Source organism: Anopheles coustani, chromosome 2 (genome assembly GCF_943734705.1).
Source record: "Anopheles coustani chromosome 2, idAnoCousDA_361_x.2, whole genome shotgun sequence".
Taxonomy (NCBI): Eukaryota; Metazoa; Arthropoda; class Insecta; order Diptera; family Culicidae; genus Anopheles; species Anopheles coustani.
In genome coordinates, this window is record NC_071289.1 from 25,403,223 (window position 1) to 25,475,311 (window position 72,089).

General features: G+C 44.0%; 4 protein-coding genes across 5 annotated transcripts; 1 reads left to right on the forward strand and 3 right to left on the reverse strand.

Moving 5' to 3' along the window:
- Nucleotides 1-28,654: 28,654 nt before the first annotated feature.
- On the reverse strand, nt 28,655-36,399 carry LOC131264143 (integrator complex subunit 6 homolog). Its single transcript, XM_058266432.1, has 2 exons — nt 36,381-36,399; nt 28,655-29,073 (listed from the first exon to the last, which is right to left on the reverse strand). The coding sequence occupies exons 1-2, from the start codon at nt 36,397-36,399 to the stop codon at nt 28,655-28,657; spliced, it is 438 nt and encodes a 145-aa protein (XP_058122415.1).
- An 8,274-nt stretch (nt 36,400-44,673) lies between these two features.
- Nucleotides 44,674-50,616, forward strand: LOC131265498 (histidine decarboxylase). Of its 2 annotated transcripts, XM_058267771.1 has the most exons (11): nt 44,674-44,701; nt 45,695-45,981; nt 46,038-46,439; nt 47,667-47,896; nt 47,972-48,062; nt 48,128-48,563; nt 48,815-48,960; nt 49,031-49,202; nt 49,462-49,508; nt 49,624-49,829; nt 49,875-50,616. In XM_058267771.1, exons 1-11 carry the CDS (start codon nt 44,674-44,676, stop codon nt 50,614-50,616), a joined length of 2,787 nt encoding a protein of 928 aa, XP_058123754.1. The 2 variants fall into 2 exon arrangements, with proteins under 2 accessions (XP_058123754.1, XP_058123753.1); XM_058267770.1 differs by having other exon boundaries at nt 49,462-49,491; nt 49,562-50,616.
- A 1,643-nt stretch (nt 50,617-52,259) lies between these two features.
- Nucleotides 52,260-53,018, reverse strand: LOC131264144 (microfibril-associated glycoprotein 4-like). Its single transcript, XM_058266433.1, has one exon. The coding sequence runs from the start codon at nt 53,016-53,018 to the stop codon at nt 52,260-52,262; it is 759 nt and encodes a 252-aa protein (XP_058122416.1).
- A 1,349-nt stretch (nt 53,019-54,367) lies between these two features.
- Nucleotides 54,368-55,243, reverse strand: LOC131264145 (angiopoietin-related protein 1-like). The gene has a single exon (XM_058266434.1). It carries the CDS (start codon nt 55,241-55,243, stop codon nt 54,368-54,370), a length of 876 nt encoding a protein of 291 aa, XP_058122417.1.
- Nucleotides 55,244-72,089: the final 16,846 nt, after the last annotated feature.

Sequence of the window (72,089 nt, forward strand, 5' to 3'; positions counted from 1 at the left end):
CCTTCGCTGCAGTTTCCCTCGGGCACTTCTGTGTTGGGAGATGCGAAGCTGTGTGGAAGGATGCACCGTCGGCCGTTGCGGAATGCAACGGGAAGATACAGAACAATCCCTCTTTCAAGCCTCATCGTTTCCGGGGGTATTGTGTTTTGGTTGATGAAAATATTGCACACAACTGCATGTTCTATGCTCGTGTTTTAAACTAATGGATTTTTGGTTGGCTATACTAAAGAGATGTTTAAATTGTTTGAATTGAAAAATTTCTCAAATTTCATAAATGCTCGAATATCATAAAAGCGAGGTATTAAACTCCAAAAGAGGAGTTTTGTAATAAATATATAAACATGTTTCAATATCTATAAAAACATTTTGTTTTATAACTCGAAAAGGTCAGACCATAATAAACAACATTTATGACCTAATCATAAGATGCGTGACAGTATAATTACAAGAATGGTGCATAATCATGAAGTGTATTAATGGGCTTATGTAGTGTTCAGTTGTTAGTAATACAATAACACTTAACAAACAAATACAAACAATTTCAAGTAAGAAGAAGTTTACATGCTTAGAAAACATTTTAAAAACTTCAATTTTGTGAGAACACTAAATCCTAGGTTAGAGTAAATCATTCTTTTTCCTGTTCAATTTTCTTGAAGCATAATCAATTTAGAACAACCACCTCCATTGATCCTGACACTTTTGTGAATCTTGTTTCGTTTGCCAACCAAGAGGACAGATTTTTCCTATTTTCCTACGGCAATTCGTGGTACACCGTCACAACAATCAGTCGCTCTCTCCTCGGTTGATGAATGCAAGAAATGGCAGCAAGCAACGTGACTCTAGTATAAATAGAACCATTCTCTAGCGAATACACCACATACCTCCAGCGTTCCCGTGCACCATCCTCCAGTGGCAGATACAAAAGAAAAGCAGCATGGCAGCAAGAAACCATGGAAAAATCTGTTCAAATCTGGACGAAACTATAACACACATCCCCATTATTGGAGACTCATCCAAACAAGTCACAATCATTTACTTCCCCACCAGCCCGTGATGGCGGCGATGGAAATCCGCTCCCCCCGCAGCGGGGACATGGCGTGTCGGGAAAAATCGGATGAGTGTTGTTGGAGAGACGAAAGATTTTTTCGACTCCATTTTCCCCCCGCCGGAAAAAAATACGCCACAAAGGCGAAAAGAGTCGTGGAGAGAGGGAGGAGGAAGCTGGATGACGCCGGGCATACAGAACATGTTCATCCATTTCAACATGGGGTCCGGGCGGGATGGAAATGGATCTTTCGCGAGACGAGTAGTTTTTCCGCCCGCGACGTCCGCTGGTGACGGTAGGAAATATGAACTACGGATGGCTCAATGGCGCTCCATTAGGAAAAATGTTTCCCCCGACGTGGATCCGGGACGGGAGTGGGGGGAGGCAGTTCGATTCGGAAGGTCGAGAACAGCTGGAAAAGTTTTCCCCAACCCCGGATCAAAACTGTGTTGTAGTTTTCCTGTCCCGTAGTGATGCCTTTGCCTCCGACATGGACCATGTAACATCCAGAACAGTCCCGTGGGTGGGAGAGCGGGGTGGGGAGCCGTGTACCGTGGTGTCGGGAAGTATATCAACAACAACGTTGGCCAGTGCCGAACATGCCAGCGATGACGGTGATGCTCCACGAGCCAGATGCGGGAAGCTTGATGCAGCGAAGATGTACAGTAAGTCGTGAAGTCACGCTTGCCTAAACCCACACATAAACACCGAGCGAGCGAGATGAGACGACACCATCTGTGGGCATCCCCAACGCATGTTCGCCCTCAGTCGGTCGTCGCCGTCGTCGTGGAGATAACAGTTTTTCTCCAAAGACTCCACCACTGAACTCCGGGCGGGGATGCGATAGTGTGCATGCGGGCCCTGCTTGCCTCGTGTGGGGCTGCCGGAAGGAGCAAATGGGCATGTTGGGCGCGACGGGTGGGCGCAGTTATGCGTGTTATATCACCCTCCCGAGCACCCTCCTGAAGAGCCGAGCGAACGAACAACAACTGAAGCAGCTCGCACCCATCGTACGCATTCGAAAATGGATGGCTTTTTGGGGTGGGCAGAGGGGAGCAGGGTGTTGTTTTGATCAGCTTTCGGATGGGGAGCATGGGCAAGCGGGAGCGAAGGGACACGAACGAAACGTGAAATGCATTTCTTTTTATTGTTTGCGTGATCGAAGTAGCTTCGGTTTCCATATGCGCGCGTGTATGCGAAGAAAGGAGGGCCAATCAATTTTGGATGCAAAAGACGACGAAAGTAACGTATATAACGTATTGTGACGTTGCTTTTCGTAGTTGCAAACATATTTTGAACGTTTTGAAGGTGTTTTATGAACATTAAACTTCGATTCGAGAACATTGAAATCGCTAATATAAAATCATATTTGTTTCAAGTTTAATCTTTAATCTTGTAAAGCTGTATACAGGAAAATAAATATACCGGACTCCACAATCATAAACATTACAATGTTCCGTCCAGCTTCCCGAGGAAAACTATGCTTCCTATGCTCGCAGAACGCGATAAAAGCAGCGTCCATATGCTGCTTCACTTCCATCACCATTCGTGCGTGCGTCGATCATCTATTATATGCCTCGGGAGATGGACGTGCATTTTGGCCTCCCCTTCGCCCTCTGCCCCTCCAACCCCATATCCCTCCCACTCACTAGGCCGTAATCATAATGCTACGTCGGGAGGAAGCAATTGCCCCGTCCGGAGTGCCGTTAGGATTTCGGCCAACGAAAAATCGGCGTGCTGCCTTAATTGGCCTACATTTTCGGGCCACGTCATGAGCCCCGGCTGGCATGGCCGCAGATGACGATGGGTATGGGATGTTTTCTTTGTTGTTCCGAATGGGGGAGGGAGGGGGTGGTTTTCTATTTTCTACCACCTTCCCGACCATCGGCAGGGGGAATTATTTCGGGAAATCTACTCCCACTAGACGAGAAGTAGGCGAATGTACCGTTCGCTTCCCGGGTTGAACCGGGGTTTCGCCCCCCAGCAGTGCACAAACACACGCAGGCACACGCACGTACCCCTCGGGAAAACATGGGAAAACAGCTGGAAGATGGAGCGACTTCTTAACTCATTTATTCTCTCTTTCCCTGCTTCAAGTGAAGGTGCATTCGGGGGTTTGTTTCTAATATTTTCATCGTTCGTACCATCGGCCGGCGAGCGCAAACGACGTCACTATAGTCTTGCCAATCGCTTCCGTCATTCCGTGCGGTGAGGAGGGAGGGCAAGGGGAGTTAGCCAAAATTTGGCACAAGTGGGGTTTCCATTAGTCGCCGCGTAACCACTCACTGTCTACGCTTATTAAGGCGCTGGATTGATAGTTGTTTTTCTTGATTTTTCGGCAGCATAGCATGGCGATTTCCGGGGTAAGTGGCGGCTTGGGGGGAGTAATGCAATTTTTCTTTGATCAAATTATGCTCCCTATCCTGTTAAGGCGGCGAGTGGGCAAGCTTGCTTCTCGGGGTGCCAGTGGAAGGCAATTATTTTCTCGAAGAGGAGAAATGCGTTTCAATCAATCATGCAACTTCGTCAGAGTATTTTGGTGAATACTATAATAAAGGTTTTGTTGGGATCAGATACAAAGATTATTCATTGTCCTGACAATAAGAGAACTGTGCTGTCAAGTGTAAAGTTATACCGTAGGACATTTGATGTTAACATTTTTAATTTTTTGTTTAACAATCGAATCAACAAGTTATAGTTGTTTTTTGAGAAAGTCTCAAATACCAGTTGACAAAAGATGGTAAAGAGATGAAAAAAGATAAGATATGATTTCCGATTTCTGAAGTTCATACAATGAAAAACTTGAAAAATTGGAAATTTATATTTTTTTATTTGTTTTTTTTTTATTTTTTCGATTATATGAAAGAAATTAACTTGTAATAAACAGATTGAATCTTGGAAATGATATTTCACAAATTTAAAAAACATTTGCATCTTGAATCGCAGAAATCCACTCAAAATAATAAACATCCGCCAAAAACTACCTTTGATGATTTTTGTTCATTCAAACATGTGGCTAGCATCAAAGAAATGAAGACAATATAGAAAAAATACGTCCCGAAGATGCAAACAAAATTGCAAAGTAATTTCCATGTGCTGCAGACATCTGGAAATGCATCTTCAAACCTGCAAAAACAAACAACATTGTTGAGCATAAGAGCATCGTTTGATCTTTCAACCTTCGTTTCCTGTAGTTTTGATCAAAGAACAATCCAATATGTGTTTTTTTAAATGAAATACGTGCTGTTTTCAACGTTTAGCATCGAGAGAATAAGTTTGGTCTGAAGATAGTTTTTTAACAATATCCGATTCAAATCAAAGTGAGAGTTGTATCGTGTGTTGACGAATCGTCAAACATCAAAGATATAAAAGCGTTAAAAAACTGTCAAAGAAACACAACCAAATAGATATTTTAATTTTTCTTCTTTTTATGTTGTATGTTTAAAAAATCCTTGTTGTTGCATCCTGTTTCCGCCATAATTCAAATACAATTTTCCAGCAAAAACCATCCACCTTCTCGCCTTAGCTTTCGTTGCTCCATATTTTCAACATGTATGCATAAGTTTGTTTTTTTAATAGGATTGGGAACGGTAAATCACTATAATCAAATTCAGAAATATACACTCCTAATAAAGTAATTTTGCCGACAAAAACATCCAAACTAACTGGATGACATTTTCACAACGAGATGTACGTTTTTTCCCCACTTTTGTCCAACCAGATCCGTTCCACGGTTGCTTCCGGGGACGTGGAAATGTTGGACTTGTTGTTTTGTGTGTTTTTCTTTTTCAAAAGCACACGCGAAAGAAAGAGCTCGAGGAAAAAACGGTGAAGATTTATGAACATAAAAACAAAAGATCACCAAACACCGAACATAACAGCATCGAAGCAGCCTGATTCATCCACCAAGCACACTAACGGCACACACGCACAGCCACACGCACACACCGATTGCGTATGCGTAATCATCATCTTGCGTTTCGGTTGCGTTTCCGACCGGATCGGAAATTTCGACTCGCTGGCATTCGAATTTCAAATCACATTTTCGCTGCTATTATGATAATTTCGTATCAATCCACTATCAACGGCCGTGGCGCCCACACACACACGCGCGCATCCTCACGCACGTACACCAGGTGCGGCCAGCCCGATGCACCCCTAAAAGCCCGCCAGCCCAAGGGGGAGGAAAAAAAACGGTGCCGAATCGAAGGAGGGTGGAGGGTCCAAAGAGAGGTGGTGGCTGTGGAGCGGGGATTGTCCAGTCGAGTCGGGCTGTTCCGCGGGCCGCCCGCTTCGATGTGTTAACTTTAATGTGACGTTATGTAAGGTGAAATTTTTTAATGCTTCTTTCACTTCACTTTTCACCCAAGCCCGAGACGTCGACGTCGGTGTTTGATCGTCATCGGCGGGGCCCGCGAATGAATGACAATCATCGCGATGCTCGGGTGGGAGACGGGTGGACAAGGGGGTGCGGAAAAACCCCCACGACAAGCCCCAGCCCGCCCGCGGACGACGAATTCACCTTCACGCGCGCGCGAGAAAGATCGTGATCGCGCTTACGAATTTGGCTGGCGTTCGCTCGCGCGTTTCTTTGCACGAATCTTTTCGGGAATGCCCGAGGGGGGTTTGGAGCAAGTCCTGAGAGGGGGAGGGCATGAATCGGCATGCCCTTATTTAACATCCTCCTCCTCCCTCTTCTCCTTGCTAGCTCGATGTCACACAAACTTCCGATCCCTCCGAAAGCACTCGCACCTCACCGACGATCGTTTGTTAATTTCTTCGGCTTTGTCTTGTGTCCACTTTTTGTTTCAGAAAGTGGCGTTTTGCTCCCTTCGGTTTGCTTGAGTTTCTTCTTGCTGTTTTTGTTTTGTTATTTCCTCCCTTTCTTCGTGTCACCGAGACAATGCAGATCACTGTTGTTCACGCACTTTGGTTTTCTTCTTTTCCTTTAAGTTGTCTTCTTGTTTTCGAACTTTTCATTGCTTTTTTTCGTGTTTTTCGTTTTTGCGTCAGCAACTCACTAGCATTTCTGTAGAGGTGGCTTGAAAATTTATTTTGCTTCCAATGCTGCCCTTTTTTGTACACACACCGTTTTTCGTTTGTATTTTGTATATCGATTACTCCGGTGACACTTGTTTGTTTCACTGCTTTTTATCTCTCATTTCGAAACACTAGTGTTTCAAGTTTTGGTTATATTCATACCACTTTTTGTAAACGTTTGAAGCGGTTTCTTTTCCCACTTTCTGTGCCGTTTGTTGTGTGTTGGTGGGCAATCAAAGCTGGTTGGTAGGATAATTTTTAAACTTACACTTACACTTTGGAAAACTCACTAAGGAAAAACCGAACAACGTATAAAACTAATCAACAACTGAATTTCCTCACTGGTATTCCAATCGGGGAAAATAAATCATTCACCCACACAAGCACCGTTATCCGTTCCGTTATCAGGTGGGCCGTCGCGCGTCACCTCCGGCAAGGATACACCGGCTCCTGCCACCGGGAAAACCGGCCCCGGCGGAAAACCCTTCTTTCGGATGCCTTCCGCACTCCCCGACCCTCGATCCCGATCCGCTGCTGCGTGCGTGAAAAACACCGAATTCAACTGTGGCGCGATCGAACGGGAGAGGGAAAAGAGCGGGCGAAGAAGACGATGACGTAACGGACGACGATGATGACGACGACGGCGGCGAAGGTGACGACGACGACGACGACGATCAATCGAATCGCTCGATGCGTTCGATGCGAAGTGCGGCTTCAGACTGGCCCGCGGAGAAAACACAAAACATAATATTTCCACCACCATGCAGCCGAAACTCGCGCGCGCTCTCTCTTCCCGCGTTCGGGGTCTCTCCCCGCGGGGTGGGTTTCCCTTGGCTTTCCACCGCCCCCAGCGGGCCCAAACCCCTTTTCCAACTTCACGCCACGCAACTTCACGTCGTCCCCGCGGAGTTTCGGAGTATTTCTAGCGGTTTCTTTCCGTCGTGCGCTCTCCGTCCCATTCATCCAACGCCCGCCCTCGCGCCACCCTTCCACCCTCCCCGGCCCGACGGAGCGCACATAACACCCGTTACTCGCGTGCAACATCTTCGGCCTTCTCTCCATTCCATGCCACCCCTCAACCACACACACACACACTCCGCCCGGTTGCGAAGCAACGGAACGTAGCGCGGTTTTGAGAGAGTTTATCTTTTTTATTCCGTGGTAGCCATTTTTTTTGCTGTTGCTATGGTGGTTTATTTCCTTTTCGCACCACTTTGTTCGACGCAGGTGCTTTCCTGCTCACTCCCACCCTTAACTCCATCTCTTTTCCCGTTCGAATTCGCTCTTTTCTCATTCCTCGCTTCTGCACAGTTATGCTGCGGAGTGCATTCGACAACATATTTCTCTCCGCCGGAACGCTCTCTTCCTATGCTGCACCGTGCAGCCCGCGCTCTATTGCTAGCTTCCCTTTCTTCCGTTCCCTTCCCCCACACGCGTCTATTTCACGGCGCCCGAAACAGTGATCTTCTCTATTGGTTTCTCCGTTTCGGTTTTCCGCTCTCTTCGCCGTTTCTTTGCTTTTCTAACTGTAAGTCGCCGTAGTGCGAGCCAAAGATGGCGCGAAAAGGACACACGAACGAAGGTTTGCTGCAAACGGTGTTGTTGTTGTTGCGTGAGACTTTTCTCTCCCCCTCTCTCTCTCGCTCGAAACCGCCCGCAGATTTTCCTTCGTCTCGTTTTCGACTCGTCTCTCCGCGCTCGATAGTGCGATGCATTTTTCTAACGGTTTGGTTCTGCATGGCCCACCCGCCACCAGCCTCCCGCCCCCCTCTATCCCGCCCGCAGCCCATCCGCAACAACTCACCCCCTACGGTAAGCACCACTTAGCGCACGTGAGACGGTGCGTTTGTGTTGGTGCACGTGCGCGGTTATGTTTCTTTTTTTCCCTCTAATTTCTCTACCATTTCTTCGGGAAGCCGATGCCGACGCATCGATTCTAGTGGTCGAGCTTCCCCAAAGCTAGTTTGTCCCCTTGCTCTCCGAGAAACTATCTGTTGAAGAAGATCTAGCAAACGACTATGCTCCCAGCTTGTGCTCCGAGATTGGGATCGATTTTCGTTTTTCCATGGCAGACGATCGTAGCTTGTTTTGTACTAGTCGTCGTTCCACTAGCTCTCTATGTAGTAGTCTACACTAGTCTTTATTCTACTGAGCCCTTTCCTGCTCGAGTTGGGTTTTCCCGAGCGAAATATTCTCACCAACGTTGACAACTATCCGGAGGGAAAGAAAAAAAAAGGTGCTCCACCGATGAACCATTTTTCATTTGGGCTTTAACAACCGATGCACCCGAACCCAGAGAACGCATAAATCATCTGTTGTGATCCACACTACCACCACTCCACGTTATTATTGTTGCACATGTTTACGAGGCCCACTGTCGACGCATAGATGTGAATAGTTTTATCATTCGTCTCGCATATGTGTGACTTTTTACTTCGATAGCACATCGTTGCAATCCATTTGCAGCTAGTTTTTAGTTGTGCCCTGAGAAAAATTACTATAAAAGCGTACATATGCTCCATCTGTTGCCCTTCTGCCATCATCAGCGGATGGAAACATCAACTCGGAGTAGTTTTAGCTTCCCAAGTGCCGCCGCTGTGTTGTGCGGGCACCACGTGTCCATGTTTGGAGCATGTTTGCATGAGGCTGCCAATGCGTTGATGCGCTGACGGGGCCAAAGTACCGTATGGTTAGTTATAGACGTACGATACGGTATTCATGGCATTTGTGTGAGAGTGTGTGGTTGTCCCGTGCCGCGATAAGAAAATTCTAGTGACAAAAACAACCCAACTAACGATGAATTAACATGTTTACGAATGAAATTGAAGCAGAAACATCTAGAACTCGAGGATTGCTTGCATTTTGTAGAGTAAATTTTTGGCGATTCATTGGAGACGACCATGTCAGGTGAACTGTGTCAAATTTTATTCAAATGAATCTTGGGCTTCGTTAAAATCTATTCACATAGCCCTAAGGGGATCAGTTTGTCTGGTGAAAAAAAACCTTTTAACACATGATAACTAATGTTTTCTTCGCCTTATTGCGAACTTAAGTATTTTGATTTAAATTATTTGAATGTTTGATTTGACAAACATTATAAACTTTTATGGTTATTTTAGCAATCTAGTTTCGAAATTTGTCAAATCTGACTAGTTACAAAACAGTTTAGTAACTCGTTTTAGAATATCGGCCCATGAACGTCCCAGTGCCTCGAAAGCGTGGGCTCGAATTCCAACCTAGACCGAATCCTCCTCGATACGAGCGGGCTTATTATCCACGTACTTCAGTAGTTTAGCAAACCTTTAATGAACATGACCAATGACGGTGGTTACACCAAGGAAAAAGAAGAATTAGTGCTAAAGCTTAAGTTTTTGAATACTTTGTTTGAATTCACAATATGAAGCAATTTTATCCCTAATGATCCTAGATAAGTTAAATTTCTTTCTATTATATGTCTTTAATTTTAATGAAGCTGATCTACCACTTTATCAGACAGTTCCAAAAACCAAAATTAGCAAACCAAAATATTGATTTCAAGTGCAATCTAGCTACGAATTCTATTATAATTTGTGTGTATCTGTAGATCATTTTGTTAACCTGTTCTTTGAGTATGTGAAATATGTTAGAGGGTTTTGTTGATATTTTATATGCAATATGGTCGGTCTGTCTGTCGTATCTTTATCTTCTTCTAGTTCTTCTTCGGTATAACGAACGAATGTGTTGGAACCTGGCTCTTATAATAGACTTATTGCACTTTTTTTTTTATTTTGTGTACGTAGATAATCAATTTTCTCGTAAAAGAGAAGCTGTCGTATCATTTTTGTTTTTATAAATTCATACGTTGTTTTGTGTGTATATTATTTTAAACTTTTTTTATTTCAATTCTATGTGTTTCTATGTAACTTTCGCTAGTATATTAATTGTCTCATAAAAAAATCAAAAAATATCATCACTTATGATCAGTTACTTATACTATTTAAATTGCAAGCGTTTACCTCCATGGTAAAATTCCAACAAATCCCGGTTATGGAAAGTGCTGCCGTTATTAAACAAAAAGGGCATGGTTGGAATGTTCCTGCCCATTCCTATCCCATTTTAATTGAGCCTGCAAATGAAGTTGTTAAATCGCCTTCGCCAGCTCCCCCGGGAATGTGGGAGAAATTTTAAAATATTATCTCCCCAACGAGCGCTCACCGAATCGAATTCCGGCATCGATTGCATTTCAATGAGCCGTGTGTGTCCCTCCGCGCGGATGCAGTTACAAATTGAGCGTTGTGGGGGACTGGGAGTGTGAATAAAAATGTGCAACCGAAAGAAATGTGTGTGTGTGTGACGCGCTTCATTAGCCATTCTGCTCACGTGAACCCGAACCGATCGCGATCCTCCGCCCGTCGGTTTGAAGATGGCGATCCGATGGTCCCACGGTCCGCGAGAGGGAAACATGGGGAGGGGGCTCAAAGGTTGACCCATTTCTTTGCAATGGCTTTCCCACCTCCCGCTTGCCCTTCCCCCACGGGACTTTGGCCTTCGCTTGTGGGGGGAAGGGATCCAAAAAGCAGAAGAAACGGTAGCCGCAAAGAACGCGCTGCAGTTTGGAAGCATTTTGATGCGCGGATTTCTCACCGACACGCCGATGACTTGCTGTCGCCGATGATTGTGTCGACGCCGGAGTGCCGTTAATCGGTAGCTGGCATTCACAACAGTCACAGCGGCGGAGACTGCGGCTTTCGTCGCACATGAAAACCCCCGAAAAAAGAAAATAAAACAACTAAACAGAACGCAACCCCAAACTCCTAACTAACGGGACATTCAATTTTTCTAGTGTAAGACATTCCCGAGGGGTAATATTTCCCATCATGTTTTTTTTATTTTCTCTCACTCCTTACACGAGAACACCACACGACTTCGACCGGGTGGAAACTGTGTACGCGGTAGCTTGCATAAGTTTTGGCAGCCTCATGAATTTTGGACCGAGGATGGACATGTGTCGGCGCCATAAATTTATCCGTGGTTGCTGTAATTTGAAAGTGTCTTTATGACACGGGCGCGTTTGGGGCAAGCAACGGTTAACAGCCGACGCTTTCTTACGCTCAACACGGTAGCTGATGGCGTAGACTAAAGAACGTTTCGTTTCGTCAGACAATGTGATTGTTGGTCGAGCGGTAAATGAAACATCACTTGGACCAGAAAAATACACACACAGAAAAAAAAGAAACCGGGTGATCGACGTTTATATTTTTGATTGCGCGAACGCGTCGTTAATTTGATTGAACATTATGAGTCATTTGGTTCGAACGGCAAACGACCGTAGCTTGGTGGCCAGAACGCCAGCAGAATGACAGGTGTTGGGCTCTTTAACCCTTCATCTGCATTCGCCAACAATCTCCTGCCAACATTTAGTTGGAAGAAAGGCGTTCTTACCTGACGTCGGACGAGTGGGTAATGGACAAATTCGTGATTACCACTCAACGTTCCAAATATTGAGCCACTTAGGAACAATCGGCACTCACCTGTAACGTGGGGGGAAAGAAGAGAAAGAACCCGGCGCAATTAGAAAGCGGCTCAAATGTTGTTACCCCTCGGTCTTCAGGTTCGCGCCGAAGCAAACGGCGAAGAAATCTACTGCAACTGTGGTTTTTCTCCCCGCCAGTTTTTCATCCCCAACCCCCATCCCCTCCCTTCCTAGCGGAAAAATGGATCATACTGCAGACAATTAAAGCGATTACCCTAGAGCCCCGAAGTGCTCTCCCGGCAGCAGCATGTGCAGCATGGAAAATGGTTTTCTGTTTTCGAGCGAGCCTTCTAATTGCAGAACAACCGTACGGGTTATTAGCGTCCGCATTTGATCTGCGGCAGCAGCTTCGACATCCTTCCTTCGCGGAATGGAGCACAGGGTACCGTTAGAAGCCGCGGTAATTATCACCGCCACGTTGCCGGGCAAGTGCGGCGGTACGAGCCGGGCCCACACGCGCGGTTTGAGACGCTATCGGATGGGGTGAGTTTTCCTGAAAGATATTTTCAGGAAAACAAGCATTGGCTATCGACTAACAAGCTACGCATTGAATTTCCGCATTTTGAATTTCCGTTTAAAAAATGACAATGACATTGGAATTTAAAAAAATTATGAAATTTTTTATTGCAATCGATAAACTATTGATTTTAATCAATCTAAACTGACACTGATTTTATTTGATTTAATTGGCAATGATTTATCAGCAAATTTTGTTACAGTCGTTTTCCAAATGGGCAATTGTTGACTCTGATCCATCCATGATTGAAATAGTTCATCAACCAGTCTCTAACACAACAAAGTTTATCTCTAACTCATTAGATTTTGTTCGTGTTCATCTGGTTTTATTCTACTTAAAAATGTGGTTATTTAGACAAAAAAGTAAATTAAGCCAAATTATTTACAAATTAAAAGTACACTACTAACTCAACTTCAAAAAACAATTTAGCAGCTATTGTAAAAAAAAAACAAAACAAATTGCGTTTAGCAGCTATGAAAATAAGCTTCCATTCATATTTTGAAATGTGCCAACGAAAGTGTACACGAAACAATAGGTAAAACATTCACGGTAATAGACAAAAGTTAATTTAAAAGGATAAATTTGTTATTGTTTTTGCATAACAACAATACATTGAATTCATCTAGGAGACTAGGGGAACGTTTTTATACAAATCAGTTCGAACTTGTCGATGAACAATTAAAACTGTTTTTTTATTGGGCCATGTTACGATGGCCTGTTTTGTTACTGACAAAAATTGAAGGTTTTCTAAGTTTATTTAAATCCAATCGTCACGTTAAAAAACTTCAAAATTCCAGCTTTGCTCTTCTCTGAAACTAATGTTAAAAAAAAAACTATCAAGACCCGCAATTCGTAAGGAACCCAAAAGCCCTGCAAATTACCCTCAGATGGCTCTACCGTTCCAGATGGCGTGCAAAAGAACAGCTGCTGCCGTGGGTGCGCAATCGACGGCAACCGTTGTGGTATCGCATTACAAACATGGCCCGTTGCTTCTCCCGCCCATCAGGTTACACGAGCAGCCCTCCGCTCCGGTGATTCATTCAAGAAAGCACGTCGAAGCAACGGAATCGCGAGCAAAAGGAGGAAAAAACACACCACAAGCAGCCCTCCGGCAGGCAACCGAGAGTGCGGTGCGCCTTCGAGCCTGCCTTGTATCCTTCGGGAGGATGCACCTTCCCGCAGCCGCCGATGAGAGGAATTGGTTCGCATAGCGCTAAGGCTTGCCTGTATTTGATTGCGAGTGTGTGTATTTTTTTTTTTTCACTTGCTCAATGTTATCCCCGTTATGTTTGCTTATTACATGTGCGCTTGTCTTGCGCGCGACTCACCCACATCCGCCAACGCGAGCCGAAGGAGAGAACAACTGCGGACGATGCGCGAATCCGACAGTCTTCTGAATCGACGGAAGAAGCTGTAGGACGGTTTCCTGTTCGTTCTGTGTTTTTTTATTTTGTTTTCTGCTTCTTCTGCTCAATTCAACATCAATGGAACCGTACGGTGGCGGTTGCGAATCGTTTGGGACCTGAGGGCAGCCTCTTCAATATATCGATTTCAACGATGCGTAACTTATGGAAGTGGTTTGCTAGAGGAAGACGTACTTCAAACATTCGATACTATAACCCTTTCGTGAATAGGAACGGATTAGAAAATAATGGGATGGGTTATATCTTGAAGAGCAAGTGCAATTTATTAAGGCTCTTATTTTTTTAGCACGATGTTATTTGCGTGAAAGCAATATTTCGTAACCAATTTTTGCGATAATATTTACAAGTACGAATATCATATCGATAAAAAAAATCCGGTATGGTTTGAGTGATGGTTTCCTGTACTAGCACTTTCCATTACTCGTATTTACGCATCTGATGAATACTTCACCCCTTCAATTAGTCATTTCACTTTGCGATATACCATCGCTGAGTTTTCTAATGTGCGAATGTGTCTTCCAAATCGGGAGATTCAGTTACTTTACAAAAAAAAGAATCAAAAATCCGGCTTAACTCTTCCCTGTTCCATCAACTTAGGCTGGTGGGATGAGCAACGGGCCGTAAATATGATGAATGCCTCCCGTGTCTTTGTTCATCCATCACCATCGTCAACTATGAACTACGGATCGTTGTCTGGAGGTCTCTCTCCCGTTTGGGTCGCCCGATCGCTGATGGCATGTGCGATTGCCCGTTTAGATGGATCTTCGGCACGTTAGGATGGCATAAATTACAGGCTACAAATTGTACGAGACCTCCTCGCAGCGTCGGGTCGCCGTCGCGATGCGGGGGCCTCCTCCCAGAAGGTTGTCGATCGAATGAAGATAGACCTCTAGCGCTACTAGCCAGCGAACTTCGGCATGGCGGATGAAACTTCCTTCAGTTTTAGCTTCGACAAGACCATCGCGTATGAGCTTGCGACTCTAGGCACGGGTAACAGTGCTGGTCAGGGAATTTGCATATTTTAAGCCTTAAAATTACTTGAATTTAATGGAAGAATGTAAAATATTTTCAGTTGAAAACTGATATCACATATAGTTTTATACATTTATTAAGGAGTTCTTGATTGGCATTGAAGCTGAAAAACTGAATATTTTGACAAGTTTGTTATAATAATATTTGAACCTCAAACACTAAGAACAGTCATTTAATAGTCTGGAGAAAGAGAAACGTGAAAGGACAAACCAGCTCATTAGTTCTTAGTCATTTATTTAAAATATGTATTGAAACTTAATGTCTTTATAAGTTTGACGTTTAAATAATATTTTAATCGCAAACAATAAAAACAGCAACTTGATAGTCTGGTGAAAGGGATACGCGAAACGACGAACTAGTTCTAAATTATAATTTGTTGAAAAACACATTTAATTAAAACTCAAACCAAAAATGTTTTATACATTTAATTTAATATTAAATAATCCATTGAAAATGGTTTAGATTATTCTGTAGTAAATTTATGTACTTTTAACCTTCTTTATCATTCCAATCCAATTATTTATTCAATTTCTATATATGTTTCTTTTCGTACCAAGTTTGATAGTTTATGTAAAGCGTGCTCATTGAATTTACCATTTAATTTGAAATCATCAATAACATTTTTTTATTTTTATTTTAAAGAAACAGCGAAAATGTTCTACTGCACTGTGCATCAACTTCTTCTCTCTCCTTCAACGAGCCCCTTTCGCACAGCACTGCTGACATACTGAACACCTCTGCGAACCCCGCGCCCGACCCACGCCCCGCGCGAAGGTCCACGACATGCCGTGGTGGTGTTTTCGATATTTCTTGTGCGCAAAACTTGTTACCACCTTCGACTTCTTTCGGTTCGGTCGTGGGTTCGTGGCGATCGCTGGATTCCACCGACCCCGAACCCCCTGTCGTGCATGAAACTGCATCCGCTGCAGTGCTGCACTTTTTCCGCTGCACCGCCAAGGTATGGGTTTCTCCCAGGCTGGTGTCGGTCGAGCGTCGGATCGGTGGGTGGTTGGTGGAGGCAGCCCCGACACGCTCGCAGTTCATCGATCTATCAAACGCCACAAGGACGCTATCGTCGCCTAAGCGTCGGTGATTAGCTAATCATTTCTTTATTAGAATAATTACCTCTACATCAACCGGGCGGTAGATTTGCCTTTCCGTCCGTCCGGCTTTCGGCGTTCTGGTGACAGGGCTCTTTAGAGGGCTTCGAATTCCGCACGCCAGCTTCCAGAGTGGGCGGTGCCGCTAAACTGCAGCTCGAATCTCAGTATAGCACGAGGTCAGCTAGCCAGATGCCGGGACACTTTCAAAAACCATCGCATACATCATCGGATTTGCACGGTAACAAGTGTCCGAGTGTACTTTGCAGCCACACAGAGCATGCCCACACACACACACACACACAGCCACCCATTCATGCACGAACGTTGGTTTTCCTCCTAATGAGGCGCATTATTTTCAGTAACGACTTCTTGAGCTCACCGAAGGTCGACAGGTGAACCTAACGCTTTACATGTTGTTTTCCCCCCACGATTACCATAGCTAAACGGGCCGCCCCGACAGGTTCCGTGCCCTCCTTGCCACCTCCCTTCCCCTCCCCTTTAACGCAGGACACACACACACACGCAAAAGGGCTCAAGAACCGCGTGCTGGAGGCCATTTGGAGTGGTTTTAAAAATTCTAGAAATCTAAGAACACGTAGCCAGCTTTCCTGCCAGAAGGGTGTTTAGCTTAAGAATCTGACCATAACCACCAACCCAACGCCCCTCTCATGGTGGGGAGCAACGATCGTTCTAACGAAACCAAAAAACAAAACGAAAAATTGTTTGCTTAGCGATCGGAGTACAAAGTGCACCGGGCCAGTTTGGGGGGGGGGGGGTGGCCGAAGCGGGCTTGGAAAAGCGTTTGCCACGGCACACGACGAGGGAGTGTCCGTGGTTCGATTTATGGTGCTGCTCGCACGGGGTGGTACGGTACCGGCAGTCTGTCAAGGTTTACCGGTCCGAAGATCGTATCATAAACAAGGAGAGTTCGGTGTTAAATGCGCAGAGCAAGCTAAGGAAAGATAAAACCCCAATACTTTGTAACAGTAATTGCTCGACGGGGCGTTTTGTTTCTGTTGTCGTTATGTCGATAGGTTTGACGTGATTAAAACTGACCAAATTGACCCCCCTCCCCTCACCTTCTTTTTCAATAAATGTCTATCATAGTTATTCATTTGATGGGCGTGATGTGAAATTGTCGAAAACAAACTCACAACCAAATACATAATTGAACGCACATTGTCACTTCACAAATAATTTATATTGCCAAGGGATAATATTCGAAACAAAAAACAAAACGTGCAAATGAACAAGCGATAAAAGCTTTTCTAACAAGATGTTAATCTCCTCATTAATTGTATGATTGGTTCTGCACATTTCTATTTTCTTTTCCTCCCTTCAAACTGCAACCTATAAAAGTAAATTAGATTATGTTCGAACATAATGGCCGCCTTTAAATGGAATGGTTATCAAGCGGGTTAATGTTTGTTTTGCTTCTTTGGCTCGATTGTTTAGACCCAGACTCTGGTTGGAACAGTGCATGTCGTTGCACCACCCGAGGTGGTTTGCAATGTTTTATCGCACACATGACGCCCCGAAGGAAACCGTTTGGCTTGAAAATCCCGAACCCATCGAACAGTGACGAGAGGAATGAACTCGATCTGTTATCGCTCGCCTGGTGGAGGGCCTCGTCGTCTTCGAGGAAAGGGATAGCGTTTTCTGGGCGTAGGCAGTGCATCCCGCAAGCACAAACAAGAAGAACGCACTTACTCAACATATCGGCTCTCTAGAATGGCTAGAAAATGGCGGAGTTCCCGTTCGCTATCGTATTTGGCGCACAGTTCGCGCATAGGTGTGAAACGTTATTGCAGACAAAAGCGATGTTCAGGGGGGCCTGGAAGGGGTAGTGGGACGAGTGCCAGATAACACGATAAATGAAGTGCAATGTTGCATGTGCAGTGGCTGTGAGTGCATGGACGATGAATTATTTACTGGAAAAGGCCCTTGCGCTCTCGACGGTTCGCGCACGCATCGATTTGCTCCCATCGGATCGTTTCGTTTTGCCGTTTTATTCCCCAACCCAGCGCGGCATCTTGGGCCGCCATTCGAGACGTCCTCTTATAAGGCGATGCACAACTACCAGCGGAGGCAGATCCGTTGCTGCCGATGCTGGTGCGTTGTTTGCGCTTGTACAAACATGGTAATAGATTTACGTTTTCTTCGCCCTCCGGTTTCGGTTCGGTGTGCCGTTCTCGGCTCGATGTTGCCGTTGAGGCATGTAAACAAAGATTGCGCAACTGCAAGTGCATTCACACTGCACCGGGTCCGAGCAGGCAGCACGCGAAGTGGCGGCGATCGGGTGAAGCGGTGCAGACGGATCGGAAGGCCAAGGGTTAGAAGTAAAGATCTCTCTTCAGTATTTTTTCCATATTAGCTTTGAAAATCATTTGTCTGTTGAATAATTAGAAATCATTTACTACGTTATTACTTAATTTGTTATGCATTTTTTACATTACATCATACAACAAATTGATTGTAGAAACTAAAGATATTTTTTTTTTTATAATTGGTATTCTGCTTTTGGTGTCTTGCTAATATTTTTAAAAGCGTCGATTTCCATCCAAGCATCTTGCATGTTTTTAATAAAATAATAAAATATAAAATTACGGATTTGATAGCACTCCATATTCATGTTTAATTTTAATACCATGCCTTTTAATATTGATTCAATTATAATTTTATAATATTCTTATAATAATTTAATTTAATAAAACAGTAAATAAGGAAATTAAGGATTAAATAGCACTATAGATTTATGTTCAATTTTAATGTCTTGCCTTTGAAATTATTTCTCAAAACATATAATATTATATATAGCCCGGAAATGTATGAAATTACTTATGAGGACTCAAGTAAAATATAATTCAATTGATGACCTTTTCCTACAAATACCCAGCCAAAACCAGTATCAGATCCAGTGGTTTACAACTTCTCGTTATCGAAATAAGGGACATTATGAACCAAACAGGTACTGTTGGCCGCACCGTTGCGAAATTGATAAGCGTATGAAATCAATCATCCCTGCACCAGCCTTATCCTGAAGGTGCCAACCGCCACGCTGCTATCGCCGGCAAGTGCAAGTGCATGTGCAGTTACCCAATCCACCCGGGCAACCTTTCGCCTGGCCCGCGACTGTTCTGCCCGCCGGCAGACTAATGTGCTCGGCCATAAGCGGTTGTCAATACGTAATTTTTCTTACCCCCGCGCCGTTGAAAGAAGTTGCAGATTAAGAGACAACGCTAGTTTACTGACCAGCTAGTAAACCTCCGCCGACCGCATCTGGTGTTTATTGGACGACGCGAGGGCATTCCTCGCACGGAGGAGTATCGATTGCGATTCAATCGGCAGCTTACTTAGCACGCCGGTAATTAAATATTCTATGATATAATAATAATGAATTCCGGTAGAAAGTTGGCCATCCGCCGTTGGGTAATGAGTGGCTGCTTTCCATATTGGTTCGATAATCGATGCACATGCGCTGCATGAGCCCAAAGGCACGATAAATGTGGCTTTGCCGGTGCGTTATTGCCAAGCACGGGTGGAAATTGCTTGGCATTACCTTCGAGCGTAATTAGACGGATTGGATGAAGGATTGCAACTAAACAGAGACTTTACTGTAGTGAAAACAAAAGATGGATTTGCTGATGATTCTGAGATGCAAGTAAATATTTAATTTGAGTTAATTTCTAGCCTGAAATTTGGAGTTCAATCGATAAAATTTAAAAGTTATGAGAAACAAAACACAATAGAAAAAGTCGAATTATTATGACGGCCCAAAATAAAAAATGAGAAAAACAAACACCCTTACAATTCGTCTCGTCTTTAACCAGTAAGTGGTCAAAACTAAAGGAATAAGAATGTTGACAGTGATATACGATTAAACAAGAAATAAGAAACAATATAAGATGCATCAGAAACTGTACAAGAAATAAAATTATGAAACGTGGTATCACAAACAATCGCGCAAATGTAAAACTAGCCAAAGATCTATTAAAACATTTCGTTTAGCAGAAACTTTAATTTTCACGAGCAAATTCTTAAGCAAAAGCCGCTTATAAAGCCGCTAAAAAGCCACTTGTTTGTATCTAAGCTTGATATCAACAAAGAGTGCGCAACCTCAATAGCATCTTTGAAACAAAATCATTTTCGTTTAAAATCTTTTGTTTTGTAATGTACAATTCAAACGCTTTAAAAATTAACAATAGTTCATAAGGATGTAAAAGATGTTTCCTTACAAATACATCACTAAGCAGTTGCATAATGTTGTGACCATGAACGCAGCTGATTGATCATGAACCGCGAACTTCCTACGCCTCCAGCCAAACTCCCTACCACATAACTACCCATGATGATGGTTCGCTAAAAGAATAAACCATTCGCACCTCCTTAGCCAGCGGCGCATAATATGGCCCTTTGTTTCCAGTGCCTTCGGGGTAGGAAAGTCTGCGAAACTCTGTCCGAGCGGGAGAGCATCTTGGAACACAAATCTATCAGCCTCGGTGCATCGATGGGCGCATCCAAGGTGCATCGACGATCACTGCAGCGATTTTGACAAGATGATCACGAAGGAAACTATCGATCCGCACGCCGTTTCCCTTCGCAGGGACTCTGTGTTTGCTCAACCGTGGCCATCTTATCGCCCCGGACGGATCCATCCATTCGGCTGGCCGAAGAACCGAAGAACAATTCTAAAACGCGCCATGGCGAGCGCTGCATTGCTTGGCCCAAGGGCAGCCGGACTCGATGAGTGTTTATTGATTTATGATTATTTGCACAAAACAACGGCCTAATGCTCTTCTATTGCGTTCTGAAGGCGGGGGCTGTGGTTGATTTATGCAAAAGGCCAACGGGTGGACCACTGTCGGGTAAGATCTCGCTCTCTCTCTCTTCGGATCAAGTACGCCGTCCAGGGATGTCCTTCTTGCGATCACGAATATCGTTCCAGCGCATTTGGCTGGCAATCACGACGAAGGGGATAGTCTTTGTGTTTTTCATCAACCTTTGGGCCGCCGGAGGACTATTGTTTTTAGCTCGCTTGAATCTCAACTGGTGGAAGATGATGGATTGGGCGCATAATTTAGCCTCGACGGGAGACAAGAGAACAATAATTTAACGAGGTTGTAGTCGTGTGTTACTTTCTCGTTTGGAGTTGGATGAAGTAGTACATGGAAAACAACATCCGGTGGGAATATTTATGTGCCGCTAATTATGTCTCTTGTTTATTTTATCAAATTCCAAAATTGGAAATTGCAACAAATATCCTTCCATAAAAATTACACATTTGGTGCACCACCACATGCTTTAAAGCATACAATACAACAATAAGAAACTGAAATTAAACTCCCCTAACACCTTCAAAAGAAACGGAAAATGGAAGATCGCCGAAATCATCGTGCAGCCAGTATGGAGCCTGCGTCTTCACCATGTGCTGCGATCTTTAAGCGCCTTGAGTTCTAGCGCTTCTCCATCCCATCCTTCTCCGTTAAGCTTTAAACGTTCATTTTTCTAATGCTCCGGTGCGTTACTGTACGCCATCCCGCCCTGCTCAACCCGTGCCTGCTTTCCCGCTTGCTTTTCCCGTGTTCGATCGATTCTTTCCGCTTGGTCTAGCCACAGCATCGTTCAGCATAGCGTAGCGTCTCTTGTATTTCTTCGTTTTCTTCCCTCATCTCATCCCCACGTGCCGGCTTCGTCTGACGAGGCTTTTCGGGGTCTGCCTTCTTTCGCTAGCTCCCGCCACCGGGCCTAGGAGCGCGAGGGCAACGACCTTTCGGTAGGTGCGCGATTCATCATTTCTTCTTCGGAAAGCGCGATGCTGCCACGATCGGTATGCACCGGCCGGTTTCGGGCACCGCCTTTGGTGGGTTGTGGCTGCCGTGAGGCACCGGACTATTTCGGGTCTCAACCGTCTTCAAGACAGCTGAGTCCGCGGCCCGGAATTGAGGGAATAGAAATTTGGATATTAGAGGAACCTCGAAAAGATCAATTCAGATGCGATTATGAAATGTTCGGTTCGTGTCGAGTTTTCTTCCACTCGGCCGCATCTTCCCGCGCGGATCGGCCAAATTGGTGGATCTCCTTTTTTGGTGGCGCTGATGGGTTTGCTGCTGCCGTTTTGTCCGATCGGTTCATAAATTTATCCGGCCGATGTTTTGAATACACCGTTTCTTTTTTCCCCTTCTCTCGCTCCCCTCCTTGGTAAACCTGTCTATGCCGCGCTGCGTTACGAAATTGTGCACCGAAATTTCCATATTTTCCGCATTTCCTTGCGGGAATGGGGCGGCGGCGAACAGGTGTGGGATGAGGAAGATGAGCGTTTTTTACCGGTTCTTTTCGCATTTTGGCCCACATTGCATCATTGCACGCGTACGCCCGGGGAAGATGATGCGTCCGCGTGAACTCGAATGACCTTTGGGGGTTAGATAAGCGAAAGAGTCCTCCCCGGGGTGGATGCTGGCCAATGCATTTTGGAATGATTTTTTCGGGTGATTATACAACGACCCGGAAAAAAAGGAGCGGACTGGTCGTGGAATAAAGTAATAAATAGTTTACGATAATAATTCCACGAATATTATATGAACCGTAACATTTAAAACTGTGAAGCACACAAGCATGATTACTCTGTAATATACAATATCTTACAATAACGTATCGTAATAACGATCCCTAAGAAATAAAACAAATCCAAGCCGTAGCATTATAGTTCCACTCATTTTACCGCTCGATATGTGCTGCAGCCTTCCGTGGACTAATTTTAAATTCATTAACATTCACTCCTACGTTATCCAGCATCAGCCGCGCAGGGCCTCTGGATCTCGAACAAAGCGAAACGAGCCGACAAAAGAGAAACACGCTGAAATTCGTGCCACTAAAGGACACTTTAATGTCACGAATTTTTCGCGCCCGATTTACAGCACGACCATGCAAATGCCTATGTTTTCGAGCATGCATGCTTTTGTCACCAAGCACGCCGGCCTAGGAACTTCATTTGCATCACGCGACGATCTTTAATTAAATTATTTACATAAATCAATAAACCATAAACACATCGCGTCGCATATGGATGCGATTTCTTCCATCTGGATGACACGATCCGCGAGTCGTATGTGAAAACATACGTCTTACCTCGCGGTTGTTGAGAAAGTACTGCGTTCGTTTCGGTAAAAAGTAGCTTATCGTAAACATTGGTCTCCGAAAGACCGTACGCGAGCATAAATCGTCGTATGATCTGCGATTAACGCGCATAGCGACGCGTTGCAATTATGATTTATATGGACCTTCACTCTCCAGGAGCAGTTCGCATTGTGGTGTTGCAGCTTACCAGCTCTTTAGGTCACAGGGATAAGAGTGAACATCCGGGTCAGCTGGCAGTCGTATCGAACGCAGCAGTTCGCAAGTAACTGAGGGAAAAATTTGGGAAAGCCACTTACCCCCGAACTGGACGCTTCCGAAATTATTTCTTTGCATTGTGTTATTTTTATCCGAAGGAAGTAAGTCATACAACGAATTTATCACTTGCCTGGCATTTCACAATGTTGTGCTTTTTGTTGCAGCATAGTTTTTGATGGAAGAATCATGTCATTCGTACGTACCTGAAAAAGATGAAAATAGCTTTCATTAAAAAAACTTTTTGGTAAAATTTTAAAACAATTATACATTTTAATTTTAATGTCACAATAACGCCTTAAATTGGTCCACTTAGAAGCAGCAAGATTTCCTCCAACATATTGCTTCTTTATGTCATTTTTTGTTTTATAAAAACTGTTCCGTAATATCCGTGGTATACATATTTCAATACTTTTATTATAAGAACGTCTAATTTAGACGTAATCAAACAAAATAACACGTTTAAACAAAAACAATTGTGTGAAATAGGGCTGGTTTTAGTGAAAAAATAAATATTTATGTCCTAAGAAGTAAATCCATTGCAGAAATCTTTCACGAACTCCCAAAATTATACCGTCAAGAGATAGAAAATCTAAAGTATGTGTTAAAAGCTTCTAACGACCGTTTGGTAACTCTTGATTTCTTAGTTTGCATAAGGTTTTGTGCATTCCATTGAACAAAAAGTGTTGGGGAAATACGGTTTATTTAAGTAACAATGACTTTTTCATGTTTTTGTCTACGAATGTGTAAAAATCGATAGAAACCACAGTCACGCCGTTCCATCGAAGTGCTGCTGTGTTCGCTAAGCTTAAATGCAAACATGAAAGTTGAGGGAATATCTCTCTAGAGGAAAAAAGAACAAACCACAAGAAAAACATGAGCAAGTAAAAAAGCATTCTTAAAGACCATCGTCAACCCGAAGATGAGTGCGATCGAGTAAGAATCGATCGGTTAGGTTTGATGAACGAAGGAGTGAGTGAGAAAGGGGAGCATACCGGGGAGGCAAAGAACAACACAATCGAAACAAAATGGTGCGGCGAAGCGCGAAGCAAGAATCAACAACGCAGCAGGCATCGACGTGTCGCGGGCAAGAAAAACGCCAACCTTGGGCGAAGAAGGGAAGAAAATCCAGCTAACAGTATTATTTGTATCTGGAAAGATCCGTTATTTCACTGCGCGGCTGGTGGATGTGTTTTTCCTTCGCTCCCTTCTGCTCCAATGCCTCCGATTCGCCCCCGAACCCGGCCGGGTTCCCGGTTCCCGTTCGTTTAGCGTTTCACACACAAGTGTACAGGCCGCTCGTTTCCGCCCCACCGCGCGCGCGTGTGGAGAGCTTTTTAATCTGGCTGCTCTTGGGCAGGAATTCAAAACCTCACACTGGCAGTTCTGCCCGTTCTGATAATTTCCTATTGCCTGTTTTTTCCTCCCCATTGGATTTTTTCCAACCCGATGCATTGGCATCCCTTGCACTAAGGGATGCACTTTTCCAACCCGGTTTTGTTTCGTGGTATGAGTGGGAGAGAGAAGAACGTAGGATTAGTTCCCGGTGCAGCTTCGTTCTGTACTTTTCTTCGTAAGTGTAAAAGCTTCCACTGAAAGGGTGTCTCACTTCCCTTCCTTCATCCCCGTTTTGTGATAAAACATAAAAACGGCCTGATCGTGCGGTTTTCACAAAATGGTGCCCCCGTGCCTGCCACCGATAAATTCCCACCCCGATCTCTTTCACCTCCGTGGTGATTAGAATCTCGGATCCATCTCAGGGGGGCCAGAACCTTCCAGGAAATAGTGGGGTGGAAAATATGAATTCCTTCCTCCCCGAGTATCGAGTCCCCCCTCGTACCGTCGGCCATTTTCTTTCACTGAATTCCTTCGCCCCTGCGAATCGATTAGCTGGGGCTGGCCGAAGGGGCACTCAAGGGTGCCTGGCTGTAGTGGTTGTGAGCATGCCAAGAACGTTCTTCTGGGCGCACCCTCCAACTCCAATCGGCAATCGAACCGCATTACGGGAGAGGAAGGAAATTGATTACCAGCCACCCTGCGACGGGCGTTGGTTAAGCGGGCGGGCGCAACGGCTGAGAGGTTGACAAAGTGGATTGAAAAAATCCCGTTCCCTCCAACCGCATCTTACCGATCAGGCCAATGCATCGAATGCTTCCTGCAAGGAGACCCGCTTCGTCGAAGTGCATCGTCCATCGTCGGGAAAGCTGATAAATGCACCGCTCGCTGCCGGTGGAGGTGGAAAACCGAGGAGCCCGGAGCGGGATGGGGTTTGAAGAGGGATTTATTTTACAAAACCCGACTGGTCGTACCCGAACATGTGTCGTTTTCGATGCAAACCGTAAACATACGGGACTATGAGCATGGCCTGCCATGGTAAGGTCATTTAAAAGCTATTTACAGTTTCATCGTTTCGTTCTTCCTTACTGGGTTAATGGCTTTGCTTTGAGGGCCTCGGTATCAACCCTTGCCGTCCGTAGGCTAATTTGAATAAAGATTTTTTATTTAATCGGATAATTAACGAAATCAGTTATGCCAGTTGTTTTACCGAAAGAAGCATCTTTCGTGCAAGCATATTTATCAGCAGAGGTTTGTTTTGGTTTTTAGTTTTGCTAAAATAATAAATATCGATCTAGTGCGGGTAAAACTTAACAGTTAAATACTGCTTTATTAGTAAAAACCATTTTGAGAATTTTCATAACGTTTAATACCTTTGAAACGTTTAAAAATTGAATGTCATAAGATCGCATAATCTAGGACATTCCAAGCACTGCCTTATACCGTTACGTCGGGCAATCATTACATCATGCAAAAAGGAGAAAAACATCTACCGATACTAGTTTGTAGGAGGCAAACAGTCAACAGAAAACTCTAGCCATCCGTTCATTTCCTTGTAGGGAAATACAAGGGGTAAAAAACCAGAGAGAATTCCTCATGCAACATTGCAACGCGCCCGTCCCGATGTCCGCTTCGTGTAGCAAACAAATCCAAAAAAAAATGCATCCTTATCCGCCTCAAGTAACGGCGGCCATACATTAGCATCGGGATGACGAGGAGATGCGCAAGGAAACCGGTAGAACGGCAGTACAAATAATACAGTTAAGAATTCCGGTCCCCTTTGCGGGCTGCGGGAAGTATCGGCGACACAGCGTTTGTCTGTTGCTGATTTGCCATCTTTGCCTCAGTTTTTTTTTTCTTTCTTTTCGTGCCATAATCTTCCGCTAAGAAGTTCTGTTTCCGCTTGCGGCACGGGTTTGCTTTTTGCGCCCGAGAAGGAAGTGTTGCACCTTTGCGGGCAAAACCAGCAAGAAAAATCAGGTTCCACCCGATACGGTTTCCGATGCAAGCTGCAATCGGGGGATGCAACAGTGCCGTTGCAGTGGAACTGCATCCGATTGGCCGCTGCATTCTTTTGGCCCGCGTTGGAACACATCCTGCAGTTAATGGCTCAATAACTCGAATGCATTATGTAATGAATCAGGATTTGCTTATTTGTATGTTTGGTCGTTGTAGAGAATTGTTTCAATAAATTTTAAAATAAATATTTTTTTTTTATTTTGTAACAATGTATTTTTAAATTCGATCTATAAATGTATGTTTGTAGTAATATCCCACAAGTTGCTAAACAAATTAAAACAAACATCATCTCAAGCGAGAAACAAATAGAAGAAAGATTTTTCAAATAAAAAAATCATTTTAATCGGTATGTTAGAAATCGGAATATGTATCTTAAATGTCGATTTTATAGATTAAAACTTTCCTACTAATTTATGTGACAATTAGTACTCTCTTAAAAACACTGGAATATTTAATTCTCTCTTAAAAACAACGTCTTCGAAAGCACATCTGAAGCTCGAACTTGTTTAGAAATCCACTCACACTGTTACGCCACACGACAACCAAATCTCAGCGCATTTTGCTTAAGTTATGCACTCTGTGAACCATTTCTTTTCCAGGATCAGATATCGCTCGACTGACCACCGGCAGCGCAGTCAAATCTATCTTCCGTGCTGGGGAAGGAAGACGCGCAAGGAATAGTTAAGCCATTGCCAGTTGCTCCACGCGATGCGCATCGGTCAATCATGTCACGTACGCACGCGGAGTCACATTTCACGTTCATGTCAATCCTTGGATCTAGGGCTCTATCTTTCAACACCGCCCCGGCACGGGGGCCCAGAATCTCCGAAGGCGTGTGCATGTCGATCTTTCGAATTCTAAACGCATTTGACATTTGCCATCAAATGGCGGAGCGAAAGGTGTATCGGGTCGGCTTGGAGATAAATTCCCTTCCAAACCGGAGGCGTTGGAACTAATGCGAAACCGTGCGGGAAGCCGATTCGCTTCGGTGAACCGAGCGTGAAAACAGATGCAAGAATCCGGTGTACCAGTGTTTTTTTTTTTCTCCATCGATATTACTTTATTGAACACCCTTCAACCCGCAAACGGGTCGTCGAAACGGGCGAATGGTAAAGTGATCGAAGGAAAGGCATTATTAACACTCGAAGCGCTAATGTGCAGCGGTGGTGAATTGGTGAGGAGTTCCTTTCTCTCGTGCGGCAAGAAGGATGACATCAGAACCGGTAAGAAAGGCGAACAGATCGAGCTGGTTCCAATGTGCGAAACGTACGGTGGAAATGGTACAATCAATCGAATGCATCGCTGCGAACACTACATGCTTCTTAACTGCACAAGATAAGCTCAAATTTTCGACATAAAATAAAAACGACGATGCTCATCTCAACTTTACATTACCGGATGGTGTTTAAACATCCATATTTGGACGAAACTTTCATTTCTGGTGTCGGTTGTGTTGGATAAACCATTGGATGGAATGAGCAGAAGGTAGGGAAAAAGTAAACGTAGCAGCTTATAAAGTTGAACATTTGCATGAATTGATTTGCCTTTTATAAAACTTTACTTTTACGAACCGATACAAAGAAAAGTTTTACGACTTGTTATGGAAACATTAATTTAATTTTCATGAGTACTTTTACATTCTCGCCGTTGTCAAATGGGAAAGATGGTAAAATATGATATTTTTCAGATAGCTCGGATCGTTGTTTTAAGGTTTTATATTTAAACGTAGCATACAGATTAATTCAAAATTATGAGCATTTCGAGTTACCCGAGAGGATAATTGGAGAGCAATCGATGAGTAAAAAGAATGTTGCTATTATTTTTAATGAGAATTACAAAACTGATTTCAATATCATTCAGGTTACATTAAGGATCATTGCAATAAGTAATTGTTATATTTTCTAGACACCTTCACCACAGATGCGAGGTGTTATTTTTATAACACACCATTCACCACCTTACAGAACTATATGCTTAGACAATTTGACATTCAATCTTATTTATAGGTCCATTCTTAATCATAAACTGAAACTAAAATTAAGAACAAATTTTGCATCTTTCAAATTGCAATCACCTTTACCAACTTATGCACCATCTTAATTCTAACGATGAGAAAAGGAAAATAATGAACTTGACTGTAAAATCATGTACTTAAATTAAGCTGCAATCCCTGCACGTCTCCCCACCAACACATATAGTGGAACATTCCCCACTTGGCACAATTTCACCATCCGAGTGGAATTAATTAGCACTGCTTTCCCGAAGCCCCTTCAACCCACCTGTCATGACGCTGGACGAAGAAATATCCCTCGCGGTCCTTGGGACGGGAGGAGCCACTGTTGGCCCTCCAGAAGTCAGCAGCTGCTGCTGTTGCTGTTGCTGTTGTTGTGGGCGCTGGGTCGGCAGTTCCGCCGGACCCTCGGCCAGAATCAGTACGGGCGTGCTCGGATCCAGCACTATCGATGACGGCACCGACGAGGGTGTCGTCGCCGCCGCCGTCGTCCTGCGACCGGCCAAGCCCTCGGACGCCTGTAACGGTGACGTACCGTCGTCGTCCGTTACGGCCTGCAACGTCGCCAGCAGTATCGCCGACGTCGACGACGACGACGACGACGACGACGACGATGACGTTGACAGCTCCGCACAGCCCGATGACGCCACTTTGGTAGTGTTTGTGCGCGGCTCCCGTTTAACGACGGCGTGTGTGTGCGTCTGACGGGGGTGTGTGCGGGTGCGAGAGAACACGGCTTCGGGCGCACTGGAATGCTTCCTTTTCGTCCTTGCCAGGAACGACGAGTCGGAGTCACGAGTGTGGTTGTGCGGTGGAGCGTTCGACAACGGAGTGAAAATTATCACTGCACCTCACACGCACTGTTTTTAGCACCATTTAGTATACGAGTAGTAGCGATTCTTCTGGTAACTCTACACCTTCTCTAAACCCTCCGTTCGACCTCTTCACATCAAACCTATTTGATCAGACTTGCAATTTTCTTGCCGTATTATGTATCATCTAGCAGTCGGGTAATGATTGTAACGCAAGGTAACGTAACGGCTCTAAGACTCTTCCTGGTAACGTACTGGTATCTACTTACTTTCTTCTTTTCCTCTCCAAGTGCATTGACTTATGCTCGCACCCTATCTCGACGCTAATTGTACTAGGAAAACAGGGAGGGGTGGTTTGTACTAGAGCAAAAATTGTTCTATCTATGTTCTTACGCAAAAAAGGTAACTAGCGAACAGACTTACACAGTAGTTAGATTGAATGCAATATATCGGAGACGAACGCTTATCCTGGCTATCTCTAACAACTACTGAACACAGGTTCGACTACCACCACCAGTTTCCATCCAACCCTTTACCGTTCGGTAAAGGTTCAGGTTTGAGGAAACTTGTAATACTATCTTCACAGTTGTGTGGGAAAACCTTCTTTCCTACATCTACCTTCGGGTTTAAAATAAAAGAAACTGTTCTTTCTTGTCTACTCGGGTTCCTTTAAATCTATCAAACTCCACTCAACTACTACAGCACCATTGAATTTCCTGCCTGGTAACTTTTGCCTTTCATTTTTATTTCCCTTCTTCTGGTAGAGAATGCTGTACATCCGGACAGATTAGTAACTTTTTCACTTGTTTTCCACTCCGATTTTTTCCACCACACTTTCGCGTTCTAGCCACGGACAGCTCAGTCTTTCGGGTAAGAGAAACGCCGTTGCATTTGCAGGCTGCACGATTTTTCCACGCTACGGCTTCCAAGTAGCACCTGCAGTTGCACCTTGCACTGAATTCGTAGAGAGAGGGAGAGACAAGGAGTAAGTGAGAGAGCGAACGTGTGCGTGAGTGCGAGCGACGCTAGAATGGGTTGGGAGCGCAGGATCAGATTCTTCACAAAACAATTGCCGAGTTTTTGAACAAATTTTTCACTCGCTACTCGGATAAATTTCTTTTCACTTTGTCTCAAAACTGGCGCCGTGTGTCGTTGTGTGTGAGGAGGAGGGTTTTTCTTCTTAGATAAAGTCACTGCTCGACCGTTGTTGGGTTAATTTTCCACACACGTTTTCCCGAAGCCGCCCAACGCAGGTATGCAGCATTCCACCGGAGCCCGACGCTGGCGAGTTTTCTTCCCTCGAAAGAACGGTGTGCGTGTGTGTAAGTGGTTGAAGAATCCCTTCCACGGTTATGGGTATTTGTGCGCCGTTCCGTGCGATAACCGGTGACGATGGCGATGACGGTCCGATCCCGGTTTTTCCCGTCACGCCGGCAAACGCGCAGCGGCAGGACGAAATCGTAGCCCCGACGCGAAAGTGCAGCTAGTCGTCGGAAAAATCGATTGCCATACAAACACAGCTGTTTTCCGTCGCCTTCAGTACCGCCTGCGTGTGCGTACTGCTGCTCTGCTCCCTTCAGCCGCCCGCGGGGATATCCTGCCGCCTCCTGCCCCGTCCAGCTCGGTTAACATCGCGCACGTGCCGCGCACCAACACATGAAACACGCACCTCGATGGGTTGTTTTCCCAGCCCCACTTTCTGGCGGAACAGTTTACTTCCGGCTGTCCGATTTATCCAACGTCACAATCGATTTATCTTCGCTGTTCACCAACACACGGGCGTTTGCCCAACACAAGCACAAATGGTGACGCCAAAGGGATGACGGTGAAGGGATTTTCCAAGATGGCGAGTTAACGTTTACAACGAGCAAGTGGATCAAGGGGGAGAATGAGACAGAAGAGAGCTGGAGCTCTTTTTCCACATCGGTTTGTTTTTAACGAACTTCGCTCCTGCAATTTTATGCTGCTGCTTTGTGCACAGTGCTTTCCGCTTTTCGGGGGGAGCTTAGCCGAGACACGAACCAACTCGTGCGCGCTCGCGGTGAATGTCTTCGGTCACGCTCCACGATTCTAGCAGTTTCCTTTTCGCCGATGTAAGGAAATTCGAGCCGGGGGGAAAAACCGCGCGCCACTGCGTTTGAAGTGAAAATGTTACTTCGGGGATTTTCCGACCAATTGCGTTCCGGTGAAAAGGTTAAGTTTATCGTAACAGCAAAGAGGGTGGCAGTATGAATTGGCGCTCATTTAGTACATTTAACTGCTGGAAAACTTCTATTTCACAAACACAGCAGGACTACCAAAGAGATTTGGATCTGTGGGAATGTTCACGAATAACACAACATCCACTCCACTTACTGTTCAACACATTGAAGAGGTTGTATCCTTAAATGTAAAGATATTCTTTTGATTGCGGGGTTGTTCAGCCAAATTTTCCCTCTACCTCCGTCTTCAGATACAAACAGGAGGATGAAAAACAACCACCTCAGCTAAGGGTAGAATGATTGCCGAGGGTGACAACTTCAATCGCACTGAAACTGCACTTTTTTGTGACTGCATTTCCTTCAGATGCACTTCACTTCGCCAGCAGAAGAGCATCCTTCATTCGGATGCGTTGAAATGAGTTTTCTCTGGCCGGGGAGATGCGCTTCGGAAGCTCTCGGCAGCGTTGGGAGAATCACTTTAGCTGCGCTGCACCCGGTTGGCCAATGTTTGCCCCCAACCATTCTGCTTCTGCATCGGAATGGCGTTTTTTGGGGGCGAAGGAAAAATGTTTGCTGGTGTTGGGATTTCACTTGCTCTTAGTTGTCCCCACAGTTTTCGTTTGATTCGGAAAACTAGGCAGATTTGATGAGTTTTGAATGCAAATTTGCGATGCCATTAATTGTTTGTATTTTCAATTGCGCTTTTCCGCACGTCGTAGTGCCACTGAGAGACGATTCGTTACTGACAGAGAGAAATAAGTGTTTGGGTGGTGTTAGTGTGACACAAGAACAGATGATGACAGGAGTCAAATGAATAGGAAAAAAAGAAATGTTTATGTTCCTTCATTGTTTCGGAAAGGGTTGCCTCTGAACAGGAATGTATCATGCAATCAAAACCAAAAGCTAGAGCTTGAAAAAACATGGATGGAAAACGGAAGGGATGTCCTGAACATTTCCCGTCTATTAAAAATGTTTCTATATCGTCAACATGGAATTGTCATAATTGTAAACGATTATTTTCGTTATGTTTCAGGGCGAAATAAAAATTCAACCCTGCACAGTCGTAAGGATATTTGGTGAAAATGAAGCGCATGCGCATTCCAAGGGAAAATCAGTCACCATATATATTATAGGAATATGAAAATGGTTTTAATTTCACCGGTAGCAACTTGTTTATTTTATAGGTAGTATCATCTTCTTAAAAAGTAAACAAATAGCTAATTGTGAATACCGGTGAACTGAAGATTATTAAAAGCGTATAATAGATTGGTTAAACATTGTTATTTGCCTGCAAATACAAGTTGTCAATTTAAAAACTAGAATTTCATGACATATTTGCATGGCTATTTGCAAACGCGTATTTAATTAATTTTATTCAATTCAATTGTACTCAAAAAAAAACAAGTTGGATTGTACGGTACTGATGAAGTTAACTTCAAGTTCACTCAAACTTCAGTCTTCAAATTGTATATAGTACAATGAAGCATAAAAATAAAATGTGAAAGCTTCTTGCTTCTTTATAAGAGTTCAAGAATTGACCTTTAATAGATTACATTAAAATTGATAATATAGCATTGTTTTGAAAATTTTCTCATTTAAAGTTATATGTTGAAATAAAACTACAAAATTTGTACAAAGTGTTATTGGAAATATCCGTCTGCAAATTATCATTCAAAGTTGTTCTAGTGCATACATTCAAAATTTTTTGTAAGGCTCTTCGATGGTAAGATAAAATTTAGCAATGCTAAAATTTTAAAAAATATAAAAATATATGACTTGATCGTCTACAATTCATAAAAAAGAAACTATATGGAAAAGTCAATATTATATCTCATTTTCTTGGAACAATTGCATGCACATCAAACACGCTACATAATTAATATTACTTTAATATAATTGATGTCACGTGACTTTTCCAGCAAGTCATACAGAATATTTCGCAAAACTTCAGTCCTTGAGAAGCATGTGAAAACCCTTTCAAGTACTTAATAATTGATCAGTTCATTGAACGCTGCTTCTTGCCAGGAAGATACATTTGAATGTCTCATCGGTAGATGACCGGTGGTCAAAGGATGACAAATCATCTTCTCCCAACAGACCCTTCGTGCCGTCCTGCCGCTTAGAATTATTCCAAGAGAAGCAGATCTATTGATGTCGCCAAAGCTTTCAAGAGCAACGTTGAACCAGCTACGACTAGATTCGTCGTGCATCGTTTCGTTCCGAAGCACAAAGGGGGCATCCATTTTGGGCATCGGCAACAGTCAGCATTCTGGCAACGTCTTCCCGTCTGGAGAGCGCGTCTTGAGAGAATAATTTCGAAACCGAAATGCCCAACCCGTTGCCGCACGCGAGGGAAACGAGGAAACGAAACACACAGAAATTGGCGTACCGGTTCGACATGATGTCAGCCGGGTGCGATTTTTTGGCTCGGCAAAGTTCATTGGCTTTTTGCTCCAGAACTGCTCGCGGCACTCGCGGCGACTCGCGGGGCCAATGAACGGACGGACCGGCCTCAACACGCATCGTACGCAATTTTCGTGCGTAACGGTGAGACGCCGCGTGTTGGGTGGTTTTGTGAAGGAAAGCGATGGGCGGGCGGGCAGGTGGAAGCCGGCTCAAAATGAAAAACGAGTTCTTTCCCTTCCCTTCCTTTCCCCAGCCGTGGTTCGTTCTTTCCTGCTGCTAGGGAGAATAGTGTTTAGCAAGAAAAACCACTAGAGATATATCATTAGAAATTCGAAGATGTTTCGCGGTGGCGAGAGGAAGATCCATTCGCGAGAGGAAGAAAAAGTGCGTAGATACTCCGAGGCCTTCTTCCAACGGCGATGGCTGAGAAGCAGCACACAAAAGGGAACTCCGAAAAACCCCAAGATCAACAAACCGCGAAAAAGCGCTACGCACCGCGCACGCATTGGAGAGAAGGCAACCAAATAGACCGTTTTGATGGTTCGTGATTCTGCGTAGAGGACGCAGACAGACAACCCCGGACCACCTCCTGAATTGCCACATTTCCTACGCACAATTCCTAACTTCCAGCATAGTTCTGCGCGCCTGATCATCGCCAGATCGGCGAGAAGTGCGTGAGTTGTCTTTTTCCATCTCGAAAGCCATAGATCCGTGGAGCTTTTCTATTGCCAGCGTCAGCTTTTAGCATTAGAAAAGCTTCGGTCCTAGCGGTGGAAGCAGTGTGCGTTCAATGCCCCTCAGGGGTTGCGTTACGGGGTGATCTTCGGGAGGGTATCAATAACGCAAATTCGATACTTTTAACCACGATCATCGCTCTCGGAGATGCGGGTTTGAAGGCTGTTCACCTTTGATTGAGTTGTGCGATCCGACAGAATGGGTTAATATTACATTATCGTTGAGTCACGAACTGCTAACCAAAAACCATTACTTAGTTCTTTTCTCGTGATCTCATAGTAAATAAAATAAAAAACAAATGCGCTTCAACAAATCACAACAAATCAAAGTTCGAAATTTTTTACAACCAAAAGTTATAATCTGAAACAAATATTGGTGAATTAAAAAACTTAAGACACATCATTATTAACGTTTATGTATAACGTTGCATATTATAAAACACAGTAAAAGATACAGGTTTGGCTTCGAAAAAATCGTTAATTAAATTCATTTAGTGGGTTTTGGGAAAAAATGCATTTATTGAAAATTGAATTATTTTTTCTTACATTCTTACATCATAATTTTTCTTAATCTATCACACAAACTAACGTGATAAAATTAAAATATATTAACAGTAATAAGATACCATTACAAAATTGCCAAAGCTATTTCTGAAACAAGAACAAAACAAACTCTAAGGTGGCAGGACATTGAAAGAAACGGCGATCATTTAACGGTTTGGTATCACTTTCGCTGCAAGTTTCGCTTGACGCTCCAGTTTAGTTATTTTTGTGCATTTTTCAACGAAACTGTATTTTCTCTTTCCTCTGGATAAATCACACGGCCCGATGGGAGGAAGATGATGCGAAAATTAGAACGCTTCTCTACCGTCTAGCCTGTGCCTTCCGGACATACCGAACAGTTAGGTAAATATAACGGTTGATTCCTTTGGGTTGGGCGTTTTCTCTTGCCATAACGGATACTCGCTAGTTTCCCTTTCTTCTACGTGAAAGTTCCAAACAAAGCGAAAACAATGGTAGGTTCAAGTTATGGAAAAAAGTATACAAAGTATCAAAGTACCGATGCAATGTATATGCTGAAAGCTTAGTACATTGACATTGAAACATAAGGACAGCTAAGATAAATTTGGGATTTTTCCATTTAAATTAAAAAAACCAAACTGGACAACATGAAAGGCATAAATTCCTTGAATGTGTTATAATATGTAAGTTTCGATAGAGCAAATGTTGTTTGAATTTATTTTAAAATCAGTTTTTGATTAAATTCAATGGATTGGCTTTAAAGAAGTACACTTTCCCATCAAAAAGAGCAGGCAGAAAATTATGGTGTCAAATTAATTTCAAATTATGTCCATTTAAATTGATTTGTATGAAGAAATCTATCGGACTAACATAATAGTTTGTGACATATTTTTACAGCATTAACAATATGAAAAGTGATGCTTTGGAATATGTTCTTGAATATGTTTAGTACACTCATTGAAGACTGATAATATACGAGTGCCATAAGAGTAAAACGAACCATTCTCAAACAAAAATGTGTAAAGTGCAAAATGATGCAATAAATATGTAATGTACAGCACAAAATAGCTTGTGGTCTGTTCAGATACAGCAATGTTAACATGTTTTTGATAGAAAAGTTATATCACAACGCAACTGTGTCGATAATAAACATGACGAAATTTGAGTTGGAATTTGTTTTAAATGCGACGGCTATGAATTTGAATTTCGCTCCTAAGGAACTTCTTACTCCTAATTGATTTGCGTTAAACAATAATTGGTTTGATTTTGTTTATCACTTACCTCTGATTGTGCTGGGCATTTTTAGGTATCCTGGATCCTCGTTGGCGTCGTCAGTATCCAATCGATAGAAGATGGCAGCAACAATTTTCGGTTGACTTACAGTAAAGTAAATTCTTTCTTTTTATGCTGCTGTCAAAGCCTTTATCAACGGTACAATTTTGTTTTCTTCACCACAAAATCACTTTTTGTATTTAAAATTTATAACGGTGCGTTTGAATTCTGCACTTTCGAACTTCACTGGTAAAACTTGAATCACCTTTTTACCATATGGTACTTCTTATTCAGGCTTATAACTTAATGACACCAATTTGTAACAGATTTCATAAGCACCAGAATCATTTCTATCTCCTTCAACGGAGGCGAAAGATCTCACTGCATCGGGCTGCAACTTCTCGATAGCGATAACGATGGATTGTTGCTGGCGAGGGTCGTTTGTTGGGACACATTTATGTCTCCAAACTTTGTCACGAGATCCGTTCTCTTCTCACTTAGGGACGAAAAACCAGCTTTTTGAAAAACTCGATCTCGAAGCGATCAACACAAATAACAATATTCAATATCAATTTCACAATTTCACTTTAAGAAAAAGGCTTTCTTAAACTTACACTCACGGCCAAAGCTCACCACACCGATCCTCACCGCAATCCCGTGCACCGGAGAGTGCGCATCATCCCGATAGCAAGGTCACCTAAGGTCGCCAACTGCAACTGCATGTTCGGGGGCTTAAACCGCATCGAAGGGAGAGAAAATACCGTTAGATGATTCGAGGGTCGTTCACAAAAATCGGTGAAATAAGGAAAAAATCTAAGAACGAAAAAAACAACACTCAAAAAATCACGATCATCCAAAACAAACACGACAAACAACGCCAAAACAATGGTCTACGGAGCAGCACGGCACAGCACCGCTGCAGAATTGCAGCGCAAACTCGATCAAAACAACAGCATGCACAAAAGCGGGTGGAACCAACAAGAACAACAACAGCAAAATGGCGTGCCACCCCACGATCGCCTTTGACGTCTAGCTCCGTACGCCTAGTTCCAGTGCAGGGGGCCGCGATCGAAAAAAAAAATCCGTGTCCTCACTGGCACGACGGACGGAACACCGCGATTCGGGATGGTATGTGACCTCGACAATGAGCGCTCGGATGATTACTGAAAAGGTGGCACCGAAACGCGGAAAAGAGAGTCCGCTTCTTTGGCGAGCAGCTTCTTCTGGATGGTCACGACGGGGTGGCAAGGGGGAGGGAGTGGTGTGGTCGCGCGACCGAGGGCGGATAAAAAGGTGACCAAACCCCGGCGGGGTGTGGGAGATGAGGGTGAAATGTTCTTCGCAACGACCGCAACACACAAAACCAGTCTCTCCACCCTTTCCCCGTTCGCCATTGGGGTGGTTGTGTTTTTATGTGGCCTCGCGTGCGTGTATATGTGTGTGTGTTTGTATGCTAGGAGGCTTTCCCCGATGTGCGGCCAAAGGAGTCTGTGGTAGGGGTTCATCGCTTAGGGTCTTTATTGTAGTTCTGAGTAGATGTTTTTTATTCACCTCTAGCTGGCTTCGCGCGCGGAAGAAGTCACCCAGAACATGTCCAGAACGCGCCCGGGGTGTGAGTTACTCAACCAGGGGTGGGGGGTTGAAACGCTTGACCCTTTCCTAAGAAGGTGGCGACGAAAGAATCCTGCCGGGCCGACCGTCTTAAGGAACTCCGCGCCCGAAACGAAAGCACGCAAGAGAGCTCCTCGATCGCTCTTGCATCATCGTCATCATCGTCATCGGCGAGTGACCGGCCGGGTCCAGTGCGCGCGAAGAAACCGAAACAAGAAAACCAGCGGCACGCACACACGAAGAACGCCGGACGGTAAGAAGCAAACCGCGAGTCCGGTGACTCCGAGGTTGAACCCGAGTCGCAGAGTTCATTCCTCCAGATTTGAAACCTGTGGACCGGGGTCCGGGGAAGTGGGTCCTTCCTTGGGTAGTGGTGGGGGAGGAGCATGGGCCGGACCAGAGGGCGATGGTCGCTGGCCACCAGCACGACCTGCCGACGAAGTGTTTGTGTGTGTGTGTGCGGAGAAGCAAAACCGGTCGTAAACCGGTGAATCGTTCTTGCCGGGCTCCGTTCTCGAATGACTTGCCTTTCCGTTTTGTGTGTGGGGGGGGAGGTTGGCGGGGGGGGGGGGGGGGGGGGGGGAATTAAACCTCCTCCAAACCGGGGAAGAATGAGACATTACACGACGTCTTGGAGAAACAGGGACCGAAAGAGCCGAGCAAAAAACAAATCCGCGTTCTGCAGAGAAACGAAGGAACGCATGAAAGCTTCTTCGATTTGGAAGCTTCCCCGTGGCGCATGTTTTGTCTGCGGTGGAAGAAGGCAAGCAAAACCACATCCAGCATTGGAATGAGGAAACGTTTTCTGAAGGTTGCTTGAGCAAACGGTGGGCATGTTTTTATTTTTAATTCTACCCCCAACATCGGGACAGCTTTCCACCCTTACCGCGAGCAAGAAGGTTTGGAGTGTAGATTTTACTTACTTTTTCCTTTCCACCACCTCTTGTTTGATGCCTCTTCCAGTGTTTTATTTAAAAAGCTGCCTTTCGTCGATCACCCATCGGGCAACAGATCGAACGATTACTTGATTGAGGGATTAAAACTCTCCCCAAGATAAGCTACGGCCCCGCACACAACGTTCTTTCGAACGAGCCGAAGCTAAATATTTATCGCTCCTTAACGGTGTATGCTTTTTGTCTCCAGATTTAGAAACGAACTTGCTCGTGGATCCAGTTTTGTCACCCGCGTTCGATCTCACGTCATCTTCATGCGCAAAGGCTGCGCTGAAGGCCAAGCTGAAGCACGGGAACGGAACCCGCGCCGGGCGATGTTGTTGCCGAAGAGGAAGAAACGCGCAAGTAACGCTCGAAGGAAAAACGCGCTCCAAAGTACCAGCGTCAGCGATCCGGGCGCACCATCTGATCCGAGATGTTGAGGTAGAGAATGAAAGCGATCTTCGCGGGCGAGGTTATTGAACTGGCCAAGATCGGGCTGCGGCTGCAAGCCGTCGATGCACCGTCGATGCCTGCGTGCTGCAACATAACTGTTGTTGTTCGCTTGCTTTTTTATTTCTCCAAAACAAATACCAAGCAAGGGGGGGTGGGCGCGAGGGGAGGGTGTTGTTTTTCTGAAAAGATCGATAATGGACGCTGTAAGAACATGGGAAGAAGCATTTGTTGAATTGATCTTCTGAAGAAAGAAAGCGTTTGGAACTGAATCTTTAAACAGGTGCTACACAAGGGACGCTTTGGAAGATCAGCTTATTTAAAACGACTTACGAGCTAAAGTCTTGATATTCGTTGCTAACCTCAACCTTAAGATAACGTGTCCTTAGTTAGAATTAAATTTACTTACAAGAAATATGGTACAGTTTGTCCATCGCCAAGAAAGCTTATATGTTTTGTTGTGCAAAGAAATCTTCACCTTTTGACTGGAGATTCTGTTAGAAACTGCTTGACTTTTCCTGTTCTGACACGATCGAGCACCGAATCGTGCGTCATATTGCAGCAGAAATTGCGCGAAAAGCGTTGCGGCTAGCAACGAACCTTTCGGGAGGGAAGAAAGTAAGCATACGTATTTAAAATCACCACAGAACGTAACCACGGTGGGCCAGCGAAAGCGCGTTCTCGTGCGTTTGTGTGTATGTGTTGGAAACTTGCGAAAAGACTCAAGAACGAATTTCTGCAGAAGAGCGATGGCGGAATGGTGGAAGAAGCAGACGCAACCGAAAGGCTAAAAAAAGCCCGACGAAGATGCGAGAAGTTGTGGAAGGAAGCTGCGAATCAAGGGAGAAGCAAGAAGTGGTAAAGAGAGGAGAACCGGTCGCAAAAGGTGTACGTGACGATCGGGTTACAAAAGATGAAGACGACGAGGGAGAAGGAGAGAACAAAGGAGAAGAGAACGAAGGAGGGAGGAGAAGAAAGAACGCAAAATAACTTGAATTTACCGCTATAAAGTGATCCAGTGCCGTGTGCCACGATCGACCTGAGGCTCAGCCGGGTTCAACGAACGTTCGCGGTGGGCACTCATCAAGAACGCCTGCGTCTTGATCTTAGGTGGGTAGGCAGAAGAGGGGCGAGGACGGCACACACACAATCTCCGCGACCGGCGATCTTTTCGTCGGGCGATCGAGCGCTCACCTGTGTGAGCGCGCCGCCACTCAACGTCGATCGCGAGATGAGTGATCGACGGACGGACGCGAATCGGATGAAGATCTTCGCCCGCATTTGAGAACGCGCGAATTTCGCAACCTCAGCTCACCGCGTTGCCACTTGTCGCGATGGCCGACGCGTACCATCGGCATGCGGGCAGGAATGTGGGCTCTCGTGAGTGTTGGACCGAAAAGCTTTCCGAATTCTGTCAGCATCCGTTCTTTTTTTTTCGTTTGTTGATGGCCTTTCGAGCGGCGCCATTGTGATTTGATGATGCGCGAGCAGGTGAATCCGCGATTTTCACACCCGGAGGTCACTCAACCCGGGGCGTCACCGGGCCGCGACGACGTCACTCACCGGATTGCGGATGGAAACCGCACACGGCGCGGGGTCAGATTGCTTCTGAACGGACGCTTTCCCCAGGCCAACCCCCGGTCGGTCCCTTCGAAAACAAAAAAAATGGGAGCACACGGCCGAACGCGGCACGAAACGAAAGCGTAAACGAAAGCGAAAGTGAAAAGCCAAGAAAATTATAGTTTTTCTTTCCACCACGCGCCCGCGAGTGGCCGGCCGAGCGTTCTCGGTCCGTTTCGTTGTCCCTTTCATCCTTTACGCAGGACCTCTTCCAAGCTCCCCCAAGGTGGCGAAAGCGGGGCGTGGGGTTTGCGTGCCGGGTTATGCTAATTGAAGGATATTGCCCTCGATACGGGACGCAAACGCGGGCCCGAAACCTACACAGGCAGATTATCGAATCGTTGGGTGGACTTTCGGCGGGGGGAAATTCGTGGAAATCTCAGAGGCGCCGTGTTTTCATTATGTAGGTGACAGGTATTTTTTCTTCGCTGTGTGTTTTTCCGACTTCTGAACCACCCTCGAGAGGTCCTTGTACGGAGGACGGCGTCGCCTGGCGTCGGGACCCCAAACCTCACCGGAAAGAAATGGAAAGTGATGCCAACTGCGACAATAGTTGAACGAACGCAAATGTAGGTCTTTGGCCGATGAATTGGGGTGAAATGTTGGGCTGTTGGTTGGAGTATCGATTTCCAGCCCGGCTTTTTTCTACTCTTCCTGAGATTTTATTTTTGGACGTGCTATGGTTTTCAAACGCTCCGTTTGTTGTGCCTTTTAGGACAGCATAATTAATGTTTTGGGCTTGCGGGAGCATTAATTGAACCGTTGACAGAGGGCGTGTTATCAGATGATCATTGGAACTTGCGGGTAGAGGAGAAGCATTTTATTACGAGTCGTAGCGTAAGATTTGGGGCAGATTTGAGCAACCGTGTAATGGTGGTATGCTAAACACTAAGGGCATTTTTAATATGATAACTCTAACCAAGCTGTATATAAATTGATGGAAATAAATATAACTTCTGTACGGACATAAATTGAATCCTTTGTGAATAACTCTCATTCCATTAATTATGAACAAAGGCAGGACTTTATTTTGTTTAAAACAATAATACGTTGTCACAACTAAATCACAAACGATAAGTTTTCAATTAAATATTTCATCCAAATGCAAAAAATTTACTTTTTCTTTCTATTTTATTTTCCCCAAAACTTTGACCAATCTTGTAGCTTAAAATTGAATGTGACAGGGAAAAATCACCGTAATTTAGAAAATCATATACTCTTAAAAATAATCTTGATTTTATTAAAATAAAACATCCAAACTTATTACTACGATTATTTGTCCCATGTGAATTCCATTGGGTTGTCTTTCTCCACAGTGTTGAATAAAAAGTTAGAATAGTTTTAATTTCATTCGACATAATCCCATCGAGAAAGACTTTAACGATTCATGAAAAGACGAACGGACGTTTTGGAACCGAATGCAACCGTATGAGAATGCATGGATGAACGATAGAAAAATAGCAGCAGGACATGCAGAAGCAAAAAGTGCAAGCTCCAGTACGCATGAGCAATTTTCATTCAGCCATTGCCCTGACCGTTGTCCATAAGGATGCTCTTCCAACGCGTGGAACAACGCGTCCACCGAGAAGGACAACTGTTGAATAGAAAGAAAGGTGCTAGCTCCTAAAGGATGCTGGATGAGATTGTACATCCCGTCGTCGGCACTATAAAAGGACCCTGCGTTGATAACGCAGCTATCAGTTGGCATCTGGTCGGCGCGCAGTTTTCCAGATCGCTCGGTGATCCTGCAGGGCGAATTGTCAGGTGTCCCTCTTCTTGGTCCCAAAATGTGAGTGAAGTGTGGCCCGTTGTTCGCGCGTGGAAATGTTGCAAAGTGATTCCAAACCGGTTTCTGAAGGAGAAGAAATCAAAAAGTGATAAAAATCATCAGCAATCGTTGTGGATGAAACGAAACGAACGACCTTCCTATGGCTAGTGGTGATACGAAACTGCTGATGTTCGACTGGTTTGGGCCGTTGCTTGGTTTGGTGCCATACGAACGAAGCGAGCAGCCATTTTTATCCCAGCAATTTTAAATTCTATCAAGCTATTTTTGGATCGCAACTAGCTGGACTGCTGGTTTTATGGGCATTCGTTCGGTCTCAATCTGGGAATTCTCAAAAATGGACTAAGCCGGTTTACTCTTAGGACCTACAACCAAATAAAGATGTAAAATAATTGCTAACCGGGTTTTTATTAAGTAGAGAATCATAAAAAATTGAATCATTACATTTCTATCCTATTGTTGTCAAATCAGTCAAGCATGCTCTCAATTCGGAGAAAACAAAAAGTGATAATTTTGATCCCTATTATGGGGATAAATGAAAGCCACTGATTTCGTTTGATTTCAAGTGGAAGATTTATGCAAATATCTTTTGTGATGTGATAGGCACTCGTTTTGCTGGACGAGTATAAAATGTTATAAAATAAACTTCAATCAAGAATGTTCTGGAATAAAAATCTGATCAACGACTTTCCCTGAGCAGGCTTTAGACAAAATAAAACATATTTCCATTTAATAATTCACTTGGTGCTTATATTGCTACGATTTTTCCCATCAATTTTCTATTTTAGTTTGGAAAACTGCAAGTATTATCTTATTCGAGAAAATTTAGTCATAGGACATTACCGTACTACAACGTAGTCAAATTAAACATCAAAAGTGTTTATTATTAATTATGATAAAATGCTTCTTATGTTCCTTTCATAATTTAAAATGATATGGATATCATTAAAAAATGAAATAACTTTTGTATTAAAATAAAATGCATGTATAGTAGAAGTAACCCTGGGTTATCTTAAATGAATGTCTATTATTAATGTTCAGAATAATGCCAATCCTTTTGGTTAGATCAAGTTACCAAACAATACTTTGAAGGACATCTTGGCCTTCTCTCTTTCTTTAGTCATTATTTTGACACCCCGTTTTGAATGCCTTTGATGTAGGAGTTTATATCGAGTAACACTAATTTTCGAGCACGGCATAGAAAAGTTACACCGCACGCCTAAACTGGACACCTTAGAATTGATATGCTGCAATATGAACGATTTGACAGCGAAAAACGCAAAACTCACCGATCGGGCTGTCAAGCAGCCCTGGAAAAGAAAAGCAGCACATTTCCGCGTCTTACCGTCGGAAAACGAAAGAAGCCCATCCAATTCACGCGCGTTCAACCGATGCATCCCGTCACGATTCTTAGTATCCTCCTAGAGGGTACAGCATAACACCTGTTTCCACACATCGCACCCGTGGCGTATTGCTTTTCCCTATCGGTGACATCAGACGGCTTAGATGCGGGGGGTTTTCTTGCTCGACATTTCCTTTGGCGCAGTTTTCCTCACTCCAACCAATCGTACGCAAAACAGAAGCGACCGTTACAGAGACAACTGACCACTTCGGGGTTCGGGTTTTTAGTTTCAGTTCGTTTTCACTTTTTCGACGGCGAACAGCCGTAGTGGACCGTTCAGTAGGACATTTTTCCGTCAGTGCGAACTGCTAAACTAGTCCAGCAAGACTTTACATTGCATGTTGTGCCTTATGGGTGCCATCAACAAGCCCTAATTGCTGCTGAGTTTTTTTTTTTCATTTTACCCACGGAAGGACAGTGCGGAAAAACCTCAATTCACTCGCCAATCGAGAAGCTTCGTCACCATAAATCAGAGTCTCATCAGCGCGCGGCTTGAAGATGGATTTTGATGAATACCGCAGAAGAGGTAAGTTATGGAAAAAGAAAGAGAAAAACATCAGGAAAATTAATTGTGTAATCATCGCTGGAGCCTGCACGAAGAGAGGCAATTGTTGGATGTTCGCAAGCACCTGATACCCCTTTGAAATGTTTTAATTACACCAATCTTTACGAAAGTGTCCAACATCGGTCCAATACTGTGTATGCCAACCCCTTTTTCTTTTAAAAAAACATGTCTCATTGAAGTTGTTTTAGGCTGCAGTGAGTGCTTAAATATCAAAACCCCATTTAGGCACTTCCAAATCATATGTGTCAGAAATAAATCTGTGTGGCGAAACATGCTAAACCTAAACCAAAAAGTTGGTGTTAAATAACCCACATAAAAAGCCACAAACATGCACGATATTTCATAAATTAAGCGCTAAGGTGAAATGATGGGTGACTAATATCCATTTCACAACGCTCAGCAATACTTGAGGAAAATTCTGGTCACCTAAATAGATCGTATTACAAAGAACTCAATGTCAAGCCATTGGTCATAAATCGATCTCAAGCCTATTTCGCCGAAAGTATCGATCGGTTTGGTCGTGATTGTGTGTCAGTTTAGCGTAAATATGAAGTTGGAACCATTGAGAAGGTGATACGACAATAGAAAATTATATTTTCAGTAGTGATGCAAGTTATGAAATTAAAATCTAGTGTTCTTTTATCAACATTTAACTGTTATATAAAATTACCCTTTAAAGTAAACATATAAAATACTTATCAAAACTTGTCAAAGATGTGTAAACAGCAAATAAAGTGACGGTAAATCCGACAAAAGTTAAATAATCATCAAACAGTAGCCAATAAAAGACAACGGTCCCATCGATTCGCGCGAAGATAAGCCCAGGGAGACAAATCAAATGCCAATTTGAACCAATTTCGAATCCTTTCCAACCCTCCCGATGCTGATTCTTCCATCAGCGGATCGAATTTACGGCGTCCAATAATGGATTTACACGCAATCTTCCCACGCCAGGCAAGGAGATGGTCGACTACATCGCGGACTATCTACAGAACATTCGCGAGCGGCGCGTCTTCCCGGAGGTCCAGCCGGGCTACATGCGCAACCTGGTGCCGGAGTCGGCCCCGCTCGAGGGGGAGCAGTGGGACAGCATCTTCGACGACGTCGAGCGCGTCATCATGCCGGGCGTGACGCACTGGCAGAGTCCGCACATGCACGCCTACTTTCCGGCGCTCAACTCCTTCCCGTCGCTGCTCGGCGACATGCTGGCCGATGCCATCAATTGTCTCGGATTTACTTGGGTAAGCTGGCTCCGTTTGTAGCTGGATTTGATTTTATTGCCTCATTCCGGCCTCAGGCTTCGTCGCCCGCCTGCACCGAGCTCGAGTCGATTGTGATGAACTGGCTGGGGAAGATGGTCGGGCTGCCGGATGACTTCCTGCACCTGCCGGCCGTCAGCAAGGGCGGTGGCGTGATCCAGACGACCGCGAGCGAGGCGACGCTGGTGTGCTTGCTGGCCGGGCGTACGATGGCCATCCGGCGGTTCCACGAGCACACGCCGGGCCTGCAGGACGCGGAAATCAACGCACGCCTGGTGGCCTACTGCTCCGACCAGGCACACTCGAGCGTCGAAAAGGCGGCCCTAATAGGATTAGTGCGGATGCGCTTCATCGAGGCCGACGATCAGCTCAGCCTCCGCGGGGACGCCCTGCGCGACGCCATCGACGAGGACATCCGCCAGGGTCTGATACCGTTCTGGGTAAGTGCGGGAAGGGGGAGAAAAGTCTTTGGTCACCTCTTAAAACACGAAGCAGTTTACTCCACACAACGGATGATTGCGTTGGTTCTAGGGGGGTTGCTGGAAAAACAAGGAAAAACCTAGCGTAATTGACAAACCAGCTTAAGAAGTTTGCTCTACGTCCTTGGGGATCTCATTAAAAGGTTCTTGCGGTGACGCTTGGTGCTGTTGCTTCGAGAGCATTGCGGGAGACAGCCAGCAATAGTGTTGTGAATGCGTTTGGTTTCAGATGGAATTGTTTATGGTGGAATCAACATCAATGCAGTTAAGGTTTTTAAAACCGTGAAATAATCATACCAGAAAGACAGAGACAGTGAGAGAGAGCATAGGTCAACTTTTGTTCTACTTGTAAACTGACCTATTTCATCTAATGTTTTAGTGCAAGTTTCATCTCAAGCCGAGTTACAAACCTAGAAAAATACTTTCGTGTGAAAATGTTTTATCGATATTGTTCGAGTTTTCTAGTTACAATTCATTATGACTAACTTACCCAAATTTGTTTCTAAGCTTTGTGTTAGAATTGGGTTTTCTGGTTAATACTTTTATCTTTTTTTAATTCATGACATTTTGACGTCCCAAAGATTAAAGATGATATTTTTTTAACCGTTTTAATGTGTTCTTTACTTTAATTTTAACTTTAAGTAATAGTAACTCTTACGTTAGTTTGACCCTACTCAAAATACCATTTTCATTTATGATGATCTATATGAGCGAAAATTAACTTCATCTCAATAATGAAAACTTATGTATAAGTTTTCCAATTCAAAACTGAACATTTATAATTAGGGAAAGAAACTGTAGAAAAAACTATAAACACTATTATTTTTTTGCAAGTACAGAGAATCAACTTTAAAAGTAGAAACGTCACTTAAAACATATTTTATTTAGTCAGACAATTTACATTTGGTGTATACGCAAGGATTTATTTATCCATGTTTAACTGCTCATGTAGATATGATATTCATTTTGAAGATTTCTTCATTTTTGTGGAATAGTGGAAGTAAAGTACATTGAAAAGGATAGAATCAACTAGTCTCCAGCAATATCATAAATAGATGTTTCTATTGCGTAGACTTTTGTGTTAAAATACTAGCTGTCAACACTGACTTTAGATGAAAATTCTGCCGTATTATCTTCTCCCCTTGGACTTTAGTACTGAGATAACAGTTATATTTCCATACTATTAAGGTTTGCGCTACCCTCGGCACAACCGGTGCCTGTGCATTCGACAACCTGGCTGAAATCGGAGAGGTGTGCGCGTGCTACAACGTCTGGCTGCACGTGGATGCCGCCTACGCTGGCAGCGCGTTCATCTGTCCGGAGTTTCGGGTGTGGTTGAAGGGCATCGAGAAGGCAGACTCCATCGCCTTCAATCCGTCGAAGTGGTTGATGGTGCACTTTGATTGCACCGCAATGTGGTAGGTTGGAATGCGTCGTCCGGCTTAGGGAGTGGTTACTGATAGCAGGCTTTCCTTTGGTTCGCTGGTCCGCAGGGTGAAGAACAGCGGCGCCCTGCATCGGACGTTCAACGTGGAGCCCTTGTACCTGCAGCACGAAAACTCGGGCCTCGCCATCGACTACATGGTAGGTGTTCTTGTGACTATTCTGAAAGAGAACATTGGAGGGAATTAATCGGGTCTCTTGCACAGCACTGGCAAATTCCTCTCAGTAAGCGCTTCCGGGCGCTGAAGCTGTGGTTCGTGTTGCGCAACTTCGGCATCAAGGGACTCCAGAAGCACATCCGCGAGGGTGTCCGGTTGGCGCAGAAGTTCGAGGCCCTCGTCCTGGCAGACGCACGCTTCGAGATCCCAGCCGCCCGACACCTGGGCATGGTGGTGTTCCGCATCCGGGGCGAGAACGAGCTGACGGAGAAGCTGCTGAAGCGGCTGAACCACCGGGGCCATCTGCACGCCGTACCGGCTTCGTTGAAGGGTCGATACGTCATCCGCTTCACGGTCACGTCGACGTACACGTCGAACGAGGACATTCTGTCCGATTGGAACGAGATCCGCACCGTCACGACGGAGCTGTTGAGCGAGCTGAACGTGCAGGTGAACGTTGACCGCGCTCGGGTGCCACTGAAGGGTGAGTACAGGGCTCCAGGGTGAGTTAGGGCCACGTTCATTACTTCGCTCATCAGTTCGCCAGTGGTAGCAGTATTTTTAGCCATATAGAGTTGGTAGATTCACACAGCTAGAGTTTGCGAAAAAAAAAAACCTTCGCTCGGTAGCTCACTGTCCCATCCTCACACAAACGCCACCTCGAAGCTCGCCCCCGGGGGTTCGCCCACCACCGATTTTCTACTCCTCTCTTCCGCCCTCTTTCTCTGCGTTTAGAAACGCGCGAAAAGAACGAAGCGTTCGGCTCCAGTCTTCTACTGGCCAACTCGCCGATGTCGCCCAAGATCGTGAACGGTTCCTTCGCCGCCATCTTCGATGCGGACGAGTTTCTGGCCAAGGTGTACGCCGGCATACGCATTTCGGTAAGAACTCCGCAGAGAGGTTCCTTGACGTTGGGAGTATTGCGTGTAACCGAGCGTGTGTCCCTTGCAGAATCAAGACTCACCCGCCATGCGGCGCCGGGTGCGCGGCATCCTGATGTCCGGCAAGCAGTTCTCGCTCGACTCGCGCATGGATCTGGTCGTGCACGGCATCAGCCCGGGCGAGGTTAAGAACGGCATCGAATCGAAGGCCATCACCGAGGACCTGGAGGAGGTCTGGGAAGGTACGAAGGGCAGGTAGTGTAGCGCTTCTGACATCCTTGCCGTTGTCCCCGTCGTGTATCGCTGTTCGTAGGTGGGGAGGTGCTCCTATAAAAGCACCAACCACGCTCGTCGTTGTAGCTTGCTGTCGAAAGCTTTTCTTTCCTTGTTCCGCTAAAGCTTTATGGTTTACGGTGCTTTTGGTTGGAATGTTTGTGACCGAGTTTGGTTTGGAAGCTTGTACGTAACTTTTACTCGATTTTTGACTCTCGTTTCGAGCAGCTTGTGAGCAGATGGAACTATCGGACCAAGGTATCTACAACTACAAGGTTTACTTCGATTGTTTACTTTTAAATCGATGTATTTTTTTCGCTTCAAGCAGACACAACACCGGACGAATCATCCAGCAGCCAACCTTATCTCGTTCCACATGCCTCTCCCAAGCACTCCCGGTTGATCCAGCCACTCCCCATCCCTCCTGTGGTCCCTCCTCCACCGAGGGGACGCTCCCAAAGTGTGGACACCGGCATTATTCGTGCCCATGCTAACTCCTCCCGCTGGCAGGCTTTGCTCGAGCCGGAAGAACGGACCACCCGATCCGAGCCGTACTACAACTCCACCGACTCGCTAGCCAACCTAGCGTCCTCCCTGTGTGCCACACCCTCCTTACCCTCACCCGCGCAACCCCTCCCAAGCGGGGCCACGGCGAAAGTGTCCTGCGAGTCAATTCTCGAGAGCATCGACGAAAATCGTCCGTCGGAGAATTTCCCGCGCGCTCCCGGACAACCTCCGCATGCCAAACGCCGCTACTCCGACCACCATTCGCCGCTCTTTTCGCTCACCAAACCGAACGTCTACCCCGAGAAGCGCCAGTCCGAGCCAACGATCCGGTGCGCGTTCTACAACAGGGGCTTCGAGGCGCTCTGTCCCCGGCAGCCCCCGAAGCGCGTCCTGTCGCAGAACGATCTACCGCGGGCGGGACGCGTCCTGCGGCGCCAGATATCGACCATCTGCGAGCTCAACCTGGCCGACGGTTCGCCGGCGCTGGACGAGGACTGGCGGCTGACGGAGATGCCCAAGTTCCGGTACTGCATCTCGGACGAGTCGGGCCACTGCATCGACTTCGATACGGTGCTGCCGTCGGGCGGGCCGGCGGAGATCGACGATGAGGACATCCTGCGGGACGCGCTGCGCTTCGAGGAGAACTTTGTGGAGAAGTGCGCCCAGATATGCCCGGAGTCGGACTCGCTCTGCCTGGAGTCGATCGAGAACCGGGTGCTGGACGAGCTGACCGCGTCCAATGGGTTTGGCAGGGCGGGTGATGGTGGTGGTGGTAAGGCGGGGATGGTTGATAAAACCGCACCGTTGGACGACGAAATAATCTACGAGAATGTAAAGCTTTGCAGGAAGTGTGGCCATCAGAGGATTAAATTATAATATCGACCGTACGGCTTGTGTGTTGTGCATCTGCTGCAAATTAACCCATACGATCGATTTCCACGTCGGTAGCAGTGTGTTAGTGTGTAATGTGTTGTGAATAACGTTATATAGTATGTGTTTAAATCCTTGTTGCGTGGGAAAATGCTCGAGGGAGCCCTATATTGTGATCGACTAACCAATGATCCGCAAATCCGCCAAAACATTCTGCCAAGTGAAATCGTTTACATCCAGATTTCTACACAAATGCAGATGGTCCTACTACACAACTTTACGAAACATGATAACATATACTCTCCTATCAAAGTCAAGTTAAATATTCACTAAATGTTTCATTGTGCATAGATAGGTGTGAATTGTAATCCATGGTGCATTATTGTTGGAGATCATTTATTATTACAGTCTCAACGGAGGTAACCGTTAAAGTAAGGACGTGAAATCCCTCACAGAATATTGTTGGCAACTATAAGAAATACAAGCGCATATCCTGTTCCATAGCGTACCCATCATTGAGGGTTAATTACCACCAGATGGAGTAGATTCTTAAATTATTACCATTTAAAACGCTTAAAACGAGTGTCTATCGAAACAAAACGAATATCAATGACAAAACACTTCATTGGATTGTTTTTGCAACATAATAATCTTCCGTATTCGATGCCAAATCTGCTGTGTATGTCAATAAAATCAAACCACGCTTCGAGCTAGCGTAAGCTGAAAGTGCCCCAAGCAACGTGAAAGTGTCGTAAATAGCACTAAAACATTACCAAGCAGGAACAGAAAATATAATATGGAAATCAATTGCAAGCTGGGTGTTCCTGGTAAATCCATAGTTTAATGTATATCCTCAAAGCAGTCTGATCTATGTTGCATCTTGTACGATCAAGATTGGTGTAAAACGACGATTGTAAATGTGTATCGGAAAAAATAAACGAATTGAAAACGAAGTCATAAATAAAAAATTGAAAGCAGCAAAGATTTCGTGGTGGATGTAGTGCAAGTGAGATAAAAGCGGTTTTATTTGTTTATACAAATCATTTATACTTCTAGTAATGTTTCATGTTACAATATTTAATCCATTGCTTTGATGTTTCATATGTTGTTTTTAGGCACAACAGTTCCTTCAAAAGTGACATAGATCAATCCCAAAATTTCAATTACATTGTTTTTATTGCTTATTCATTTATCAGATTATCTAATGGACAAGTTAGCTTCGAGGTGGATTTCATTTATGTACGTCAAGTGGTTATACGTTTGAATCACTGCGCTGCTTGTTATGGATAAGGTCAAAGTATCATTATGAATATAAAAATATAAATTTAAAAATATAATCGTTTAATTGTCTGTAACAGTACAAAAACGTGATTCTATAGTGATATGTTATTTTCATATACACTCTGTCCAGTTGTTATGAGACCGCACTGATATTTGTGGTTTTTACTGAATATATTGGTAAATTAGTTCTCTCTTGACATTTCTTTAATAAAAACCTACAAAATTTGCTTTAACTAATGTAACAAATGTTCTTGTTTGCATCAAACTTTTGATAAGTTAACAATTTGACAGCTTATTTTAAAGACCTCATTTTTAACAGCTGAATTTAATCTTTAAATTGATCAAACAATAACCATTTTCATAGATAGTTATTCATCCCCGTTTAGCTCTCGCATCATCATCCTTGAATAAGACAAGCCACGGTAGTCATTGTGAAAATTATACCAGCTCATAGCACCCCAAGCATTTTTAACATTCATGTATGGTCCGTTGATATTAGCATAAGAACAGTCATCGTACCACCAGCCACCTTTTTTAATCACGGCACATGTACCTGCATCATTGGGACGGTCAGCAGTACTGAACTTTTCACCCCTGTTCGAATCCATCGCATCTCCAGCGCTACCCTGGAACTCCCCGAGTTTTTTCAGATTGTATCCTTCCGACTCATTGCCGATTTCGAATTCATCATAATGTGCGTATCCGTAGTTTCCGTGGAAGTCTTTGATCTCTACCATCAACTCGTGCGGTCGGGCTGCTGTAATTTGATGTATGTTTTCCAGGCCCAGCCAATACTCGCCGTTTAGATCTCCGAAACCGTCTCGGTAGTCAGACCAGTTTCGGAAGAAATTCTCTTTTCCATTGTATCGGTACTGGAACACAATCCAGCCACCTCCTTCCACGTTTTGCTCGCAGTTCACCTTTACTGGCTGCTTGTTTTGTCCCAGCTCGATGAGATAGGTACCGGACTGCTTCGTAGGCTCTTTCAAGCATGAGCTGAAGTGTTCAGGAGTTTTAGACCCGCGCATTATTCCGGAGGTATTGGACTCCAATGCAATAAGTATGTTAAGAATTGCATCCAGCTTGTTGTGCAGAATTTCTTCTCTCGCCAAGCTCCTTTCCTCCATTTCTTGAAGATGATTCTTGAGAAACAAAAGTTTTAAATTATTATTTTAATTTTGATTTGATTTTCATTCGACACAATTTGTCAGCGTGTATGGGCAAAATAAAACTTTAAGTAAAATTACAAAAAACATGGACTAAACATTACACCTTAATTCAAATTATAAACAAGAGACACGCGGGAACCAAAACGGTTGCTGTTGACACGCAGCAGAAAGAAGGCATAGTTAGAGTTAAGCAGGAGTAGATAAAAAGAAGAAATAAGAAAGGTAAGAGTTGAAGTTAAAGTGATCGATTCTTCCCTAAACCAGTGCGACGCAAATCAACAAAAAGAAGTGCACAAGGACGAAGGATGCAGGAAGGTACATAGAAATCAACGCGGGCAAGCAACGCTGGTGCATCAATCTAGCTCAGGATAGCTCCTAACATGAACGAGACCTGAGCCAAGGCACGCCTATCTTCGAGGGAGAGGAGACTCAAGATCATATCATACAACCCATGAAACAGGTATCTGATCAGACCTAGAGCCTCAAAAAAATTGCCTACAATCGTTTCGAAGTGCAGATTGGAAGAGCGCCTGGGGTTAAGAATGACACCGAGGTCACGGACTCTACACGTTCACGTTGGCAACCATACACAGAGGCAGGTAAGCAGGTAAGTAAACAGACTTAACAGTTTGTTCTACAGTGCAACTGCATTCGAGCAGATGTAGCAAAGTTTGATTTACAAATATGAAATATGTAAATGGGAACTATTGCTTCTTCAACACATTAAATAGGTCTTTATTTGACTTACCTTCCAAACAGAAAACGTTTCATTCTCGTCGTGATGATTACCCTTGCTCGTTTCTAAACCTTGACGTATATCTTCCGGCTTATTTTGGCGGAATTCTACCTTACTTGAGACAAAACTCCAACTTCCATCTCCTATAGAAGCTGAGACGAAGCTCAATACGATGAGCAGCAGCATCACGAACCACTCGCGTACAACCATGGCTTTAGAAACTTGTTCCCTAAGACTTGTGCCTCACTTTACGAATCGATCAAGTCGATTGATAATAAAGAGCCAAGACTCGTCCATTTATATATACCGCGTTCAGAATGATGTTTATTTACAAAAAATAAAAAGTAGTCAAATCTGATAGGGGCGCTTCTTCTCGATAGGTTTGGTACGGACACTTATACGGACACCATGGAAATCGTACATGTTATGGTATGTTATGTTCCATTACCGAGAAACCATTAGTAATCGTTCTCTTCTCCGTCAGCTCTCGCGTCAATTAGACGTTCTTTGCTTGTCTTCGTGTGATTCGTTAAGTTGGGATCTTAATTTTAAAGACACGTAAATCAAAAGTTTACTCCTCGATTACTTCACGGATCATCATTCTCGAGTACACCAAACCTCGGTAGTCTTTTTTGAAGTAGTACCAGCTCATCGAACTCCAATCATTTGTTGCGTTTTGGTAGCGTCCATTGAGATTAGCATAGGAACATTTATAGTACCACCAGGCGCCTTGTCTTTCCTCCGCACAGTTTCCACCACTTTTTCCATCATTGTCGCGATCTGCAGTGCTAAAGCTATATCCCTTGTTGTATGTCAGTGCATCCCCGGCGGTTCCGTTGTAGTTACCCAGCTTCACTAACGCGTACTGTTCGTCCTCTCCACTGATCTGAAACTCATCGTAGCGCGCATAACCGTAGTTGCCATCGGCATCCTGCACCTCCAGTATCAACTCGTGCGGTCGGTTCGACGTCAGCTGATGCACCCGTTCCAGTCCGAGCCAGAACTCATCGTCGAAATGACCAAAGCCCTCACGATAATCCGTCCAGTTCCTGAAGAAGTCCACTTTACCGTTGGAGCGACGTTGTATCACTATCCAACCGCCTCCGAAATCGGTCAGTTCGCAGTAAGCTTCAAACGGTGGCTTGTTGTGTTCCAGCTGGATCATGTAATCGCCAGATTGTTTTGTGGACTCCGCGAGGCACGAACGAATGCGTTGTGTGGATCGTGTGGGCAAGATATTCGAACTTTCCAGCAGCTTATTAATAAGTTTGATAGCCATGTTCAGCCCGCCGATTACTGACTCAAGCATGCTCTTTTGCTGCTCTGAATTCGTTCCAATCACGATTTTAAGGGCCTTCACCTCGTTGCGAACATCTTCTCGGGTCGATTTTACCATATTCTCCACTGCATTCAGTTTGTTCTGCAGCAACTGCTCACTGGTCATCATTCTGTCTTCCATCCCTAGCAGCATCTCTTGAAGGTTGTCCAACTTGTTTGATAAACATTCAGTATCACATCCATGGATAGCTGATACAGGATCTGCTAGCCTAACCATGATGAAGCACATGGCCACAAGACACACGCGAAGCCACATCCTATTTCTAAGGTACGATTTATTTGCACTTGGAACCAAAGTTCTACAGTTTGAACTACACGAATGAAGAATATATGCAAGATGTGGTCCAGTTTTATATACCACGTGAAGGAGTGCATTTGCTACTATCTACAACTGCACTTGTCTAATCCACCTGAACAACCGTAGATCAGGAATAAGTGGAAGATTGGTTTCATGTTAAACTAATTTTTACTATCATAAGAGCACTTGATGCACGTGCTTTAAAATACACATTGAATGAAACAGTCTTTTGAGTGGCGCTTGTCACTTTGGAGCAGCTGATCAGCGAAAGTCCTAAGAACCTCAGGGGTTATCATTACTTTTTAGTCACAATAAGTGATATTTTTCTGTGCTCTTTTTTATTGCATCTGTTGATTCTATTTTCCACGAACCATCATTCTTACAAACTTCAAGGAACATGAATCGTTTTTGAATTAAAACCAGCACATTGCGGAAGAATCATTGCTTGTGTTCCTATAGGGTGTTCCGCCCAGGGGCACCATTCAACCCACTCATATCTTTGCTGCGATCCGGCGTATTGTAACCTAGAGCATCTAGAGCTGCCAATCGGATCACCTGCAGTGTCACTGTATGTTCCGATATTCTTTAAAGCGTTCGTTGGGCGTGCGTACGTGCATATCTTGATTTAAGGTCACGCTCGATTCTATCCATCTTGTTTTCAGGTTTTAAAAGACAAACTCCGATCTGAGAGATGGTTTCGAGTCAAATAACTTCTAATTTGCCCCAATTGGGGCAGTTTCATATGCATTGAGAATGTAGCAAACACGATTCTAAAAGCAAAATAGTCCCTTTAAATCAGTGACCGGGAGGGACAGAGGTTGGTAAATTAGCTCTGCGATGAGCTGGCAGAGCATCCTTATCAAATATTCGCCACATTGTTTAGAAAACAATCGTGTACAAAGGCCCATGGGCACGGGTAAACTTAACATCAGTGTTTACATGCAGAATACAAAACATTCTTCCCTTGGTTCCTCAGCTTCCAGGCTTGTTTGCTAGTAGTTACAGACTGCCAGTTATATTGATGCTGTAGTTATACATAAATGCCCCAATTAGCAATAAACTACTTTTAATGTGCATTCAACTCGCCTCACCGCATCGCTTGGAGTGTTTTGAATTGATAGCTTTCTGACTCATCTTTTGCTTTCTCATCTTTCAGATTTGTTTACTAGTAGCAAAGTAGTAAACTGCTTTTCAATCTTGATACCGACGCTATTCTTGATAAATGCCACTGATAACCAATAAACTGTTTTTGATTTTATTTCAACTCATCACACCTTATCGCTTGGTGTGCTTGAAAACCTCCGTTTTATGAGTCATGCAATTATAAAGTACCAACAGAAATTCTTTACATTATTTCCGATCGATTATGCTGCATGAAATTGCAGTACAATAATAGATCAAATTCCCATTTTTTATTATGCTACGAAACGGTATCTATTAGTGTCAATAAATAATAGAAAAGAATCAGGAACTTTGCTTTTGAAAGTACACGGAAAACAACTTTAAAAAATTAAAGCATCAGTTAAAAGCATAGTGCTACAAATTCTGTACAATGAAGGTTTCATGTTATGTAACAAATGGGCTAGCTTTTTGCAATTGTAAAGGAGATGTAAATATTTCTTCATATGACACATCATGTGAGCAGCATCGTTACATTTAGGATTTCGATTAATCTCCACATTAAATTTTTGAAATTGCAGATTCAAACAGAAAAATCTTTATTTCAAGTTTCTTTCTATGAAACTTGCATGCGATGTTGTGAGCAAGATGTTAGCCAGTTTTCAAAGTACGCAGCCATCATTTGAAAAGAAACGATGATGTTGAAACGAAGTTTTACGAGTCCCTTTTAATACCCCTCGCATTAATATGTTGCTGTCCGGAGTGTCGACTCCATAGGAGTCGTTGAAAATGTACTAGGTGTAAAAATCATCTAATCCTTGCTACATTCAATCATGCTCTAATAAAAGCATTCAATGAAAGAAGAGTTTTAGCAAGTTAAAAATATGTAAACAAAGCATTTCAAGGAAAACAATCTTCATAAATAATTAACAAAACTCTGTGCTGTAAAGTTAAAACGTCTCTCCGTTGCTAGTTATTTCATAATTACCTAGTCGTGTATTCATGTTTAATAACAATCTCTGAAAGCCTTTGCACTTCCTTGAATTTAATATACAATCGTCTCATCATAAGAGCACATGCGCTATGAAACGCGATGAAATATGATTTAATGTGCATGCAAATGACTAATTGTTTGCGATATGAACAAAATGTAATTGAGTTCGTGCTACGCTTGTTACTTTAGCAAAGCAAATGTTTTTAATTAGGAAGGCCCACACCAGGAAACCGAAGGCACAATCATATCTAACCAACAGTTGAACATGCACAAGCGTCACTCCTCGTTGCTTTGCAGCTTGACGAAAATAGTTCAGTGATCGTGTAACATTTACAAAATTTATTTGCATATGTTTTATGCTCGATTACAACCTTAAGCAGAATGATACAACTGTAGTTTGATGTTTGAAGTGATCAACTGCAGATGGTGAGCAAGGAAGTGAAGGTAACATAATGCTGAAGAAAAGAAATCCAAATCCCGAACGGAAAGCCAAATCTGCAAAGCAAAACAAACAACCCAAAAGCCTTCGAACGACCGAGAGCGAGGGCTGCATGCGGCAGCGTTAGGCGCAGTCCACATGCAACGAATAAAAATTCACTTTCGCTTTCAAGTTCAGGCCCACTCGCGAGCAAAACGTGTTCGACGGCGTGCACTTGCACTTGCCAGGCGGCCATGGTGGGTGCTCGGGTTGGGTTCAAACCGTCGAAAGGGGGCGAATTGTCGTCGAGAGCGGTAGCAGCGGGCTTGCGATGTGGCGAAACGGTCGAGCCTCGGGTTGGCAGGATTGGATTGGCCCGGGCTGGTCGGGTGCATCGGTGCATCGGTGTGCATGCGCCGCCGCTGTGTCGTTCGTTCGTTGACTTACGTTTTCGTGTAACGAAATGTACCGGGAAGGTGTAAAGTGTGGCTGAGCATTCTTTTTTATTGCCGCGCGCGCCCGGGTTCACGCCAGGAGATAGCTTTTCGCTCAATGTGATAGCATTCCGTTTTTTCCTGCCGAACGCTTGCGCACTTTGTTCACGATCGCTTTCAGTGGCACGTGAAGTGTTAGGAAATTAAACAAACATAGTTTAAATTGGTGTTTAACCTTCATACGCTTGCGTAACTTCGCATACAAGCATCTAAAAGTATGAGGAAGAGAGCGAGTTTTACAAACGATCCAGCCAAACAGAAATACGGATTGCTTCGAAGGCTTCCAATGTCTTGTAATGATGTTTTGTTGCAAAAACTCTAGTGCACCTATTTGTATAAATCAAGCAAATGAAAATTTAAATGCTGAAGTACATATTAGGATCGATAAAAAAATTGTTTATTGAGTAATTCCTGGCTTCACGATTAATTCTCTGACAAATTTAAAAGAAATTAAGGAAATGAAAATCCTGGACATTGATTTTGATCACCAAAATTGATGTGGCATTTCAATGCTTTTGAGAAATTAACAAATTCCAATTTTCAAGCTATAAGTTTTCAACAATGTTTGCCAAAATATATGAGGGTTGAAGTTCAAAGTTAAACATGAATTAAATGGAAGCTACCGGATACGAGTGCATCAAATGCAACAAATGGGAAAGGCTACTGTAAGTTTAATTTAAATTTCTATCTAATCTATTTACTAATATTCCAGAGTTTTCTTTACATAAATAAAATACAACGATTGCATTTAAAACGACTATTCCATTTTTTTAAAGATGACTAAGTCATTCAGTTTGAATCCTTGATAGTGAATCTGTTTATACGAGAAATTTGTAGTTACTACGCTTTAGGCAACTTGTTATGCTATCCGTAGTGGGGATCATTATTATATTTCTGTTTTGCTCTCTTTCGTTGGTAAAAACAAGGACTTTGTCTTAGGAAAAATCCTGTCTAAAATAACATGTATCCTATGTACTTTGCAATTCATACAGAACCATCAGCTGATGCGGAAGCAAACGGCTTCTTCTCACGAAACGGACGGTCTTTGGCCCGCATCCTAATCAGTACGCACTTCCTGATGCGTCCACCCTTCCGTCTGCACGCACACCAACCCCCCGGAGCAAGCAACTCTCAAACAAACCGAACCGACCATAAAGAAAATAAATCATCAACACGTTTCCGCGGGCGCACCTATTCCGGAACGAAAATCCTGCGTCGAGATTGGCGGCGGCGGCGGCGGCGGCAAGTCTCCAAGCACGGTCGGCTCGCGGATCGCTGCAACTCGGAAACTCGGTGCACATGCACATTGCACAATCCATCGCGCCGAAGATGCGTGCCTCGGGTTCGGCAGGAATCGCAAGGCTGGCGTCCACGGGCTGGAAGTTATCAACTGTCCATCGAACCCTCATTAGGGGTATTAAATTAATAAAGAAACCAACTGCACCGCAGCTCGAGATCGTGCACGTGTGCGGCGAGCAAGAGAGCCAGCCACGACGAAGAGACGGAGAAGGCGGCCAGGGAGAAAGAAGTCGATGATTGAGCGTCGCTGTGCAGGCATGCGCCGGCAAACCCACGATTAGGAACACCCTTTCGGTGCATCGGTGCATCGGTGCAGCTTGGCGCGCACGAGTTCATTGATCGCAGCGATGATTGAATGTTTTGCGTGGAGTGATACGCACGCGGGCGAAGGAAATGGAGTGCAGTGTAAACATTGCAGTTGCATGTTCGCCAAAGCGATCCCCCTTTCTGGCTCGTGACCGCGCCCGCCCATTACCATCCCATTGACCAAGCGAGCGAGAAGGGTAAGACAAAACAATGGCCCAACTCCATATGGGTGGTTTTGTTGGGACGTTCCATCCCACTCTGGCCCCCCGCCCCGTGGCACTTTCGTCTTCTTCGCGTGTACTTTGCCGCCGGTTTCGGAAGCAATCGGCCGCCGTCAGCAGCTCCGATAAGATTAATGAGCGTCTTTCACGAGCCGCTGGCGCTCCGTGCGCATCAGTCACCGTCGTCGGAGTCGGTAACGGAGTGGAAAGATTGAGTCATACGCAACGAGATCGCGCACTGTGGGTGGTACGGGGGCCATTCGAGGGAGGCAGTTGATCAGCTGCGCGGTGCATGTTTTTATTTAGTTTTCAACCTTGTTTGATAACACAAGCGGAATGAATCGTTGTGTTTTTTAATATCTAAAGCTATTTAGGTAATAGTAAAACATTACGTTAAATAACATCGCAATCAAGAAACATTTACCTGAAATTATAATCTATTATCGTTTTTGACTTAAAACAACATTAAAACAACATTGATGGCATTTCAATACTTACGCAACACACGACTTCCGACAAAAGGAACGACTGTCTGTGTTGCAATCAATAATCACTTTTGTGGTTAACTTATCATCAATTTAATTACAATAAAGTTGAATATTATGGATTGACGGATCCACGATAACACCAAGAAGAAAAAGTATCCTTGGATCACAAACAAACACAACACTCATTTCTGTCAAAACGTTTATTTTTCTGGAAGGTAAACTAGAAAACATCTTTCAATTTTGATTGCAAAGGAAACTCTAGCGTTTGGTTCGAGAAAACTTTAGGTTGTCGTAAAACGACGATACTATAAGAAGAACAAAATTTTCATTTGAAACTTGTTTGTAATTTAATCTGTTCTTTTCATAAAATATTCACGCCGGTAAAGTACATAAATGTTTCTAAAACAGTCATTATTTGTCATCCTAAAAGACGGGGATTGAAAAGCATCTCATAAAACAATCGATCCAGTCAATCCAATTATGTGAGTGATATAATCCTAAACATTTCATATTATATTTAGAACCAAACACGCTGCTGAAGAAGGAAGAATCGCTACAAAGAGCTAAATGATAATGTTATAGTAAATTTTGTGAAGTGACGGCTATATAAAATACTTTTAATTATTTATAACTGACTTCATTATGTACCGTATGCGTGATAATCTTTGCCCCATCGTACTAATATAGTACCCGTTTTCTCTGGGCATACAAATCCTTGGCTTTCGTAGATTCCACTTAATCTTTAACTTGTACCTAAATAGGTTGTGAAAGAAAAACCACGTTTTACTTAGTTTAGCACTTACACCAAGTAGCAGTATCTTCGCGATTTGTCTCACGCGCAACTATCTCTCCTAGAGGTTTCCCTTCCCTCTGTTTCTACACCTCATTCATCTTTTGGTTGGCTCGCAATATCGAATCTAGCTCCATTCTGACTGTTTTCAATCTGCCTATGTCTATGTAGTTATGTTTTTATATTTTTATATCTGTGTTAATCTTAAGCTGTATTTGCATAGCCCTTGAGGCAATGAGATGTATAAATAAACAATTAAACAATGTAACTATCCATGAGGCTCCGTCCCATCCCTCGAAACGCACCAAAAACTAGAGACAGCTAATGTTCTGGTCGAAATATATGTGGCCACCATGCTGGATTTCGGGTTACTCAATATGACGCTTTATGATAGTCAAAGCTTATCCTAAACGCTACCCAAGTATGACAAGCCTCCGAAAAACATTGACCAGTTTTTGGAGAGAATTACATCTAACCTACATTTTTAGGACCCGCAGTGCATGCCACAAGCGCATGGAGACTATAGAGGCCACAAATGACAACTCAATCAAAGACTTACATGCTTAACAACATTGACAAACACTTCCCTTTAGAATAAATGAAAAAAACTACATCCTAAAATTTTTGTGCATATTTCAAATTTTGTTATTGCACCGGTGCAAATATTATCACGCTTACGGTAGTAAACGTTACTTAACTTATGCAGGGTTCACCAAGTTTTTTTTAACACCAAATACTTTCCTGCCTACAAAATACTGTTTCGAATTTTAGAAGAATCCATATTTAATCGATGGCTAATTATGCACACGGTACTTATATGACCTTCTCCTTCAATGTCGGATTCGACGGAAAATTCAAGCCTACTCGTGGCCGCGAAAAACGGATCGACGCACTGGCTCTATTACGGAACGGAATCGGTGCTCGGTTTCACGGTGAAACCCCGGAAAGTGTTGGCCATCCTTACGCCGCAACCATCTTGTGTGGTCGTACGTGTCGCGGTGCCAAAAATAAACAACGTGCAACACACCGAAAAAACCTTGCACTTAACCATCAAACCGGCCCCTCGCACCAAGCAATCGTAAGAGCAATCATTAAAGCCGCCTGCCAGCGAGTGGAATGGATCGATCGTTCGTTACGTACCGAGTGGCCGATCGCTTAAGAATTTGGAAAAGTGGAGAAACTCGCTTCAGCGACGAGATTACGCGACCGGTCGACGAAGATGCGACGACGTGATTCGCGGATCGAGGAAGTGGCACCGATCGAGCGTCAATTGTTGGTTTTTGGAGGAGTCGCCGGCAAACGGCGCCATCGGAACATCGGAACGCTGCTCGGGCACTTGTCCGGCCGGGTTCCGCCCCCCGGGTGCCATTTTCGGTGCGCCCCCATCCATCACGCGCTAACCTTCAATTCCGGACAGCGCGTGCGCAGCTGGCGGTGGACTCGGGAGTCTGCACAATTATGCCCGCCGATTGTGTAACACACCAGAGCTAACACATCGATGCGTTCGGGGCTGCACGAAAGCGAAAGTTCATATCACACTGCGCCGAAAGCTCTTGAGGCGAATCGTTGGCGCATGTCTGCATGGGGAGGTTGTAGGAGGGGACGCGGAAAATGACAGCGCATGTTAAGGAGGTAAACGATGAGGATGTGTTATCGAACGATGATGGAAGAGGTAACGCCGATAAAAAGATACCCACTACGAGTACAGTGGTGTCCAATTAATTGGCATCTCGGAGTTGTCTTCCGTCATAATTGGATTCAAGAACAAGTTATTTCAGAACCTCATCATTTATTTTGGATTTTAGCTATTTTCAAATGATACTATTTTCCATTTAGAACTAACTCATCGATGTGAATAATGTTAACTAACTTATATCATTTGCTCCGATGTTTACTTTTAAATCAATCAAAGCTTTGCGCAACACTTTAAACACACGTGAACGTAACTCTAACCACCTAACTTCTCACGATGACCGTTATGCTCGGTGAGCTTACGGCTTGGATGAAAATAATACAATCACCTCCGGCCACACCTCCCACCAGCCGTCGGCCGGTTCGAAGATAAGCCTTTTTTATTTTGCTTCCCAGTTTTCCAACCCCCCCGCTTCGCTTAACCGCTCCGTCTCGTCCGACGCCTTTCCGGCAATTACCAAATTACGGCGTGATAAGATAATTTCCGGCACATCCGCAACGGCGGACGAAATGTTCCACCTCGATCATGTAACCCTAACGGCATCGCAGTCGTCGTCGTGTACCTTTTGGGGTCGGACGCATCTTCAATCGGGCTTTTCCTTTTCGCTCGATCCGTCCGGGATTGGCGGGAGATTTGCTTTTCGTTTTGTCTTTCGACCGATCGGAATCCCTTCCTGGATCGATGGATCGACGATGCGCGGTGCGCGAACGATGACCTCCGTGCGGTAGTGCGACCCCCCAACAGCGTGCGGGGGTTCGGTGGTGGCCGCGGCCTGTCAATTTCGTGCCGAGGAGAGATCGATTGAACCTCCCTTACCGGCGCTGGATGGAACCTCACTCGATGCGGGCCGTCACCGCGTTGGTCGGCTTGGCATTTGAATTGAATTTCTCGACCCCTTCTCGGGCCGTCTCTCGGGCTCGGGACAGATCGCTAGGAATGGCAGGCTGGGCTCGGTTTCGGATTGGCCCGTAATCGGAAACCTGCTCCACACGCCACGTCAGGTGGCAAGCGGATGAGATCGGTCGCACGGGGGTTTGCCATCGGCAGCCCGAGCCCCGGAATTGCCCGAGTAATTGACCACAGAACGTTCCACCACTACATCCACCTAGGAGCATTTCAAAAACTATTCAGAAAAGAACATTTTAACTATACATAGCAATCATTTAGTACAAAATAAGTATAATAATATATAGTATATAGTACAATAATAATAGTAAAAATCGATTGGTGAAAATATGTAAGTAAATTTTTGTCTTATTTTTTGGGATTTTTGATCAACTTTTGACCAACTCCGTCAGAGTCCTGCCAAAATGGCTCAAAAAATTATCTAATTTTTTTTTGCATTTTTTGATAGTTTTAGATCTATTAATTATTATTAATAGAACCGGAGAAAAAATATTATTATCCAAAAAATTTTGGGATATTTTTATTAAAAGATGGTCAGTTTGCATATGTATTATTTGTAACTGTGATCAGCAATAATTTTTAGAAGAAGAGCAAAAATTTGGTTCAGCTGCATTCATTAGTGTGAAATGTATGAATAAATATTTACAGACACATATGAACATGTTTTCGATGTAGGTGCAGTAATTGCTTTTTAGAAGGTAAATAGATGGTTTCTTCTATGTTTTACTACATCCTAATCTAATCATAAGATTTCTGTGATGAAAAAGGATACAGAATCGTTTTCAGTCTAGCAAAACTATATCAGTTCTAGCTAAATTATATCAGTTCTAGCAAAATTTTATCAGAGTGAGAAGAATTTGTTGCGCATCGCCTAATAAATTTAATTCGTTTGTTGAAATTAGATTATCCTGTTGTCTAATATATTTTACGAACTACAGTTGAGGTGAACAATTTATCATTTTATTTACTTGTAACTTACTTATTTCTTGATCGTTCTTTCGATGAAAAACGATCTTTTAAATATTCATGTGAATAAGGACCTGATCACCTTGACAAGTCTGAGAAGAGTAAATTTCGCGTAGGGAAAATCGCCTCGTTTGCCTTTTCTTGACACCGCGACAAAATGCCACGGCCAAAGGACACTCCCCCACCAACGATTTCCCGTTTCTTCCTCCGCGCATCTGTAGAACAACTCTTTTGGAAAAGAGGGTTCAGCAAAAAGCGGGCGACATGCATTCGGAAAAGGGTTTAAATCGATTTCAACCATTGACACGCCGCAAGGAAACGATTACCATCGTTAGGTACGTTAATTGACCGCGAGACCGCCCCCCTTCCCGTCCACCCTGTTTTTTTCCTTCGTGCCGTGGGTGGGTCGATGGTGAAAAACGGAAAACACTCATTTGACGCTCGTAGACTGCCGGCTCACAATTTGGCCTCCCACTCCTTGGATGGGTGGGTGGATGGGTGTGTTAAATGGCCCTGTTGGTGGGTTGGTAAGGGTAAGTGGAGGATGAATGATGGGGAGAGATTGTGTGTGTGTGTGTGTGTGTGTGTGTGTGTGTAGGAGGTGGAAAGTTTGCGTTTGTCTCGTGTTGTAGCTTCGACGGAAAATGATGGTAAAAACACATTAGCATGGCGGAAAAATGACCCCGCTATGAAAAAGACACCCAACCCAACGAAAGCCCGCCCGGTGGATGGCCATGGTCGTGGTAAATCACACCACTCTGAATGAACGCATTGTCTCGGAGACAGTCTGGCCGTAGAAATGGAAGCGAACATAAAATCGCAAAAAAAAGCCCCCAAAAAAACACCGAAGAAATACCATGCAAAGCGACGCATAAGTAACGCACCTTCGACGTGTGATTTACGACGGTTACGATAGGGGAAAATGGTGACCATTTAAAATGGCATACAAAATTCCCTTCCCAAAGCCCAACCGTCTTCCCGGTTGATTGCGGTGCATCTTGCTGTTGATGGGTGGTGGGCGCTCATTAGGCAGCTGGCCAACCGCATCCGTCCAAGGTGGAAGGTGTTTTGTGCTGCTCCTCTACTTTCCAGCGGACCCCTGGCTGGCCATTGTTGTTATCAAACTCCGTCACCCATCACTCCGTCGCGCGGGATGCGATGTGCCTTAAATGTCTTTATTCCACGTGATCTCGTGCTCTCCTGCCGCCCCCAGCAAAAGGGGCGCGGAAAATCGGACCGCGACCAGCGAAAGGGAAACTTCGTTGTTTTTTTCGCTCCAGACAATGGCTCGACCTATCGGACCTATCTCGCGTTCGGTCGCGGGAGGATGCGGCCCGGGCCGGGCACAGAACGATTCGATACGGGCAGGAAATGCAAACAATTGCATGCTTTCTCCGGGAAGAGAAAATCAAAATGAAATTAAATTTATAATTGCAACCGACGGCACGGTAGCAACATTGTCCGGGCGCGAGGTAATGTCTCTGTTTGGTGTCCGAGGAAAGGTGTTCGCCTTACTTTGCATTCATATTTTGATAACTCAATTCCTAGGCGAGGTGATGGTTACCATTTACATATAATGGAGATTTTATATTTTGTGGAGCACATCGGTTGGTCACTGTAAGGTTGTGGACATGGAAATACTTTGGCTGCGTGAATCTTTACAGTAACATTAATGTGTTTTCTGTTACTTTAGTCGGTGAGAACAGTAACTTCATTCTTTTTGTTTGGGTATTTAAGTCAAAACATTTATATAATCTTCTCTGAAATATATATTTTGTATAGCAGTTGTAGATTACCCGATTTCTCTTTGATTCCCTGATTTTAATTCAAATTGTAATTTTATTCGCAAAATTTATCGATTTCTCATTTTTTTTATTATCTAAGAAAAATTTAGCTTCAAAATTCTTTTCGAGTTTCAATAGATCAATAAAAATATGAGTGGATACACATAAATGAGGAAGATGCCTTAGGAATTAATAATTATTTACAAACTTGAATGTTTTTTTTTATTATTCGACTTTGTCCAATTTCATCCGATCTTGTTTCATTTATGTAGACTAGACACAAAAATAAACATTCTAGTATTTTATTTTACGTGGTTCCCACCTGGAAAAGAAATGTTTCCAATATTTTTACCAACAACCGAGCCCTACTTTCACTCGATGCAACAAGTGCGGACGCTAAAATTCACTGCGAAAAACAATCGTTTATGTTCGGGAGGAAAATTGATGACTTTGCCCAGCACATTTCGACGCACACCCGAGAGTTTGCCGTTTGTTTTCCCGTCCGTTTGGCATTGCGGGCTCTGCTCCTGCTACAGTTTTCCACCCGTCGACCGGCACGCCGGCACCATTGTCCTGTCAACGCACCAGAAAGTGCTCTCTTTCAGCTGTCAAACACGCGTGACAGTGAACTCCATTTTGCTAGCACGCTTTCGGGGTGGCCACATTGATAAATGTGTTATCGAAACGGCGCGGTCGTTGGATTCACCTCCAACGTTGGACCGTTCGTTCGTGGACACGCGAAACGGTTTGTTTGTTTCTGGCTCGGGAAAAAACTCCCGATTCCAGCGAAACGGGAATACATTTCTCTTCGAGTCTTTACTTGTGTTGTTTTCCTGGTCGGCGGGGAACATTTGCATCTACACCACACCAGCATCCGGCCCATAACTCTTGCCCTGAACTACATTTGTTCCATCACGAAAACGCATCACCGCGTGGGGAAAGAGTGAAAGGAGCGGGTGCCTTCGGTATGTATGCCAAATTTCACTTTCGCCAGCCGCGATCGGAAGACTCGCGATCGTAAGTGTGTCGCACGAGGGCAGGAAGACGCGTTTGAAGTGGAAGTGGAAGACCGACAGAAAGAGGAAACACATTACCTCAATCCGCAGCGAAATGGACGCGACATTCGTGAGGATCGCCACGACGCAGTAATATTCCCATCACGAACACAAGAAGTGCGCTAGCAACGCTCAGCTGACAGGAACATAGGAAGAAGACGAACCAACCACGTCTACCAGCGTTCGTAGTAGAAACGATGCACTACTTTCTTTAATCGATTATGAAATATGCATCCCTCCTAGTGGAATATGTCACCGTGTCTTAGGGCGTAGCAAAACATACAACTCAAGAGTTGGCAATGGTAAGCACACACCCCATCTACTTGCCCCACCCAACAATGGCGAGGGTTACGCGAGACCACTAGGTCGCCCCGGGCCTCGTTGTTTTGAGTGCGTACGCACGTGTTACTAATTCGGAAGTGTGTATTGTATAACTATTGTCACCGATTTTATGCGGAGTGAATAGTCAGTCAGGGGATGGCGGCAATTTTCGTGTGCACGGTTGCATCGGAGCGAATTGTCGGTTTCGGTAGGCAACATACCTGTGACACACTTTCGGGGTTACGCATAACGTGCTTCCTGAATTCTCCGTCAACGAGCGGGAGGACTAGATTGAGATTCGACTGAAACAACGTGATTTAGTAACGATTAACGGCAGTTGATAGTTCATCTTTGTTTTTTCCTTGCAATCATACATTAAAAGTAGTTTTTATCTTGTTTTCTTTGTGATACATCTAGTTTGAACAACTGGAACAGAAATTAGTAAGAGATTAAATCAGAGAGGTTTTTCAACTCGCAGTGGATGAAAGTAATATTTCCAAGAAAAATGACGCCAAAAAAGGGTAATTTTCTCAAGAATTATACAAATAAAGTATATAATTCAACAACATTTCTTAACGATCCACAGGTTGGAACTGGGTCTGTCTCACAGTAATGGGTTCCTATATTATGTAAAAATAAATGCTAAGAACCATAACGAAATAACTAAAGGAAAGTTCAGTGTATAACCAAAGTTAAAGACTAACGAAAGAAATTAAGTGGATGAAAGCAGTCATTAGTTTCAAAAAAATTTTAACCCATAAATAAATGAAATTGCAACATAAAAACTATAGTAATATTAAAAACAAGATCTTAAGAAAGCTAAGTCTTTGCTTTGCCTTCGAAAACCATCGATTCAACAACTGTTACTAACAAATTTTATTAAAAAAGATTGTGCCTACTTAAAAAGTGTGCTAATAACGCTTGGTAGTCAACATGTTAAACAGTTTCAGCTGTGTAATATCGAGCAATGCGTTTTTGACACATCCAGTTACCTAGACATTTAAAAACGCTTCATACCATTCCAAATGATAATCATAATTCGTTCTATTACTTTAAGTACTTTAAGCGGTTCTTATAAAGTATAGTTATATAGTTTTAAAAATCGGCTTGTTGAATAGGATCTATTAAACAAAATTTATAAAATCGATCGTCAATGAGTCCGCAGAAAACTTGTTGTATTTAAGAAAAAAAGTAATATGAAACATTGAATTTGTTGAAAAGTATTCCAAATAGACGAAAATGTATCATATTTCAATACCATGTAAGTATTCAATACAATCATATACATACATACTTCAATGCAATATAAGTATTGAAGCGTAGAGGCCTCGTTTATTTTACTTTTTTTATACCACTGTTGGTATTGCTAATTTGATTGAGTTCTTCTTGTAGATTGATTGAGTATGTACTAATTATACACTGTAAGTAAATTCTTTCGGGGTGTAGGTAATTATGGATTTATCCATATCTAGCAGTTTAAGTTTTAAACAACCATGCAGGGAATGATTGTGGCGTTAACCGCATTGCGTTTTGATAACCTTTCATCTACCAGACATATTTATTGCCTTAAGCCCGGACAGAAAACATTCCCACATCAGTTGACGATTGTCGACGGAAAGAGAATGTCTTTCCTTCACCCTTGTTTGGCCTTCACAGAACAAGTATGTATATGTGGCCCGATATCCGGCTAAAGCCTTCGATGAACAGTTAATTTTAATAAGACAAAATGATGATCAAGACTTTTTCTCTGCATGTTAAACCCAACTGGTTGTTGTTAAGCCAGCTGCACTCGGTGGGGAGAAAAGTGAAAAGGTAAACAGCAAGCAACTCTTCGACACCCAAAACGACTGATAATTAACGTCCCCCACCTTGCGGACAAGTACGCCGAGAAGTACGGTCCTCGCATGAGCTCCACCGCAACCGCGCGAGAGTTGCCAATCAAAATCGAATTATTTTCATATGACCTTTCAACGGATGGACCCAACGGATGGGGTGGCTCGAGGCTCGATTCGGATGCTCGATTCGGAATGCTGCCCGGCTGCTGGACGGCGTTCGGCGACAAGTACCTACCTACCCATGCATGCCGGTATCCCTATCCGCCGAGAAGATGCCGAAATCCGGCGGAGAATGAAGGAAGGGAAAGAAAAGGGCACAGAAAGAAAGGAAATCCTCCGTTCAATCTTTCGTCGCCTTTCGATCGTTTACTTTCGATATTAAAATGTGCCGTTTCGTAACGACTGGGCGTCACTTAAGTGGGGGCTTTTTTTTCTGCAACGGTCTCTAGGGGTTTTATGTAAAACGGAATGTACATAAAGTAAGTTTGGTTGTCAATTAAGATGTCTATTGATATTTCAAAGACGCAATTCCACTTTTTACAAGTAGTTCAAAACTGTTGCTGTCCAATTAATTTTAATTTCAGTTAAATATTTTTGATGAAAAATATCTTTCGCAAATCAAATGACAAGATCAGCAAAGTCCAACATAATTAAGTACCACCTAAAGGAACGAAACAAAATTCACCACGTTCGTTCCTTTCCCGATTCCAGATAATCTCCAAAAACCCGCACTCCTTGGTCATTAATTATTTATTTATTGGCGCCACTGGGACGTTCACACGACATCCTTCCGTACGGGAAGAGTGATAAAAAAAAGGAAGCACACAAAACGGAACATGCTTCCCAGTGGTTCCTCCCGATACGCACGTTTCCTTCCGCTTCCGTTACGTACGGATTTAATCGGCGGTTCCTTCGTCCGGTTGGGATCCGCGTTTTTGTGTCCGGTCGAACGGTTCGGCAACTGAAGATGAAAGTCGTACGGAACGGTTCGGCAATCGAGCGAACCTCCAAGGCTCAAGATTACGCAGGCAATAAAATGGAATTAAACGATCGTGCGCCGCCGGGCAAAGCGGGCGGTTTTGGGGTGGTTCGGGTTTGCGTTTTGTTTTGTTTGGAGGAACACTCGGGACATTATCTCGCGGACGGCTTGCATCGAAATGTCGCCAGTCCGTTATGATGGCGGCGTTTTGCCCCCGGGGAAGGTGAAAAATGATACAATACCGTTCCGTTTCCTCCGGAGCCGGGCCGAAATATATCTCGCGCCTCCACGAGCCTCCCTCCTTCCCTCCCCCACCCTTTCGGAAGGTGTGATGAGATGTGCGAAAGTGAAATTGTTTTCTTTCATCTTGTTGAGCTTGGTTGTTTTTTTTTTTTTGGCGGACCGTCCGTTGTTGAGTTGCGTTTTTCACGTCTCGTCGGATATTATGCGCTCGCTTCAAAGTTGCATTTTTCGGGTAAGCGGCGTTCGCGCCATTGTCGAACGTTTGAGAGCTGTTGTGAAAATTGGACGTGAAGTGTTAGGTTTCATTCCCTGCTGCCGTTTTGTGTGTTTTGATTATTTTCTCAAACCAGTGTTTTGTTGTTTGCTTCCATTTACCAACGTTTCCAATTTAGGGTTAGTTTTATTGAAAACATGAGATAAAGAAACGGTTTATACGTAATTCGTTATAATACACATGAAAATTTCCATTTGTTTTGGGTTGAAATTTACTCCCATGTCAAAAAAACAAAAATTGAGTCAGTATGAATAGTGACCAATTTAAATAGTTCTCAAAAGTCACTAAGTCCAAATTTGGTCCCTTTATCCCGTCTTTCAACCGGAAGCAAGCTGGTCAGCGTCAATGGATAGAAAACCCATTGGCCAAAACTGGTATCCACCGCTTATCTAACCATTTATCAAGGAAACAATAAAGAAGAAAGAAGCAATTGGATGATTATAAACCAATTCATGATGAAACCCACTGTTTG

Coding starts and splice junctions, on each gene's coding strand:
- LOC131265498 (XM_058267770.1), top strand. CDS start 44,674: ATGGATTTTGATGAATACCGCAGAAGAG. Junction 44,702..45,694: donor TGATGAATACCGCAGAAGAG/GTAAGTTATGGA, acceptor TTCCCACGCCAG/GCAAGGAGATGGTCGACTAC. Junction 46,440..47,666: donor AGGGTCTGATACCGTTCTGG/GTAAGTGCGGGA, acceptor CATACTATTAAG/GTTTGCGCTACCCTCGGCAC.
- LOC131264145 (XM_058266434.1), bottom strand. CDS start 55,243: ATGATGACCAGTGAGCAGTTGCTGCAGAACAAACTGAATGCAGTGGAG.
- LOC131264144 (XM_058266433.1), bottom strand. CDS start 53,018: ATGGAGGAAAGGAGCTTGGCGAGAGAAGAAATTCTGCACAACAAGCTG.